The sequence below is a fragment of the Gossypium hirsutum genome, chromosome A01, assembly GCF_007990345.1.
Source record: "Gossypium hirsutum isolate 1008001.06 chromosome A01, Gossypium_hirsutum_v2.1, whole genome shotgun sequence".
Classification (NCBI taxonomy): Eukaryota; Viridiplantae; Streptophyta; class Magnoliopsida; order Malvales; family Malvaceae; genus Gossypium; species Gossypium hirsutum.
In genome coordinates this window covers 50,729,002-50,801,090 of record NC_053424.1, presented here as the reverse complement: position 1 = coordinate 50,801,090, position 72,089 = coordinate 50,729,002, and the positions used below count along the sequence as shown (strand labels likewise).

Sequence of the window (72,089 nt, the reverse complement as noted above, 5' to 3'; positions counted from 1 at the left end):
AGCTAGGCCATTGGCATCGATATGAGATTACATGTAAGACCATATCAGGGATATGGCATTGGTATGGTACATGAGTACGAGATTCCTGAGTATCCTTTAGTATTCCAAGTGGTTTAACAGGCAATTTAAAATGGGCATGTCAAGAAATAGAAAGAGCATGTAAGTATTACGAATTGGTACAGGTATGTACGTAAAGTTTATAAGCATTGACTTTATGAAATTGTGAGTTAATGATTTTCACGAGAATGATTTTGTGAAAACCTTGTGATTATTGCTCTATACTTGTGATGTATGAAATTTATGATAAATTTGATTGAGGATCATGTGATTGGCTTTCGGGCCAAATTGAGTTATGATATAGCATATTTTATTCATACAAATTGTGATTTATCAGATATGACAAAAAGGAATGATTGGCATAATTGCCTATTAAAATGACTATGGAAGTATGGGAAGATATGAGCTTTAACAATTGAAAAATGTTAAAATATATGCTTCAAAAGTGAATACTCATAATTAATGTGTACGTTTATTATGAGGTTTGAAATGATTGGTTGATTGTGGTAATCGATTATAATGGAGAGATTACGGTTGTTAGGCTAAAGTCAAAACATGTTAAATTATGCTTGCAAATTGATATAGCAAAAAATGTGACTGAATAATTTATAACTATGAGGTTTATAACAATTTATACTATTTTATTTTGTGTTTATATTGTAGACTTGGTAAATGATTAGTAAGAGTTACTTATTATGTTCATACGGACTTACTAAGTTCTATAGCTTACCCCCTTCCTTTCTCATGTTTTATAGTGCCATGATGCTAGCTCGAGTTAGAGATCGCCGAAGATCCTATCACACTATCAAGCTATCATTTTGCATATTGATGAATTCAAGTATTTTGAGTTATGGCATGTATAGGGACTTGATCATTTTGTTATATGCGTCATATGATTTTAGCCAATGTAATGGCTTGTAATCGTCAAAGGCTTGTTTTGTTATTTAGCCATGTAAGTTGGCTTATATTAGCAACATGGTTGTAAGCCTAAATATATTCATATATGTGTCAATGTCTATGGTGATATGATCATGGTGCTTGGTGAATGTGAAATATTTCAAAATGTGATTTATGGTATGATTGTGTAATGTTTGGAATTGTGACCTATTGATGAGATGAGGAATTTGAGTATAATTTGGTAACTAGATAGTAATTGAATGAGGCCTAATGAATGTGAGATTTGTATGTTTGATTTAGGGCTTAATAAATGTAGTGAATATGTTAGATAAAGATATAAAGTTGATATGTTTTAACCATGAATGTGGATGTTTTGGTTGCCTAAGTATGTATTGGTTTGTGCCTTTGAATTGGGGTAAGTGTATGTGTGAATAAGGGTGGCAGATGGCTTTGTAAATATCCTTATTATTGTCTACACGGTCACCCCTATCGGCGTGTGATCCGGCCGTGTGTCCCTTGCACCTAAATTTGTTGCAAACAGAATGCTCAGAATTGAGCACACAGACAGATAAACGGGCGTGTGTCTCAGCCGTGTGAAAGACACGGCCTCGGGACATCGGCGTGTGCCCTGGCCGTGTGACTTCAATTTGTTCTTGGGTGACAAACAGAGAGTTAAATGGGTTAGAGACAAGGGCGTGTGTGTCCACACGGCCTACCCACATGGGCGTGTCCCAAGTTACACGGGCGATGACCCCTGTTTTAGCAAAAATTCTCTAAGTGTCGTAAAATTTTCTAAAGTTCTCAGTTTTGTCCCGAACCGCTTACAATTCATGTTTTGGGCCTCATAGGCTCGTTTTAGGGACGATGTGATTGATTGTTAAAATGTTTTAATTTGGTTCCAAATTTACAACTCAAAATGTATGTTTGCTTGTGTTTACGTTCAGTAATACCTCATACCTTGTTCAGGCATCGAATACGGTTAAGGGTGCTACATTTAGTGGTATCAGAGCTACAGTTTTGTCGATTCTCGGACTAAACTAGCATTTGTGAGAGTCTAGCTATACATGTCATATATAACCCGTGATATTGTGATATCTCCCGACACTGATGAAATTGTTTTGTTGAGACAGAGATGCTTTCTAACCGAGCTACTTTCGAAAATGCTGAAAGTGATACTAAGATATTGGAAAATGTGTTTGTGATAAGTTGAAACTTGGAAAGGTATGAATAAGAGTTCATGATATGTATGTGATGATGTACAAAATGAAATGAAAGTTTATATTGTGATAAGCTCATCCATTTTTGTTTGACATTTATATGATGTTATGTGCCTAACTTGTTTGATTAAGTGAATTCGATAAGTAAACTTACACAAAATTTATAGGATGTATATATATGTGCAATTATTTGAGTAAGATAATCGGAAAGTTCGTGTAGCATAAATATATAAGTTAAATTGCCTGAAGTAAATTGTATAGCTGTGATAATATTATGATGATGATGAATGTTAAGTCACATGTGTGTATATATGAGAGTCGAGTTAGAGGCTTTACGACATCACCCCCTTACCAATGTGGTATTTTATAACAAAATTTCACGAGATTTATGTTGAATGAGATCATAAGTGAGAGACTAAAGAGTTTAGTAGCGAAATAACTAATAATGTGGTCAGAATTGAGAATAGTTTGGCAAGTGAATACAGTTTTGGAAAAGATGTTAGGTTATTCTAAAGATCATTAAGATTTCGCAATGTCATGATTAGAGAAAAAGTTAATCTCGGCTAATCGACTCATTCAAATATGATGTCTAAAGTATGTATTGCTGGAATTTCTTCCTGATTGATTTTCGTTAGTGAATGGAATAATACGGGATTAGTGATAACAGAATTAGTTAGAGAAATTGTATTTGAATTGTAAAGATGTCTGAGTGTAACAGTTGAAATTGAATAGATTATGACGATCTCTCTTGGGTATTTATATATTCACTTATCCTTAGAGATATATGTGATTGTTCGTTTTCTGATAAAATTCTTAACGTATGAGAATGCTAGCTAATTATAATGTTAGATGAAAGTACCGTTAGTCTGGTTGGTTGATGATCAGCATATCTTATCTCTCTTTGGGGTTCTATTCTATTATGTTTAGAATAAAAATTGATGGTGAAATTTTATGTGAGGCTATTCTTATGTTTCTATTGGTTGTTGTTTTGTTTTATATATATTTGGAAAATATATTATCTCTGTTACAATTGTTCCAGAGCATGTAAGCATTGTTTTTCTTCTGGTTTTCTCTGAGGAATCATCAAGATCTTTTTTATGTTTTTCTCCTATGAGTTATGTTCTCGGACTTCCAGTATGGTATCAAATCTGGGATTTCTTTATCTCGATTTTCTTATCATCCTTATTTCGTAAAATATCAATCATAGCTCATCTTTAAAGTGTGTTCTTTGGCTTGTGATAACTACGTCTATTCTGAATGTTTTTTTGGTTCGACTATAGGAACGTGGTGATTCTGGTATCAGGATTTCTCTAATTTTCGTGAAAGGAATTAACATCGGCAAAGGTATAGATAGTGGAAGTTCAAGCTCAAATTGTATGATGGTTTTCTTTTCTTAGGTAAGTTTGATTAAGGTCAGTGAGTTCAATCAGGATATTTTGTTTTCTTGAGCTAATGCAATTGTAAAGATCTTTGATTAGCATGTTAAGGGAATCATAAAAGATTGTATGTTTGAGTTGTTTAACAGCATGAAGAAAGGAGTATTTTGATAGGTTATTATTTGATAGTTGAGAACAACTCAGTTGTTTTTATCTAAGCAAGCTGGTCAATTGAAAGGTAATTTGAGTTATATGCATTTAAGTTCATCCTCAGGTAAGAAAATAAAATCTTTCGCATTTATGGGTGAATAGACGAACAGTTTGAAGGAAGAATTCATATTCTAGAAAGTGTGATACAGAGGTATACCTATTAGATTTGTTCCAATTGAAAGATGTTGTTATGAGTTAAAGCTGTTCCAATTGATAAGTTATCACATTTGTGAAAGTTTGAATAGTCCGTTGCATGTTAGCAAAGTTGAAAACAGTTGAAGACGTTATTAACCAAAGCACTGGTTCTGGGTTCTGTTTGAATTGAGTAAGGAATTCGTGATTTTTCAATGATGCACTATCGAATGGATTAGAATGTTTTTTGATACAAGAATGTAAAGTGACAGCTTATGCCTTCGGACAATTAAAGTCTCATTAAAAGAATTGCTCGACGAGTGAAGTCGACCGCTAGTATGTCTATGTTGAGAAATTAATGGCATTGTTTCTTCGACGAAAAACGTCATATGCTTCTTGATTGCAAGAGTTTAAAGTATCTAATGTTAAGGAAAAATCTGAAATTAAGACAACGTTGATGGCTTGAACTATTAACTTATTTTGAATAGTTAAGGATTAACCTTTGGGGAAGTAAATATAGTTGCAGATGCTTGAATGGAAAACCTTTGTTCATTTGATGAGTGTTGGTTAAATGATTAATCTTATTTGATGGAAGTCTGAATCTAGCTAAATTAAAAAGCTAAAGCGATGTTTTCTTTGCAAGATTGAGAACCTCAGGATTATGATAGTAAATGGTAAACTAAACGAGTACAGTGTGAGACAATCTTTGATTCTGATTTCTGCTATTATTACACTGAGATAAAATTCGTGCAATGAATTATCCAGAGCTTATGCAGAAAATGTTGTACGAGACTCAGTAGCAGCTCATTTGTTCAATCAGATAGTAATTTAGATCTTTGACGATATGCTCCGAGAGTTCAAAGGTGATTGGAAAGAGATATACGAGGTGGAATTGATTTGTGATTCAGAGGATAAGGGTGAAAGTGATTCATAAAAGTTGAAAGCAACTTCAGACGGATATAAGTAGTATACAGATTTGAAAATTTAAGATATTGGGTTCTAGATCGATGACATAGTGTTTCTGGAAGTATTGCCCTCAAAGAAGACTCTTGCATGAGTTAGAGGAAACATTACCCGAATCTCTTTTCTGGTAAGATTTTTCGGGACAAAAATCCCTAAAGAGGGAGAGTTGTAACAACCCGATTTTGGGTCTAATCAGAACAGTGGTTTCGGGACCACAAATCTGAAGCAAAAAAAATTCATTTTTATTATATTTTTATGGTCTACAGTTTTATGGAATGATTTCGTGAAAATTTCGTTCAAAAATTTTGACATTTGGGCACTCAATTTGGTCAAAAGGACTAAATTGCAAAAAATGAAAAGCTTGAGTTCTATAAGCTAGAGGTGTCTAATTGTTATGAAATTTTAAATTGGAGGTCATTAAATGGTAATTAGACCATTGGTTAAGTTGGTGGACAAAAATAGACATGGTTAGGTATGTTTCTAAATTTTTTCATTAAGGGCATTTTAGTAATTTTGTAATTAAATGAATTAAAAAGCCAAAATAAAAGCCAATTTTTGTCCATCTTCCTCCCATGGCTAAATATACCAAGAAGAAACCATGGCTAGGGTTTGTCAAGCTTCCAAGCTCGATTGTAAGTCCGTTCTAGCCCTATTTTTAATGATTTTTATGTTTTTGAAATCATTGTAACATGATCTATCTATTTCTACCACTAATTAAGAAATAATCAAAGTCTAATGTAACGCCCCTAGCCCGAATCCGTCACCGGAATAGAGTTACGGAGCATTACCGGAGTTACCGATTCATTTATCAGATATTTCATTAATCCGATATCTTTTCTTTTCCACGTTCAAGTCTCGTATTCAAGTCATCCGGATCTTTATAAAGAAATTTGATTGTCGTTTTCATTTATTTCATGTTATAATACATTCAACTAATGCTCTAAACAAAATTATCATTTTACCCCTAAACTTTTAATTAATGACGATTTCATCCTTAGGTTAAAATAAAATAAAATTATTGCAATTTAATCCTTATTTCCAGCCGTTATTCTCACACAAATTGATAACAACCTATGAATTCTATAAAATGTCAGAATTTTCCATAATTTCAACACTTTTCAATTTAATTCTTAAAACATGTTTTTCCCTGATCTTAAGCTAAATTAATAATTTCATTCAATTTTGTAATTTAAATAATAAAATAATTCATTTCATGCAAATTGGTCATTTCTAACTTTTTTTTTACAAAATTGCCCATAAAATTTTACTTTCTAACATATTTTTCCTCCTCCTCCTCTCCATTCCACATCCTTAATTTATATAACATGCAACAAGTAACATTATCAATAATTTCACTATTTACTTATGTATATTCAAAACTGTCCATTTGCATCATAGTCACTAAATTATTTATATCTTAAGGTACAGAACTCGAAATTAAGATCCGCTAATTTTCCTTGAAACTAGACTTACTTATCTTATGACCATAAAATTTTCAGAATTTTTAGTTTAGCCAATAAGTACAGTTTATTCTTTAAAGTTGCCCCTATTCTACTGTCTGACAGTTCCGACCCTTCTTCACTAAAAATTAATTATCTCATCGTACGAGATTCGGATAATGTTTCCGCTTATTTCTATTGAAAATAGACTCCTTAAGGATTTTAAACATATAAATTTAATCCCTTAATTATTTTTCTCCAATTTTTTATGATTTTCCAAAGTCAGAACAGGGGAACCCGAAATCATTCTGACATTGTCTCACAAAACTTATTATATCTCATGATTTACAATTCCATTGCTTACACCGTTTCTTCTATAAGAAACTAGACTCAATAAGATTTAATTTCATATTTTATTAATTCTCTAATTAAATTTATACAATTTTTGGAGATTTTTCAAAGTTAGACTATTGCTGCTGTCCAAAACTGTTTTAGTGCAAAATGTTCATTTTCATTTTGCCCCAAATTTCACAGTTCATACAATTCAGTCCTTACTTAATTAACCCCTCAATTAAACTAATTTTCTCAATTAATATTTTTCCTAGACATTATAAGTTATTTCATAACTATTGAAATTTAGAATTTCCACATAAAACTCTAACTTCAAACTCTTTTACAATTTAGGTCCCAAACATTCACTTTCTATTCAATTCTTTCAATAAAATCAGCATATAAACAATTTAAAGCTCTAATTCTATATCAAATCATCATATACTTCCAGCACATATTCATAGAAACTTTCAATTTCTTTCATAGAATTAAGAACTAATGAATTCAACAAATGGACCTAATTGTAAAAGTCACAAAAACACAAAATTTCAAGAAATAATCAAGAATTGAACTTACTTGCAGTAAAAATATGAAAAACCAGCTTAAGAGAACTCTTCCATGGTGTTTTTGCTGATGAGAATGCAGAAAAATAAAGAGAAATCTAGATAATTCCACTTTAGTCCTAGCTTTATTAAGTAAATTTTGCAATTTTCTAATTTTGCCCTTATTTTCTTGGTGATTTCATGCTCTTGCCGTCCAGCCCAAATAGACCTTTGGCCTATTTGCCTTTTAAACCCTCTTTCTTTTATCATTTAAGCTATTTAATCATTTCTCACAATTTTGCATTTGATACAATTTAGTCCTTTTTGTTCAATTAGCTATCAGTACTTTAAAATTTCTTAACGAAACTTAAATACTAACTTATTAACACTCCATAAATATTTATAAAAATATTTATGGCTCGATTTAAAATTCCCGAGGTCTCGATACCTCGTTTTCAATTCTAATTATTTTAATATATATATTTTTTGTACATTTCACTATTTCAAAATTTTTCCTAACTTCACATTTAACTTATACTCACTAAATTAATAATATTTCCTACTCATTTGTCGGATTTAGTGATCTCGAATCACTATTTCGACACCACTGAAAATTAGGCTGTTACATCTAAAATTTTACCCATGATGGATATTTGTGAATTTTGATGTCAAATGGTAGAAAATGTATGTTTGGTGTATGATAAACGACTTTTGCTAAGTGATTTTTGATGAAAATGCTTAAAAATGACTTATTTGTAAAAAATTATAAAATAGGTGTTAAAATGCGAATAAAAGAATAATTTGGGCTGCTATAAGCATGTATAAGGTTCGGCTAGGCATGGGTATTGAAGAAATTGAGTACATTTCATTTTACGAGCCTAGAGACTAAATGTAAAAATGTGAAACTTTAGGGGAAAAATGTAATTTTTTGCCATAATGTGATTTTGGAATGATTTGAATATTGTAATGATTAAATAAGTTAAATATGATATTATAATTAAGAAAAACGAGGTTCGGAATTAGAACGGGAGAAAAACAAGTGTTTGACATTAGGTCCTTTTCGCCATTTTTATGCCGAGGTAAGTTCGTATCTTTAATAAGCATTAAATTATATATGTATAAATGCTTAATTAATATAATTGTGGAAAATGCTATATTAGTGAAATGAAATGTGAATGCTATTTAGTACGATACAATGAAATGACCGACAGCGATTCGATACAACGAAAGTCCCAGTTGAACCTTAGGAATAGATAGGATACAAATGTCATGACATTAGGGTTACTAAGATTACGTGTAAGACCATATCTGGGATATGGCATCGATATGAGACTTTGAGTAAGACCATAGCTGGGTTATTGGCATCGATATGAGATTACATGTAAGACCATATCTGGGATATTACATTGGTACGGTACTATGAGTACAAGATTCCCGAGTATCCTTTAGTATTACAAGTGGTTCAACGAGTAATTTAATGGGTATGTCAAGGAAGAGAAAGAGCATGTAAGTATTACGAATTAGTACAGGTATGTACGTAAAGTTTATAAGCATTGACTTCATGAAATTGTGAGTTCATGATTTTCCACGAGAAAGATTTTGTGAAAACCTTGTGATTATTGGTCTATACTTCTGATGTACGAAATTCATGATAAATTTAGTTGAGGATCATATGATTGGCTTTCGGGCCAAATTGAGTTATGATATAGCATGTTTTATTCACACAAATTTTGATTTATCGGATATGAGAAAATGGAATGATTGGCATAATTGCCTATTAAAATGACTATGGAAGTATGGAAAGATATGAGCTTTAACAATTGAAAAATGTTAAAATATATGCTTCAAAAGTGAATACTCATAATTAATGTGTACGTTTATTATGAGGTTTGAAATGATTGGTTGATTGTGGTAATCGATTATAATGGAGAGATTACTGATGTTAGGCTAAAGTCAAGAAATGTTGAATTATGCTTGCAAATTGATATTGCAAACAATGTGACTGAATAATTTATAACTATGAGGTTTATAGCAATTTATACTATTTTGTTTTGTGTTCATATTGTAGACTTGGTAAATGATTGGTAAGAGTTGCTTATTATGTTCATACGGACTTACTAAGCTATATAGCTTACCCCATTCCTTTCCCATGTTTTATAGTGTCATGAAGCTAGCTCGAGTTGGAGATCACTGGAGATCCTATCACACTATCAAGCTATCATTTTGCGCATTGATGAATACAAGTATTTTGAGTTATGGCATGTATAGGGACTTGGTCATTTTGTTATATGAGTCATATGATTTTAGCCAATGTAATGGCTTGTAATCGTCAAAGGCTGGTTTTACTATTTGGTCAAATAAGTTGGCTTATATTGGCAACATGGTTGTAAGCCTAAGTATATTCATATATGTGTCAATGTCTATGGTGATATGATTATGGTATGCTTGGTGAATGTGAAATATTTCAAAATGTGATTTATGGCATGATTGTGTAATGTTTGGAATTGTGACCTATTGATGAGATGAGGAATTTGAGTATAATTTGGTAACTAGATAGTAATTGAATGAGGCCTAATGAATGTGAGATTTGTATGTTTGATTTAGGGTTTAATAAATGTAGTGAATATGTTAGATAAAGATATAAAGTTGATATGTTTTAACCATGAATATGGATGTTTTGGTTGCCTAAGTATGTATTGTTTCATGCCTTTGAATTGGGGTAAGTGTATGTGTGAATAAGGGTGGCAAATGGCTTTGTAAATAGCCTTATTATTGTCCACACGGGTAGACACACGTTCGTGTGTCTAGGGCGTGTGTGACACACGGTTAGCCCCATTAGCATGTCATCCAGCCTTGTGTCCCCTGCACCTAAATTTGTTGCAAAACAGAATGCTCAGAATTGAGCACACGGGCAGAGACACAGGCGTGTGTCTCAACTGTGTGAAGGATACGGCCTCGGGACGTAGGTGGGTGCCTTGGCCGTGTGACTTCAATTTGTTGTTGGGTAACAAATAGAGAGTTACATGGGTTAAAGACACGGGCGTGTGTGACCACACGGCCTGCCTACACGGGCGTGTGATCTCTGTTTTAGCAGAAATTCTCTAAGTGTCGTAAAATTTTCTAAAGTTCTTGGTTTAGTCCAGAACCACTTCCAAAGCATGTTTTAGGCCTCGTAGGCTCATTTTAGGGGCGATGTGATTCATTGTTAAAATGTTTTAATTTGGTGCCAAATTTACAACTCAAAATGTATGTTTGCTTGTGTTTATGTCTAGTAATACCTCGTACCCTGTTCCGATGTCGAATACGGGTAAGGGGTGTTACATGACGTACAACAAAAAACCAATCAAAATTCTAGCACATGAGGTTAAATAGATGAGAAATAAAAGCATAGCTCTCGTCAAAGTACTTTGGCAACGGCACGGTGTCGAAGAGGCTACATAGGAACACGAGGAAGCTATAAGAAAACAGTACCCTAACCTTTTCACTGGTATGATTTTCGGGGATGAAAATCCTTGAGGGGGGAGTGTTGTAACAGCCCGTTTTTGGTCAAATCAGAAAAATACTTTTGGGACCACAAATTCAAATTTAAAATTATTATTTTATTATTATTTTAATGTCTACAGCATGATAATATGATTGTGTGAAAATTTTGTTGATAAATTTTATCTTTTGGTTGGTCAATTTGATAATAAGGACAAAATCTCGTAAAGTGCAAAAGTGATATTATATTAGCTAAAGGTGTCTAATAGCTATAGAAACTTCAAGTAAAGTTCCTTAAGTGGTAATTAACTCGTTTGAGAGTTAGTGGATGATAGTTGAATGGTAATTGGTGTAATTATTAAATGTTTTAAAGGTTAAATAAGAAAATTAGTTTATAAAGGTTCATTAAAACAAAACAAAATTCATAATTTTTGTCCATCTTCATGCTAATAGCCGAATTTAACAAAGGAGAAAGCCATCCTTAAGGCTAGAACCATTCGGCCAACTCCTAGTTTAATTGTAAGTCCGTTTTTGCTTGGTTTTTAATGATTTCAATGTTTTTGTGATCGTTGTAACTAGTACTAGCTAGCCCAGGGACTATTTTGCAAAAATGTTAAAGATTTTGAATGATGCCATTGATAAATACATGTGTATTTTGAAGTTTCTTGATAGATTATGAATGCTTATTCATAGATATACAAGTTTTGTTAAGTGATTTTTAGTGAAATTGCAAAATAGGGATTAAATTGAGAAATGTTTAAAATTTGTGGATAAAATGTGAAAAATGAAAATTATGGGTTGCTAGGGGTATAATGGTAATTCGGCTAAGCATGGGTGTTTTGAAATTTGTATGATTTTTTATTTTGTGTAATAAGGACTAAATTGTAAAAATGTGGAAGTTTAGGGGCTAATGTGTAAAATGGCTCAAATGTATATTTTGGATTGAATTGAATAAATATAGGATTAAATTAGTTGAATTTGATATTATATAGGTCAAGACAAATGGAATTTGGAATTGGATCGGGAAAAGATAAAGTACTCGACTAATCGACTCATTTTGTTATTTCCACATTCGAGGTAAGTTCGTATGTGATAAATTTCAATAAAATGTATTTCATATGCTATGATATTGTATAAATTGCAAATACGAGACTGTAGATATGAACAATAGTGATTCAACAACGATTCAACATTCGAAATCCCAATTGAACTTTAGGAATAGTTTAGGGTGCTAGTGACATGTCATTAGGGGATACATTGAGTTGGCTTCGGGCCATGATATAGCACATCGAGTGCGAGTTATACCGATACTTATTTGGCTTCAGGCCATGATATCAGTACTTAGGAGATAAGTTACATTGATTTGGCCTCGGGCCATGGTATAGGTACTTATCGTGTGAAAACCTTGAGTATCCGACTTCTATTCCGAATGGTTCAACAGGTATACGAAAGAGGTGGATGAGTATGAGATTGATGTTAAATGATACAGGTACGTACATAAATTATATAAGTTTCAAATCGAAGAAACTTGTAAAGGTGGTGTATAATGTCACAATTGGGAATTGGAAAGGTTTGTTAGCAAATGTAATCTGCATATTGTTATGTTCAAATTATTGAGTTATATTTATGTGATTACATTAAGTTCATTTCATACGAGCTTACTAAGCTTTATAGCTTAAATCATTTATTTTTCTATGTTTTATAGTGAACTTAAGGCTAGCTCAGATTCGGGGATCGTCGGAGATCGCTTCATACTACCTGCCTATCACTTGGTACCTATGAACTTTGGTATGTTAAGTATATGGCATGTATAGGGACTTTGGTCATTTTGGTTATGACTTGATAATGATTTTGGCCAAATGAATTGGCTTGTAAATGTATATGTATTGGTTTGTATGAATAGCCATGAGTGATAGCTTATTTTGGCATGTTGAATCATGTATATATATATGTTTATGTCTTCTGTAGTGAGATGGTTGATGGTTATGTGATGTTTGATGGTAATAGATTTCATGAGTGTTAAATGGATCATTTATGGACATTGGTTTGTTTGTGGAACTAAGCTAAAAGATGTATATTTGACAGTGTTAGTTAATTGAATTGTATTTGTGAATTTAAATATGAAATTAGATGGCATATTGTGGTATTTTGTGGTTTGTATTGATAAGTAATGAAACGGTATGGAAAATGCTTGGTGTAAGATTGATTTAATGCTTATTATGCCTTGAGTTGCTGCCTTTGAATTGTGATGTAGGTACATGAAATTTGGGTGGCAAAACTGGCTTGTCAAATAGCCTAATTTATTCTACGCGGGCAGAGACACGGGTGTGTGTTTCAGCCATGTGTGACACATGGTCAAGTACACGGCCATGTGTCCCCTAGTGTTGATTTTGAAATTAAGTCAGTATGCTCTACACGGCCTCACACACGGGTGTGTGACTTGGTCGTGTCGCATAAGTCAGTATACCCTACAGGTTTGGCACGACCTAGAGCACCGGTGTGTATGGCCATTATTAAGGCACACGGGCATGTGTGTTGGCCGTGTGACCCAAGTCCAAGAGTTACACGGGGTAGGACACGAGCTGGGACACAGCCATGTACTCCCAATTTGAATGTCCACACGACCTGTGACATGAGCGTGTCTAGTGGCCGTGTGAGACACTTGGTCGGGCCACACGGGCGTTTGTCCCCTGTTTTGGGAAAAATTTTCAAAGTTTTGTGAAAGTTTCTTAAGTTTTCAGTTTACCCCTGAACTATTCCCAAAACATGTTTAGATCCTCGTAGGCTCGTATTGGGGACAAATTGATTGAGATTGAATAATGATTGTATGTACTAACTAAATGTATGGGAAAAATATGTTTAAATGTGTTGTAAATCTGGTACTACTTCGTAACCCTATTCTGGCATTGAATACGGGTGAAGGGTGTTACAAAAGTGAGAGGGAGAAGGGGTATGGACAAAAAAATCAAGGGAGGAGTTTGGTCAATTATGGCCAGGTTCAATGTGTCAAGCTACATGGTAAGAGGTAAGGTTATGGCAAGGGAGGGGGACATAGAGCAAAAAAGGGATGATGTACCCCTTAACTATGGTAAGTTTGACCATCAAATGGAGGTAACAAATCCTCCTCATTGTGGTGCACAAGGTGGATGACAAGCACATTAAACATGGGGGAAATTTGTCAAAAAAATAAATGTAAGAGTGTGAACAATGAAGCTTGAAGCTTGGACCACTATGATAGTTAAGTAACCACTAAACCACTAGGCCATTAATTCCTTTGTGTCCAATCTTGCACATTTAGTTTAAAACATAAGAGATGACAATTCCACTATTGCTTAAATAATCAAAAAGTGGGATGTGACATATAGATTGGAAAGATCAATTTGAATGATTGGATCATAGCCTTGATGAACACTAAAATGGGAAAATCCAGCATCAACCCCTTTTCTTGTGATCTTCAATTGATAGAACTTTTGGAAAGCCCCTAAAATCGGTGGTTTATTGCACATGCAACAATCAATGAAGTAGGCTACCAGGGTCCACTAGGACAAGGCCGATAGCTATCCCGGTGCGATGCCATACTCAGTTAAAATCAAGCAAAAGAATGGTTGCAAAGGTAAGTGAAAACCAAATTCTAATAAGATCAATAGAAGGATGAACCTTTGGGTGTTTGACACATAAACGACACATTGATGGTCGTCTGAATTCATAAGCAAAGTTGGGATGGTGAAAGCATCGAGCTGCCAAGCTTCTTCTTGTGTGGTGCTACATTCAAATAAGGGAGTGGTAACGCGTGGGGAAGTATTTTCAAGTTATTGGGGTCCGAAAGTTAAAGGATTTCTAGGGGTTAAGTTTTAGTTTCTCTGGTTTCTACCTCTGCCACGAGTATTTGTTCTTGAAACTTTGGTTATAAATGGGGAAAAAGAAAGAAAATAAAGAGAAGAATAAGATTACCCTAAGAAAACTAATATTGATGATGATGATGATGACAGAGGGACCGAGCAGAAACTAAGTTGGAGATTTAAGTGATTCAGTAAAATTGTTGATGAATTGTTTGAGTTTTTTTTTTGAAGCAAACTTGTACAAGAAGTTTATTTCGGGGAAACTGTTCAGGTTCTCCAATATAATCAAGATATTTTTCACATTAGGAAAGCGTATAATGTTTAAATTTGCGCGAGTAGTCACCAAATCCCAAATTCGCCCAACTCATGGTACACACTTGGTGTGATCAGTTAGTTTTCAGATATACTTGGATTTTTTTCTCAAATTTAGAAATTTTGAGGACGAAATTTTTGTTAGGGGAGGAGGGTTATAACACCCCAATTTTGGCAGATCTAAATATTGGGCTTATAGTAGTAAACAGTCTGTCTAACGTGGTGTGATCCGCGTAATGATCATTTTTTGGTAGATACGTGTGGCATATAGTAACTGTCACTTGAGCTTGTAATAATTTGATTTCATGAAATTCTGTTATATTAAGGAGATGTTCGTGTTAAGGGATAAAAGGGGAACATGGGACTAGTATTTGCCAAAGGTATACTACGTCTGGTTTGTATGAAATACTATGCTAGTTAGACTTTAAGTAATCTAATGATAAACCAATTGTATAGTTCAAATTGACAAGTTTGAGGAAGGGAACTTCTTTATACTTTTCTCGAAAATTGTAAGCCTATAAGAAGTCAAGTTCTAATACGTATGACACATGTTAAATTCCACTTAGCAAGATGAGTCATATTTATATGTGAGAATGTGTTCTGAAAAGCAATCTTCTTTCTTCTTCTTCTTCTTCCTCATCCTTAAGTGGTATATACTGAAACCTTCCTTAAATATGAATGTATCCTACCTTGATGATCTAGAGGCTAAGGTTCTTTTATGATCAGTACTTACTTCGCATCAGGGTAAGTATTTCAACTTTTCATGTTAAGTAATGAATGAGTAAATTTTTATTTGGTAATTGAACAGCGAGACTGTAAGTATAAGGTTTCTGCATGGGATTGTTAGCAATTGAAATGATAAGTAATTTGTATGTATAAGAGTATTAATGGCGAAAATTATGTCTCTAAGAAGTGGTTATTGTTGGTTCGTGATAGGTATCTGGATCTAAAGCTTTGAACTGTAGTAGGTGAGATTCAAGTGAGTTTTATACTAACTCCTGCATGTATATTGTTCATATTGTAAGCCATTTATAAAAAACTGATTGAACTATGGATCCGAAGTCATGAAGAGTATAGTATATGATGATTGGTTTACAAGTATTGAAACATTGATGTATAGCTGAGTATGTATAGGTTTGAAATATATGTTATGAGATGTGTGTTCTATTTGGGTGTATGTTAGTGAAGTAAAAGGTTGAATTTAGATTATGTAAATGCATGAAGAGTCTGTTGAGAGACTCTATGTTTGTTCACCGTGGTGGTGTCTAATGGAGTCCGTCGAGATTGAACACATGAACTTTGAAGGAAAAGTCTATGGACATGGCACCCTCTAAAAAAGAACTAAGCAATGGTGAATACCCAATGGGGTTGGTTCTCTGTATATCCCAAGACAATGATGGGCAAACCTCACGTAATGTGAGTTTAGGCAAATCCATATCATAAACATGACAGCTAAGAATAGCCTCTGTGGTGAACTCTTAATGGATCTCTTTAGTGACGTGCTCTATTTGATTACTTGTATGATATGTTCTGCTATGTCTACATGGCATGAACTGTCAAGAATATCTAGTCAGTTATGATTCTGAATGACTGTCTCTATGGTAAGATATGAGTAAGTTCTAGTAGTTCTGTAATGAGTATGACCAAGATAAGGTATTGATATGCTCTGGAATAAGAGTTGAATAAAGTCCTAAGGGATTTCTATAAAAAAGATGTGTACCTATATGTCAATAAAGGTATCTGTTATGATGATCTATAAATATGAAAAGTAATGGGTATTGCATCTTCTTCTAAATTTATTCTAAATCTGAGTTAATGCTATTTTGAATTACGAGATTCTGATATAGCATGATATGGAGTTCATCTGAATGTTATACACAATGAATTATCAATACGGATTTGTGTACAGAGATTTATGGAATTTTTGGAAAGATTCCTTAGTTAACAATATATGAAAGATTAAGTATGAAAAGGGTATGATAACTGGCATATAAAGGAATGATAAGAATGTATGGTATCAGCTAAAGTAAATGACACAGAGTAATAGTTTAATCATAGCAATTTCTACAAGATTGCAAAGCCTCCATCAAGGTATGGTTAATGAGCTCACTAAGTACTCTTGTACTTACAAAATTTGTTGTTTCCTTTTAGGAATTGAGGAGGGACTTCACCTGAAGGGACAACTCTAGGAGTACGCCAAGTTTAAGGCAGAGTGGGCTGTTATGCATACAGTGGATTTTTGTCATAGTCCTGAATACACCCTTTTGGTCTATTTTAATTAAATTTCTAACTTGTAAAGATCTGTACCAAATTTGATGTAAAAAGTGTAACGCTCAATTTGTGCAAGTGTACACAGTCATTATCAAGTAATAAAGTAAGTAAAAGAGTTATTGTCTCCACAGAGACTGTGTGTGTTAATCAAGTATTTCTAAAATTAAAGTTAACAATTTGGTGATAAAAATATTTTGAGTGATGATGATTAAGCTAAATTGGATTGTCTAGATACAAAATGATCCCAAATGCAATTTAATTTAAATGCAAAGTATGAAATGAAATGTATGAGATGAGTTTAGCAGTAAAAACATAAAATTCAACAATCAATAACATGAATAGGCTAGGATAATTACATCATTCAACTTATTTTATTCTTCTCATGTTTAACAGTGTTCGAAAATTTTCAATGGCAACTCAATCTTTCATGAGTTTGGAAACCAAATTAAGTTCTTTCGGAATCTTTTACTTAGTGAAATATACATTTTACTAACCATATTAAACTAAGGGTTTCTTCTAATTCATGTAAAGTAATAGGGATGGCTCAAATTTGAAACAATTTAATCACATAAATCTAAAAACTATGCAAGATAATAGAGCTCGTCAAAGTTATTATGAACCTTTAATTTAGTCGGATCAGAATCTAAATTAAGCATGCACTTTTCAATTATTGTGCCCATTAGTTGTCGTCTAGTTAGGATCGTTCAGCTAATTCAAATTCATCCAACCACGTATGAATGAAATACATACTTGAATTTAATTGAAAACATGATCGATTGAGTTACAAACACTATAAACATGATTTAACGAACTTCATTGAATAAATGCAATCATCCTAGTTCAAAGTATTTAAGCTACCATTGTTGATAAAAAGATCATAAAACACATTGCAAACATGATTAAATCAAAATAACAAAGTAAAGGAAGAATAAACTTTGTAACAACCCATTTTTCAGTGGTGTTTGAAACAGTGGTTTTGGGGTCACCAATTTTGATGAGTAAGTTTGTAAATATTTGTATTTAATATTTACGAGTCAAATGTGGTTTTAAAAAGGTTTTTGATTTGATAATTTATGTTATATAAGCGATTTATTAAGTTAAAGTGGTAAGACCCTAAGGTCAAGTGGTTTTAGAAAATGAGGTATTAGGACCTAGTTTTTATAAAACAAGCCATAAATATTTTTATAAATATTTACGAAGTGTATTTAAGGGGGTATTAAAGTTTCATTGAAAAATTTTAACGTTTTGATAGTTAATTATTTAAAAAAGACTAAATCATAAAGGATGCAAAAGTTAATTGCTATAGTTTTAAAATGCAAAAAAGGACCAATATGGTAATTAACCCATGGTCAAAGTTTCCAAGCGGTGGTGACATGATTAAATCCACTAGCTTTTGGATTATTTGCTCTTTTAGTCCTAATTAGTTTAGGATTAAATTGTAAATAAGTTTATTTTGTTAGAATTTAATTTAATTTAAGGACCAATTGTGCAATTAAACCTTCCTTAGATGGTAATTATGCCATATATTTATGTGATGGACAATTATGGATGTGTGTTAGTGATATTATAAGTGTATTTTAAAGGTTAATGTTGCAAATTTGTAATTATGTTAATGAAAAATAAAAGATAATAAAATGTAAAAAGCTATCATCTTCTTTACTTATGCAAGAGAATCGAAAACACCATTTTTAAAGGAGAAACAAGTTCGGCCATCTAGGGTTCTTCCATTTAAGAGGTAAATCTTGCTTTTTTTTTAATAATTTTGATGTTTTTGAGATCGTTGCAACTAGGTCAGCTAGCTCGTACCTTTGATTTTCAAACTGTTAAAGATTTTGAATGTTGCCATTGATGAATCTTATAATTTTAGATGTTAAATGATGAATTTGAGATATTTTTTGTTATTTAAAAGTATTTTATTAAGTGATTTTTGATAAATTTATCGATCGGGGACTACATTGTTGAAATAGTAAAAATACAAGGTTTTGATGTGAAATTGTTGCAATACTAGGCTGTTTTGTGTGCCACGAATATTTGGCTGATGTGAATTGGCATTAAAAATGGTTAGTTTGCATGTTTTAGGTCAGGGACTAAATTAAATAAAAGTAAAAATTTAGGGGTAATTTTGTAAAAATGTCAAAAATAACTAAATTTCATAAAATAAATTTTTTTACTGTCTAAATTAATAAATTGAATGAAATTATTAATTTAGATCAAGATTGAGTGGAAAAACCAAATAGCCCCTCTACTTTGATATTTGTGCGATTTGGTCAGGTAAGTTCGTACGATTTAAAATTTTAATATCTATAAGAAGTGTTGAATTGTATAACATGATATAATAAGTATTTATTCAATTGATGATGATGTATGATTATTTGGGAAATATTATTGAAAATTGATGTTCAGATTGGATTGAAAGCGGGATAGAGTATAGTTATGATTTGGTGTGTTACGGGGGATTGGAGTGGAGATGTGTGACAACCCAAAATTGACCCTAGTCGGGAAGTGGTTTCGGGACCGCTAAACCGAGTCACCGAAATGTTTGAATGTGATATTTATTGTCTAGAATATGTAATTATGAATGTGTGAAAATTTCAAGCTTCGATTTAGTCGATTGCATGTGAATTCAGTTAGTAGGATTTGTGTGACACTTTTGAAATGTGATAGGCTAATCTATAAGGATCTAATAGTGCATGTAATAAAAAGGGAGGACTTGCATGTCAAATTTCCCCCCTAATTAGTAGTGGCCGGCCATCCTATGAGTGGAAACATGTCACAAACATGTTATGTTAGTGAGGTATGTTAGGAAAAATAAAATAAGGAGTATGGGTAATAAAGAAATTGAAAAAAGAAAGAAAGAATGTGTGTGAGTGTTCCCCCCCATTGCCGTGAGTTAAAGAAAAGAAAAAAAATTTGTTCATCCTTTTTCATTTCTTTTGGCCGAAAATTCTAAGGAAGGAGGAATTCATTTCTTTTGGCCGAAAATTCTAAGGAAGGAGGAAGGAGTTCTTGCTTCATGTTTGGTTTGGAAGAGGATTAGGAGGAGGTTTGGCCATACTTGTATCTAGATTAAGGTATGTTTGAGGTTGTGCCATGAGATTCATGCATGTTTTTAGTTGCTAGCTTGAGTTCTAATTAGCCCATGGTTCAAATCTTTGCTATGTTATGGGGATGATATTCGGCCTAGGTGGATTTTGTGTTAATGCCATTGCATGCTAAATATGAAGCTTGTTAATGATACATGTGATGGTGGATTGATGACTCTTGGATTTTCTTTTTAGCATTTTTGAGTGAGACATTAAGTTCTTTGTTTAACCATGACCAAAATTGAAATGGTATGGTGTTGTGATGTATTCGGCCATGGTATATCCATAAGTATGATTTATGCTTATTGCATGGTAGGTAAGATTTTTGTTTTGGATTTATGTTCATGTTTAGTTATAATCAACTTTGAGATTCGGCTCTTGCACATATATATATATATGTTTGCACATGACGTATTGGTATGACATATGCAATATCTCAAGGTATATATTTACATATGATGGTGTTTCGGTTATGGAGTACATGATGGATGCGTATTGAGTTATAATATGTAATGCATTAGTTAGTAAAAGGTATGCCATTTGTGTGTGGTATTGAGTATATAATTGGCCTCAACATAGACATGCATAATCGGCCACATGAATGAGTACATAGGTTGATGTGTTGTTTGGCCATAGGTAAGCATATTGAAGGCTTTATCTTGACTTAGAAAATTCGGCTAAGGAGAGTATTAACTAATGTGTTGAGTTTGATTCATGATTCCGTACATATGTGACTTTAATGTCTAATGAATATATGTGGGCCAAGTACCTTGAGTTCCTCTTTTCGATGCTCAAATGATTAAATCAGTTTATTTGTTAAATTAAGCTCAAGAGCAAAGGGGAACTAAATCCGATAAAGGGAAGGAAAAAGTGGTCGAATAGCCATCGGAATCGTTCGACAACATCCGAGGTAAGTTTTCGAGTAATTGGACTTAAATTATGATTCGATTAGATTATGTCTTAAGTAAATCAAAATCATGCTCTTATATGTGGCTATTGAGCCGAAATTGTAAATGTGATAAGTGTCTTGTGTTTGAGCTTTGGTAATGAAAATGAAATATGAATGTGTCATGATTTATTGATATATGTGCATGGTTACTCGAATGATATCCGGGCTAAGTCCCGAAGGCTTTTGTGCTAAGCGACTACATCCGGACTAAGATCCGAAGGCATTTGTGCTAGCGACTATATCCGGGCTAAGTCCCGAAGGCATTTATGCTAGTGACCATATCCGGGTTAAGACCCGAAGGCCTTGTGCGAGTGGTTATATCCGGCTAAACCCCGAAGATACTTGATTTGGGAACGAGCGATCTTGCTGTAAAAATTTAAATTAATACGCTCGTAAAATCCCAGCGACGAGGTATGTTTCGTGTGTGCTTTGAATTAGTTGATCCCTTACAAATCTGTATTCGCTCAGTCGATAAATGAGCTACCGGCCTTTAGCTAAGTTGATCTTTTGTGTATGAACATAAGGGTTGGTAATGTGAAGTAAGTATGATATTGAAAATTTGTGCATATGAAATTATCCGTTTAGCTATATGAATGCTATACTTTTGTTGTGCTGGAATCCCTTGCTCAAAACTTACTAAGCATAAATTGCTTACTCCGTTTCTTTGTTTCTCTGTTTTATAGATTTTGGCTCGTCAGCTATCGAACTCGGGATTTTTGGAAGTCGAAGTCTCCTACACTATCAAAGCCCCCTTTTGGTACAATTTTGGTTGAACTTTGAAATGGCATGTATAGGACTACCCTTTTGTTGTTGGTCATGTACCCTTCGATTTTGTGTAAATTTGGATAGCCATGCGAAAATGGCTTAAATATACTTTGATCATAGCATTATAATCGTTTTGTATGTTGTCCGTCGAGAGGTATGGAAATGTTGGTAACAGTTAGCCATGGGAAGGGTTATTCTTGATCACTTTTGGAATATGTATGACAAACTCTAGTTGATCCATGGAGGATCATGAAATAGGTAAAGTTTACCTTAAAAAACAGATGCTGGCAGCAGCAGTGATGTGGATGTGAAAAATCACTAAAAATAGTAGGAATGGAATTAAATAGTGAATAAATTATGTAAACGAACCTTGATGGATCTATTTTCATAAGAAAGTAACGAAACGATCATATGGACAGTATGTTAAGAGATATTCAGGTTCTCGTGAGACAGGGCCTGAACGGTTTTTGGATTCCCTATTCCGACTTTGGAAATTCATTATAAATTAACCAGAGATAATTAGAAGTCATGCCATATATGCATAGATTCCTTTTTGAGTCTAGTTTCTATAGAAACAAACGGCATCAGTATTGAAGCCCTGTACAGGGAGATATCCAAGTCATAATGCGCAAAGGTCAGTATAGTCAATCCCTGTAACATGGGAGACTTTGACTAATAAACTGTACTAATTGGCCTGACCAAAAATTCTAGAAAAAATTTGTAGATGCATATATGAGTCTAGTTTCAGGGAAAAATCACGAAGCTGATTTTCGAGTTGTGAAACTCAAGATATGATTTTTTAAGGTGACAGTGACGCAGTTAGCCAGCTTGCTTGGAAAATTTAAAATGGATTGTGCAAAGAAGTGATTTAAGTCTGCAAACCCCTCGTGTCCGACTCCGGCGATGGACTCGGGTATGGGGTGTTACAAGATGGGTATGGAATGATTTATATTCAATTACCCGAGTAAACTGGCATTCAGCATTTTTTGCGAACTCTCATGTTATACTCTTTGTGTGGTGTGTCGGTTAGATTAACTCTTATGAGCATTGGTGTGTTGGAAGGATTGGCTCGTGTGAGCATCTAGTGTGTTTTGGAGGGATTAGATGTGTCAGCATCTGGTGTGTTTGGCTCTTATCCGTAAGTCATTTTTTGAATGGAGAATCTCTGTAAGGTAATCTATATAATGAATTTGAAAGATTTGTTTTTTATTGAATATTGATCTGAACATAAATGAATTCAACAGTTGAGACTGTGGATGATGCTTAGGTTTATGCTAAGCTTAAGGATACATTATATCATGTTTAATATTAATGATATACATTGAAATGGTAAATGACAAAAATGAGAATATGCTTATGTTCATGATAAGGTAGTATGATTCAAAAGGTGTATTTTCTTATAAAATTGTTTATCGTGTGATTGACCCCAAATGAGTTGTATACATAAATGCACTAACTAGTGTATTGATGATGGTGATTAGGCTTATGTCAAGCTTGAGATTATAATTGATGTTTATGCTTATGTCTGGTATTATACAAATGAAACGGGTAAGAAAAGGTAATGAAATGGTAAGTTCATTATTGAAATGTGATATGAAGAAAAAAGGATTGATGAATTGAAAGATGTACGTATATATGAGAAATTACATATGTTATGGATGAACTTACCTATGTTGTGAATAAATATACTAATTAGTGAATTGATGTTGTTTTTTAAGTTTATGCTTAGTAAATGGAATGGAAAGTAAGTAAAGGAAGTAATTCATAGTTTTATGAAAAGGGTAATGATGGTGTATATTGTTTTATAAGATCCTATTAAGTTAGGAATGAAAAATATATATATATGATGTTGATAGACTTACTCATTTATGAGTTGATAGTCATGTAGTTGATAAATCTTGAGGCATTGGCATAGGTTTATATTTAATCTACAAAGTTCATTGTTGAAATGGAATGTTATGTTTAAAGTTTATACAAGCTTACTAAGCATTCATTGCTTACGTAGTTTTTTTTCCCTTGCTTTAAAGATTATCAGAAGCTCGATCAGGTTGGAAGCTCGTCGGAGATCTATCAAACTATCCATTGATAATATCGGTAGATTTTGATGTTTTTGGTCATGGTTATAATGGCATGTATAGGCGGACTTATGTTTAAGGTTTAGTTAATGTTTATGACTTGTAATGTTGTTTTGAAGTGCGGAATTAATGGTATTTTCATACCTTTATCGTTAGCATGTTTGTGGTACTTTGATGCTAAATGGTTGATGTTTATTTAGTTAGATTGATGTAAGGTTTTATGACCAAACTTGGTATGTGATGAAGAGGTTTCATTTAGGTCATTTTGAGGTAAGTTTTGGTATGGAAATAGATTAAATATAAATTCCAAATGAATGATCAATTATGCATATGTTTTGGGTGAATTTGATGAATTGTGTTTAAGGTGCTTTAATGGCATATTGAAAGTGGTCTTATTATGCATCTTTTGGTATGTTTTGGTGTTTTGTTCATAGATTCTTTTGGCTTGAAGGTTCAAGGTTGATTTGGGTGAAAGGAATGGTTTGAAATTAGCCTATTTTTTTTGTCCACACGGCCTAAGACACAAGCGTGTGTCTTAGTGGTGTGTGACACACGGCCACGCGACACGGCTGTGTGTCCCATGTAGGTTTTTTAAAGGTTGCATTTCGAGAGTTACAGTCTGGCACACGTGTGTGTGGCTTGGCCTTGTGACCCAAGTCAGTGAGTTACACGGGCTAGGACATAGTCGTGTGTCCCTATTTTGAATGTTACACAGTTTGAGACACGGACGTGTCTCAGCAGTGTGAGCCACACGGCCATGTGACCCCTGCAGTATAAATTTCTTTTAACTTTTTCTTAAACTTTCTAAATGTTTCCAATTTAGTCCCAAGCCGTTTCTATTGTATTTTTTTAAGGGGCTCGAGGGCTCAATTAATGGACGTTATGAATGTATTTGAATGAAATCAGAATATGTATTGCATTAATGTATGAATTGAATGGTTTATTATTTCATTTGTTCATTAATGCTCCGTAACCTTGTTCTGGCGATAGATACAGGTTAGGGGTGTTACAAACTCTATTCAAATCGGTAGTCTTACAAACTCCGAAGGAAGATGTTTTCCTCCAATCCCCGTGTTGCCCTTTGCTAATGGCTCCTCAAGGAGGCCGCCAAGAGATAACCTTATCACGGTTTTGCTGGCTAAAAATGAAGGGAAGTATGGGGTGCTAGGCGTGGAAAGAATGAAGAAAATGAGAGAATAAAAAAATGAATGGAAGAGTAATGAATAAAGGAATGATGGATGATTTTAGGGATTTAAGGGATGAATGAAATGGTGAGAGAAGCGTGGTATTTATACTTGAGGTTTACCAAAAATGGCATCAAAGATCCCTAGGTTCTCTCCTATTAATGGCCGACCATAACAAGTGGAAATGAGGGTGAGTTGGATGCTTGATTTAAGCATGGAATCATGCTAAATTTAGCCATGGAGTGGACAATTTCTTAAGCAATATTTATGTGCTAATTTTTAATGGTTTTCAAAGTGTAGGGACCTCCAAATAATTGTCCCAAAGTTGATTTTTGGGCAGCCACAAGCTTGTGTCGAATCTAGGCTTGACTCCCTCTTCTTGGACAGTTTCATGACCCAGGTAATAACCAGACATGTCTACCATGTATCATCACTTAAACTCGGCCAAATTAACATCCTTATAACCCAATTTCACATGGTTTTGTCGTCCAAGTAGGGTGGATTTGTTCATGTACATGCAGGAATTGTACTCAACTCCATATTATATCACCTCATGGTCCCACTACATTGTAACACCCTTCACCGGTCACCGTCGCCAAATTAAGGTTACAGGATGCTACAACATGTTAACAATTCATAACAAGTAACATCAAGCCATAATATTAATAAAAGTTTAACTAAAATAAAATAAATAAGCAAAATTCAATCATAGCATACATTTACGAGGCTTAAAACGAGCTTTAGGAACCTCAAAACAATTCATTTCAAAACCTAAACTTTCCCAACAAGTTACCCCAATTGATATTGTATTTAATTGACATAAGAACACTTTAAACATTCAGAAACATATCAATTCAAACAACATAAACCTTCTAACCAATATGCCATTCAAAGGCACCTCAAATCAAAACAAAACAATTTAAGACTAAAGGTAAACTTTCATGCCACAAATATATAACATTACCTCACACCTAGCAGAATTGTACACATTTCTACCCATTTTAAACATACCAAAGTTTTTCTCCAAACATTAACAATGCAAAAAGATTGTAAGTTGACCAAAATACAAGTGAACACATAACATTACCATGTCATTCACATTTTAATCTTACAAGTAACCACACTTATGATAGGCCACAGCATATATACATACCAAATCTCAAACCATTTGCATCTCAAACCTATTACATGCCATATAAACCAAATAAACATCCCAAAACTATCAAATTCAACTGGATAGTGTGACTCAAAGGTTGATCCGGTCTCCCGTTCCACAAAATGATAACACAGGTAAACTTATCAAGCTTAGTAAGTTCGACAGATAAAAGCGGTAAATCTTACTGAACTAAACATGATAATTTAAACTATTAAAACTTCATGGTCAATATGTCTTGTCAAACACAATTCATATCTAGTGAGTTTATATACTTCGAGTACAAGCTTCATTTAATAATTTTATAAGAAGTTTATCATATTCAAAACAAGTTACTACCAAGAATTCATGAATAATACATGACCATCCAAAAATTCAATACAATTCTTTAATACAAGAATTACTACCCAAAAAACATTATATAGATATGAGTACACAGGTAAACCAACCGGAACATGCCAAACACTCGTAAGAGCTAGTCCAATCGAAAACACCAATTGGCACCAAGTGCCCTACCCATAGGCTATACATTTGCCCCCATAACACTTCAGTATCAAGATAGTATAACACGATGGTTCGCAACAAATTCTGAACATTAGTATACTGAGGAAATAACTGTAAATCATGTAACATCCTCCTCTCCACCAATCTCGTATAACACGTAATATAATCCATTTGCATTACCAACTGTACTTTATCCAACATTCATCCAGCTCAAGAATAACATTTTAAATCATATTTCCTCAACAATTTTATATCACCATTATAGTAATTTAACACCCACTAATACAATAATAATTCATTAGGCATTATATATATAAAATTTTAAACTGAACAAACTTCCCCAGGCTAAATTGCAGTAGTTGCAGAAGCTCAAGGACTATTCCGCTACTTTTCCTTTTCCCCGTATATCAATAGAATTTTGGTCTAAAATATAATTTATTTCATTTATTAGCTTAAATTCATATATTAATCAAATTTAAAATTTGTAACCTTCTATTTACAAAAATTACACAATTACCCCTAACTTTTACACTTTATGCGATTTAGTCTCTTAACCCGAAAATCATCAAATCAACCACTTTTGAAACTCACTATACCAGCCAAATTTTTAATGCTTCTAAACGGTCCCCAAAATACCACTATTTCAGAATTATACCATGAGATTTTAACATTTTAAAAATTTAATTTTTAACTAAAAACTAACAAAAAATCACTCTACAAAACAATCCAAAATCATAACTAAAGCTTCAAACTCATCATTAACATCAAGAACAATCAATATTCATCAATGGAAACAATCAAAATTTTTAACAGTTTCAAAAACAAAGCTATGGGTTAGTTGGACCTGATTGTAACGATCTCAAAAACATAAAATTCATTAAAAACTAGACTTAAAACTTACTCATGCAAGGAAATATGCTAGCCGAACCTCGAAGATTTTCTCCTATGGTGTTTTTGGCCAAAATCATATAAAAGTGAAGAAGATGATATTTTCTTTAATTTGTTTTAACTTAACTTCAATTTAATTACAAAATTGCCATATAGCATATTTTACTCAATATTAATTTCAATTACCCTCCACTAACCATTGAGATGGTTTAATTACCTATCAAACCCTCGTCATTTAATAAAATAATCAATTGACCCTAAAACATCAATAGTTTTTAACTTTTGCACTTTCTACAATTTAATCCTTTTTCTTTAATTAGTTATATAAATGTCAAAATTTCTTAACCAAATTTTAATACGACCCTAATGACCTCGTAACTATTATAAAAATAATATTTACAAGACTACACATCAGAATTTTTGGTCCCGAAACCACTCTTTTGACACCACTAAAAAATGGGTTATTATAACTTTCCCCCTTAGGAAATTTTGTCCGCGAAATTGTCATCTGAGAATAAGTTCTAATATTGAAACTCATCGATATCTCAGTTTCCTAGGTAGCGTCCTCAGTACCGTGCTGATGCCACAGAAATTTTACTAATAGTACCCATTTATTTCAAAGTTTTTTAACTTCCCATTACGAAAACAAAGTAATGAATGAAATTTGAACACCAAGTAGGATAGCAAGAAAGAGAGGTGAGTCATGAAGACTTCTTAAATACCAAGTCTTTCTCAACAATCCAATCCTAGCATGTTCATTCCTATTACCAGATCACTTCGTTTTTTTTCTAATGAGGAGGCATTAAGCTTATTCATGCTTGCAGTATCTTATTTATTATACGAAAGCAAAATACTAACTAAGGAATAAAAATAAACTTCTAAAAATAAATACCAATGATAAGAAATTTCCCCCTTTTTTATTTGTGTCATCCTCTACATCTTTTTCCTTTTCCCTTCTTTGTAGCCCTTGATCCTTCAATCTCCTCTTGCCATGTCTCGAAAATATGATATGGGAACTCAGGAACAAAAGTGTTAGATATATTTTTAAGAGTATTTCTATGGAATCATCTCTAAATTTTACATATCTCCAATAAGCTTGTTGTTGGTTATGCATGAATTTCCACATATCCATCATAGTAAAAAATTCTGACTTTTTCATAGTATTTAAGGAAGTAGGAATAGTCATCTCAGGATTAAAACTTGACTCCACTGGTTCAACAACATTTGCTTCCATCCTCGATTCAAGGTTGTTTGGTTTCTCTTCAGTTTTTGCTTCTTCTGTCTCATTAATTGAGTTAGCTTTCGATTCAGGTTTGGTTGATAACCCTTCTGATTCTAGTTCGTTTGGCTCATTTGGTTTAACTTGGTTTAATAATCCAACATCCTCCACTAACCTCTCAAGGTCATGCCTTGTTATGCAACCTTGAACATAAAGGTCTTTCAGGTTTGCCTTCTATCTTACTTGGGTCCTCAAACAAAGCAAAGTAATAAATGATGGAAAGTAGGCACTTCCTGCCTTTTTCCTAGCATAATCTTGAATCTTTTTGAAAATAATTCTCCCAACATTGATAGACCTTTCTGTCATAATTGCATACAACAAAAGAAACCACTCCATCGAGATGGTGGAACTATGTGAGATAGGCATGAAGTTATATCGAATAAAATAGAACCATACCTTAGTCACTAGATTTAAATATTCTCTTCAGCAAGAATGACTACCATACTTTCTTATAATCCATTAGGATCCCAGATTTGTAACCACATTAAGAATATGTTGAAGAAAATCCCAATTGATATTCGTCATCATGGCAGAGTACTCGTCTTCTTCAACATCAGGTAAGTTAAACAAATCATTAATGGATTTAGAAGTAAAGGGGTACCTTCTTCTGACGAACAAAAACTTCATTAGCATCTAGCATGGTCAAGTTGGCATAGAACTCTCACACCAAATCTTTATCAGCCATTGAACGTGCATCACAGAATTGCTACCAATTTAAAGCATTAATTGTCTTTCAAATTGAAAATGGCATAACCATCTTGTCATTGCTCTCCAAATTGAAACCTTTTTCTGGCATCATGGGTTGATTCTTGAAGATAAAACAAATCTTTCCCTTGCTTCGTTGTCTTGGATCACAATCAGATTTTCAGCAGAAGTCTTAGAAGATCTAGTTATTTTGCAAGACATGGTATTTTTCCCAAAAAATAGGCAAATTTTTGGAAAAATGAAGGAAAAAATGGCAGCAAAATTAGGGTTTTTGGGACCCTATGGACGACACTTAGTGGGTACATTTCTCCTCTTCACTATTTTGGGCCTCAAGCCTAAACTGTAATTATTTTGTTGTGCTAAAAAACTAAACTGAACTAGAAAAATAAATTGATTAGTACTTGGGCCAAATTGACCATTTTATTAAATATAAACAAATTAAAATTAAACTTTTGGATTACTTAGAAATTTCCTTCTTGAAAAATTACATCAAATTAATATCCCAGGAAAGGTTGCAACGGTCACAAATGGTCCTGCTTAAGTTCCAATCTCCTTAGATAGACTTAATTTAATGTATTAATTCAAGAAAATAATTTCTAAGTATGCCACTTATTAAAAATAAGAACATAACAATTAAGGGTCTATTAAATTGAACAAGGTTTCAACTTACTCAACTTCACCATCCCAATAGTGTTTGATACGTTGACCATTAACTTTAAACGTACCTCACTTGTTGTTTTGCAATTCTATCGCTTTACATAGGTAAACTTTATAGATGGTATAAGGTCCTTTCTATCAAGATTTGAGCTTTCTCGAAAATAACCTTAGCCTATAATTAAATAACAATACTTTATGTCCTTATCTGAATTCATGATATTGTATATGGTTGTCATGTCATCTCATAGTCTTTTATTTATACATCTTGGCATTCTCGTACGAAAATAACCTCAACTCCTCTAACTTATCAAGCTACAACATCCTACCCTTACCGGCTTGCTTAAGATCTAAATTTAATTGCTTTAAATCCCAATGAGCTTTATTCTCCAACTCAAGCGACAAATGACATGTCTTTCCAAAGACTAACCAATAAAGAGTCATTCCTAATGGTGTTTTAAAAGCAATTCGATAGGCCCATAGAACATCAGCTAGCCTTCAAGACTAATATTTTCTATTAGGTTGCTCCACCTTCTCAAAGATTCCTCTTATCTCAAGGTTCATCCATTCAACTTGCCCATTTGACTATGGATGAAAAGCAGTGACAATCTTGTGTTTCTCGTCGTACTTGTCAAGCAACCACTTAAGTCATTTGTTTACGAAGTGAGATCTTCATCGCTAATTATAGCTCTTGGAGTCTCAAACAGTGTAAACACATATTTATGTAGGAATCGCATAACTACCTAAGCATCATTCGTTGGGTATGCTTTGACTTCAACCCATTTGGATACGTAGTCAATTGCTACTAAGATATACCTGTTACCATAAGAAAAAAGAAATAGACCTAGAAAGTTGATGCCCCATACATCAAATAACTCTACCTCTAAAATTTTTGTGAAGGGCATTTCGTTCCTACTTGATATGTTTTCGATTCTCTGACATCTGCCACAATTCTTCACGTATGCATATGCGTCCTTGAACACTGTAGGCCAAAAGAATCTAGCTTGTGAGATCTTCGTTGCAGTGCAAGAACCACCAAAGTGTCCCCCACTCGGAGATGAATGGTAATGGTAAAGAATCTTGTCAATTTCAATTCCGGCTACACACTTCCTAATTATGTTATCTGCAAGGCCTCGAAAATGGGTCTAGTAGTTTCGGGTAAGTTTACCGGGTTTTGAGTGAAAATTGGAAATTAATTGGGTTAATTAGCAATTTATATTCTTAATTAGTTAGCTTAATTTCATCTAAAAATCGGTAAATAATAATTCAGAAAATAAAATATTTTTAGAAAAATTAATTTTATGGTTTTAAATAATTTTTGGGTAAAAATAAATATTTTGGGTTAAATTGGATTTTAAAAATAAGTTAAAATAGGGGTTTAATTGGGTGATTTAAAATATTAATTAGATGTGACTAATTTGAAAAATAAGGGAAATATGTAAGAGGTTTTATAGCAAATAAACCATATTTTTTGAATTTTGGAGGGAAAGGAGCAATTTGTAGAATAAGGGAAATGGGGGAGTGGCCTAATGGCAAATTCCCCAAATTTTGAAAATCAGGTGGGGTTTTTTCACTCATTTTTCACTCAAATTGAGAGTTTTTTCTCTTTTTTTTTTTTGCTTGTTTTCATAAACCAAATATCAAAGAATAGATCTAAACCTTTTCTTTTCCAAAATTCTCTCTAAAATCCTTGAAATATTTTCAAAATTGGGCAAAATGTCATCTGAATTTCTTCAAGCATTTTGAGTCAAACATCCAAATCAATGATTTGAGTTCAACTGAAGTAATTATCATCTCTAAACTTGTTCTTAAGTTGGTTTCAATCATTATTTCTTGAACTTGATTATATATCTGTTATTTTGTCTTCCTTTTACTTGTTTATGTCCAAGTTGAGATAATTGGCGTTTTAAAGTAAGAGAATATAAAAGATAACAGACTGTTTTAGGTACCTAAGATAAATTTCATGGAAGAAACTGAATGTCTATACGAGGACAAAATTTGCAATCATTCTATGCATATTGACTCTAAAAATGAAAATAATATTTCATCAATTAGTAAAGGTTTTAATAGTTTAATACATATTACTTCTATATATTTTCATAAGTTATATAGTAAAGTAAATAAAATAGAATAACAAATAAATAATTTACGAGAAGTAACTGAATTAGATTTGAACAATGAATTTTAAGACATTATCTGAAGTTGATAATAAATTAGAATATTGGAAGAATAAATATACTAAGACATCTGATAAAAATGAAAGAATAGAATATCTAAAACCTATAGAACAACTTTATGAAAAACAAGAAAATCTATTTGCATTATTTAATTATCATTATATGTTAAACTATGATTCTACGGATAGTAGTAGTAGTTCTAATAATTCTAATAATTCTAATAATTCTAATAATTCTATAAACTTAGAAGATATAAATGTTACTAGTTATAAATTTGATGAAGTAAATACTTCAATAGATGAAGATGAAAAAATAGATATACTAGAACCAATGGAGACTGATCAAACATATCAAGATCCTAATGGAAAAAAGAAGTTAGATTTGGATATTCTAAAAGATGATTATTTAAGATCCTTTAATAAAAAATATGAACAAGTTGAAAATACAATTAGAATTTTTGGTAATCAAACTGAAAATTTAGGAGAGTTGTCTACCCAACCTATTCCATATAGGATAGACAATCTAAATCAAAGAAATGTTGCTTAAGGATGAATATATTTAGATCTTACAAATATTTCTATGGCAGACTATGAAAAAAACCGTAGATGATTGGGCACAATCTATGACTATAGTTGTTAACAACAATACTTGGTCAAAAGAAATTTTTTTAAATTATTTTGTTGGAACATTTCAAGGAGACCTTTTGCAATTCCTAAAAAGATGGGAAGAATCTAAAAAAGGAAAATATCAAAAATGGCAATTAATCAATCAAATTCAAACTCCAAAAGATGTATTAAAAAGATTAACTTATATTCTAAAAACATAATTTTGTGGCTATATTGATAAAAAAAGATCAAGATAGTCTATCTAGTTATGCTTTGTCAAAAATTAAATTATGTGATAATAGATATTTAGAAGATTTTTCTAAAAAATTTCTTCATGAATATCAAAAACTAAAAAAATGAAAATATAAAATTTTGGAAAAAAAAACAACATTTCCATAAATTCCACCACCATGGGATGAGATATGTATAAAAAAGTACGATTCTTATTTAGAAAAATAGAGTAAAATATCTGGTGTGGATTCAGAAACTATAGACTCTATAGGAAATAGAATTAATTTTGCGAAGGAAAGTAAAGCTTCTAAACAAGTTAAGCATAAATTAAGTAATAAACATTGTACAAAATTTCTAGAAAATGAATGGAAATTTGGATGTAAATGAGTACGTCCTATTACTTATAGAAAACATAAAAAGAAAAATAGGAGATATAAGCTAGTTAGATGAAAGCCACAAAATAAGATAAAAAAAATTCTGGTAAGAAGAAAAAATTCTTTAGAAGAAAAACTTATAAAAATTCTAAAAAAAATGTAAATGTTTTATATGTGATGAAGAATGTCCTATAGCACCAAGTTGTCCTAATAAAGGAAAAAGTGCAAGAAAAATAATTAAGACAATTGAAGAACAAGATTTAGAAATATGTTATGAAGAGGAAATAAATCCTGACGAAATATTATATGAATTAATATCAGAAACAGATTCTGATACAGAGGATAAAGAATATATATATTTATGTTCAATATAGGAAGTAGTTCTAATAATCAGTTAGAAGAAATTTCTAAGAATGAACATAAATATATATTTTTCATCATCTGTATCAGAATATGTTTCTGATATTAATTCATATATATGGTGCGAGAAAGAGGGAGAGAGATGGGTCTAGGGAAAAGGGAGAGGACGAGTGTAGGGTAGGGATTTTCAGTTTATTTAATATTAATATAATATTTTAATTTATTATTATATTTTTTAAAATATTTATTTTATATATTTTTAAATTTTATAATTTATATATTATGATTTCTTGTCAATAATATATTTTTTATTTTTATATATTTTTAAATTTATTATTATATTTTTTAAAAATATTTATGTATTTTTATATATTTCTTTAAAATTTTTAGAATTAGGATCAAATTGAGATAATTGTAAATTTCGAAGGTTAATTTTTTAAAATTATGATTAAATTGATATAATATGTAAAAGTTGAGAGTTAAATTTATTATTATATCAATTTTTTTAATTGTTATATTAAGTTGCTGCTTGTGATTTTTAGAAAAGTGACTAAAATAATCAAATTATTTAATATGAATACTTAAATTATAAACCTTTTATTTTAAGTGCCTAAAATAAAAAATTTTGATATTGGGTTAATTACATAGTTTACGCTTTAAAAAATACAATGTTGTAGGATTGGATAAAGTTGAGAGGTAAATTACATCTCAACTAATCCCAAAAAGAAATTAAAAACAAAACTTGGGCGCTTGCTTCCGTACGACGGCGTTTTAGGTCCCCTAATTTTCAGATAAAGACCGTTCGGTGTAGTTTGACAAGTAAACTCGATTCAACAACGCTCAAAGCCCAATTCTTTTGTATTTGATACCATAGAGTTTTGTTCCCGGAATCCCGCGTGATAAAAATGTTGAATTTCCCAGGTAATTCTTTCTTTTTTTTGGGTCTTAGATTCTGCTAATTAGTTTGTTTTTTAAAGTTAATCAGTTCTTGGATTTGATTTTTATTTTCAGTCTTTCTTATCAATTTAATTGAAAACCCTAATTTCATCAATTCATGAACGATTCCCGCTCTATCAATCTTTGAAGTTTTGAAAATTATGATATATGTACTTTTTTGTTCTTTATCAGAGCTGTGGATATGAAAGAAAAGAAAACAATCTCTCCACTTAGGCGCATTTTAGTGAATTGTACGGCACAGGTTTGTCCATGAAGTCCCAATTTGTTCTACTGATTTAGTATCATTACATCTAGTTGCGGGATTTTCTTTTTTTGTTTGCAGTACGCTTTAAGTTCATGAATGAGTAATTTTAGGTTGAAAATGAACAAAAATATGATTGCAGAAAGATATTACCTTGAACCTGCTGTTAAATTCTGCTTGTGGTCAGCTCATTGTTTCGATTACAATTGTGTCTTTTCAGGTGAATGAATACGGCGCCTGTGTTGCAGCAAAAGTTCCTGAAGTTGAACGTGATATGTGTTTGAAAGAATTTCTTGCACTAAAGACTTGCATGCAGAATACGGTATCCATATTTTAGGATTGTTTAGGAACATATTTTTATATTAAAAAAGAAATACACCGTATTTGATAATTGGGTTGCAAAGATCTTATCTTTTTCGTTCTTGAAAAACTGTGCTAAGATTAATGTTTTCAACTTTCTTTTGATTTATAGCTCCGGGGAAAGGTGTAATATTTGGAGCTTTGGGTTTGCAGTTTGTATGATAAGGTAAACCCAATGAACTTTTCTGTTTATTCTTTGATGCTAGTTTTTAAGTTATGATACATTCTTTCTTTTGTACTGATACTATCTTTTGTGCTTTATTGGTGTTATTATTCACCAGCAATTTGAATTTTCAGGCTAAAAATACAAGATAACCTTAGAAAGATGGCCTGGAAAGCTTCAAGTTCGCAAGCTAGTGTTGGTGGTCTGGGATCTGGTGCTCTATCACATGTTTTCATACAATATCCCCCTCTCCATTGCAACAATCCTGGATCAAGAGGTTTCTATTATGATGATGGAAATAAATTACTCATCTCTCCTACATCTGACCAGGTTTAATAGTTCTGAACTTAAATAGCATTGTAGAAGCATTTTAGATATTGCAGTTCCATATTTTACATTCTTTTCTGCACAGATCTTTTCGTGGAAAACTGCTCCATTTTCTCCTCTTGCTGCCCCTATCACTGATTCGATAACTGAAGGGCCTATCTGTTCTGTCCGGTTTTCTCTAGATGAAAAGATTATAGCAGTCCAACGGTCCAATATTTCTATACAATTTTGGCATAGAGAAACAGAGGAAACTTTCACTCACAGGTGCAAATCCGAGTCAGAGAGTATACTGGGGTTCTTCTGGACAGATTGTCCATCATGTGATATTGTAATTGTGAAGACCAGGTAGGGAGAAGTTTCTTGTCTGTCTTACTTGTACAGTGGATAATGATTTTGTCATTGTGTATATCTCAAACTGATGTTTTACATATGAATTTAGCTTCTACTGAGATATGATTTTCCTGGAAAGGAATAAAATTTTGTATAATAGCAATGTTACTTTGAAGCTGAATTCTCACTTCACTTTAACTTGGATATCTAATGTACAAAGTTTCCATGGTTATACTGGTTACTAGAAGTTTTTTTTACTTGCTAACTATTTGGTAATTACTTTGTTTTTTTTACTTCTCTAAAAGAGGAGCATGACAACTTATAGTTTAGAATCTCTGTCCAAATCCAACCCAACCCTTATTACTCAAACTATGCTTCAGTGTGAAATTTGGAGTTACACTTAGCATGCATAAAAAGGATGTTAAATTCACCTATTCGACATCCTTCTATCCTACCCTAATTATTTATAGCAATGACACTCTTTCAGGCAATGCAACTAGGTAAAGAAGTTTTAGAACTTCTGTATTAGTCATGGCTCTGTGCATTTTCTTTTGCGATTTTTCTATGAAACTCTGCTGTCTTTTCTGCATGGCCAAAGACAGAAGTAATGAATATGAAAACAGAAAGGAAAATGATTATCAATTTTGGGAAGTATTTGTTGTTAGAAATTTTATCTGCCTGTGTGAAGGAGAACAAAGTATGAAAGCTATTTTTGAGGAGATGCTTCTCTAGCATGGATCCTGATTAACCACTGATTTCCTATTCCAAAATCAATTCTCTTGCATTTTATACTTGTAAATTTCATTTAGGAACTTAAATGGATTTTGCATCTTACATAATCAAGTCAACCTTCAAGATCTGCAATCGTCATTGTCCATGTTATTGAAAATAATCATCCTTCTTTTAGCTTTATGCGTTATGTTGTTATACTTATTTCTATTTTTCCTTTTCATGTTTCTACTTGCACCAAAGATTTAATGTACTCTATTTACTGAAATGAAATTTAATTGCAGTGGGTTGGACTTGTTTGCTTATGATTCTACCTCGAAGTCACTTATCTTGGTTGAGACAAAGAAATTGGCTGTTAGTTGGTATGTCTACACACATGAGAGCAGATTGATTCTCCTTGCTTCAGGAATGCAGTGCAAGACGTTCCATGGATTTCAGGTATGGTTATGAGCTTCACTAGCTCTATTTCTAGAATCCTCCTAGATTTAGTCTCTACATTGGCTAGGCTATGTGCCCTATGCACGAAATAAACTTTGAAATTGGTCTTGGTGGTAAATGTGAGAAAATGGAAAACTGAAGTTATTCAACTACTTAAGTGCACATGAATACGTAGCATCAAAGTGCACAACTCCCTTCTGATACCTTTAATGAACAGTACAGATAGATTATGATCCTTTTTGTTCCCAGTTCCATTGATTTGACATGTTTCTATCTCTTATCTTCAGCTTTCATCTGCTGGGATTATTCGATTACCAAAGTTTGAAATGGTAATGGCTAAACCTGAAGCTAACAGTAAGCCTGTCCTTGCTTCTGAAGATGTCTATATTGTCACTGTGTATGTTTCTTTTACTGTTTTTGCTTGTATACTAAATTGATTGATAAATGATTTATATATTAATATTTGCTTTTACACTATGACAGTTATGGGAGAATTTACTGCTTGCAAGTTGATAGAGTTGCAATGGTACTGCATTCATATCGGTTTTACCGTGATGCTATTATCCAACAGGTAAGGGTTACTCAAAACTGCCTCTAGTTAGTTTCAGGTACAGGCTCTATTCAATTGGTTTTGAGTTGGAATTGTAACCATATTCATTCCATTTGCAGGGTTCATTACCAATTTACTCGAGCAAGGTTGCTGTGAGTGTGGTTGATAATGTACTACTTGTGCACCAAGTAGATGCAAAAGTTGTTATACTCTATGACATATTTGCAGATTCTCGAGCTCCCATATCTGCCCCACTTCCTGTACTATTGAGGGGTTTTCAAAGGTCCGATATTTCTAATTCTCGACCTAGCACCAAGGAAAGTGAAAGTTCAGAGGCCTCTGATTCAAATGATAATGAAGCAATTATTTATGGAGCTGACTGGACCTTTTTGGTTCCTGACCTTATATGTGATGTAGCTAATAAGCTTTTATGGAAGATCCACTTAGACTTGGAGGTAAGTCCTGTTGGTCATACTTTGTTATCTTTTTATAGTTAATTCTCGTAATTACTGCCCCCTTTCTCTCTTTGCAGGCAATTTCTGCTAGTTCCTCTGAAGTTCCATTGGTATTGGAATTCTTGCAAAGACGAAAGTTGGAAGCCAACAAGGTCAATTCTCAGCTATCTTCTTTCTCTTTCCACAATAAAGGGTGATATAATCATTAACCAGTTTTAGCATATATTGTTCCTGCTATTTCAGGCGAAACAACTATGTTTGGCAATTACGCAAACAATGATTCTAGAACGCAGACCTATCACCGTGGTTGCCAAGGCAATGGATGTATTAGTCACCTCGTATTCACTCTCTCTTAAAACTGGCAGTTATTTCAAGGGAATAAAGACTGAGAGGATCCCCTCAAGTGTGCCAAATGTGAGTGGCCCAGGGCAAGCCACAGATGTATTCACCAGCAGAACCGATGGAAAATCTGTCCAACATGAACCTGCTACCAGAGTCAACAGTGTATCTTTTAGTAGACCTTCAACTTATTCGTCTTCAGAGACGGAGGATAATTGCAGCTTTGAACCATCGAAAATCAGCTCAAATGATACTCAGTTTGTTGGTGGCAAAGTGGATGCAAGTGCTGAAAGTTCTACCACTGATAATCCATTAAATGCTAGTGTTTCTGAGCAGCAGAAGTCTCAGCTCACTTCACCTGCAATTTCACCCGATGAGATGTACAGATCTGTCTTTGCTCCTATTGAGGAAGAGATGACTGTGGAGCCTTCTTATCTGGTTGCCATCATTCTTGAGTTTTTTCGATGGTATGGTAATGATTTGAAGTGGTTTACAACTCTTGTGCATGGCAATTCTAAAGGATTCTTAGAATGTGATTGAAACTTCTAAAGAACTACTTTAATCATATCTGGATATATAAACAAAGCTTCCTGTTGTGGATAAACTGTTGTTTAATCATGTTTGCTTAGCCATTTATATGGTAAATAGAAACGTAGGTTATCCAATAAACCATTTCTTGGTTACTGAGGAAGTAGTTTGTACTTTGCTCCATGAAATCTTATTCATTTCCTTTCTGCAGTGCCAACTTAGAAAGGGTCAAAGTGCATCCAAGCCTATATGTGTTAACTATTCAACTATTGGCCCGCAGTGAGCAATATGCAGAACTTAGTTTGTTCATCATAAACAAGGTTTAACAAATCTCTTTACCTCCACAATAAGTGTGCCTTGAATTAGAATGAAAAGTTATTGACTGGATTGGCATTTTTTAAGAGTTTAAATTCTCGTGTTACAGGTTATTGAGCCCTCAAAAGAAGTTGCTCTACAGCTGCTAGAATCAGGTCGTCAAAGTTTGCAAATTAGGAAGCTGGGTTTGGATATGCTAAGACAGCTTTCTTTGAATCATGATTATGTGTTGTTATTAGTGCAAGATGGATATTATCTTGAAGCTTTACGTTATGCACGGAAGCATAAGGTAATCCTTTATTTGATAACTGCATCAAATAATATTTCTTCATTAACCTGTATGTATATGTAAAATGCCAGTTCTACGAATTAGAACTGTATGCATAATTTTCTTCATTGACACATGGTTAGTAAAGTTTTCTTGAGATCTGTTGGGTTTTCCTGTAATGGAGAAGCAACCTTGTCACATTTCACCAACATGTTGGTAAATTTGCATCTCAGATTACCCTTTCTGTAACTATGCATATTTCTGAAGATTAGGTTGTTACCTAATTCTTTACTTGTTTAAAGTTGCCAGCAAGATATCGGTATTTGATGGCATTTCCTTGTTGCTCCTGTTTGTCATTTATCCCAAAATACACATGTCCGACACACATCCGGATCTGGGTACAGGGATGACTCTCTAAGGATCCTCCAAATACGTGAAAATCATAGAAAGATCTGAGCATACCTGTATCGAACACATTCCCACCCACATCCAACACTCATACCTGTGTTTGAGTACCATAGGGCATTTCTCCAAATGCTTGATGATCTTGTCTAACTCTAAGCTTGGTTTGATAAAGTTTGAAAGATTTGTGACACAAATATTTTTAATTGTTCAGGTCACTACTATCCGGCCATCATTATTTCTTGAAGCAGCATTTACCTCCAATGACTCGCAACATCTAGCAGCGGTTTTGAGATTCTTTTCAGATTTCATTCCTGGCTTCCGAAGCACCTCGGATTTCTTTACGTACTACAACGTTCTCAATGAGATGAGCTCTTCAGTAACTGCTTAAGAGGTAATAAGGAGGAAGAAAACTGTGTAATTGCCAGTCATTATTATAGGTATATGTGATTTGCTGTTGAAGTTTTGATCACTTTCTAAATAATACAATGCCAGCTATCCCAATCATATGAAATGTAGAACATAAAAAAAATTGAACAGTTGGGATTAGATTCCTAGCGAGGGCAGAAGAAATATCATACTTTTCTTCATTTACACTTGTGAAGAACTGATCATTTATGTCTTAATATTCGAACAAATATTTCACTTTGTAATTTTCATACGTTATTAGCATTTCGTTTCTTTTTTTATATGCACATCTGTATAGCTGCCATATTTACATATGTATATAGAGGATAATATTCACATCTTTATAACTGCTACATATTTCTGTTATTATTATAAATATAGGATCATTATGATGCTTACTACCAATGAAGTAAAAGACTCCACAAGCGGAGTTAGGATGCTACCACTCTGCCATGGGTCCTTTGCTTTCAATTAGCGATGATGGAAGCAGGCAAAGCAAGTTATGGTAGTATGGACTTGGATTCGGATATTAAGGTTTTAGATAATATTTTAATTATCATTTGCAGCGGATTTAGAGAAAAGGTCGATAATAGATTTAGATTTGAATAACTATTTTTTAGATTTATTGAATTTAAATATTTGTAGATAAATTAATTTGTAAGAAAAAATAAAACGTCCATAAGGACGTTGATATGGAATAACTTCCAAAAGGAAGTTACAAAAGTTTTTCAAATAAAAAACTGCCGTGAGGCAGTTTGTATTAAAGAAAAGGAGAGTGGCTTCCTTCCTTGAGAGAAGTAACCGATAAAGAAAACAGGCATTCTGCCACTGTAAACTGGAAGGAAGTTTTACATCTTTTATTTAATGGCACTCGGCTTCGTAAAGAAAATGAAATTTGGTCATTGATAAATATATATATATGTATGTATGTATGGCTATGAATCTTAACGAAAACGGCATTTTGTGATTTATCCATTAATAATAGAATTGTTAGATGGAGATGGATATCAAACAATCCTGTATTTATTATTGTTGTTTAGTTTATTTATGCGGTAATTTATATTGGTATCAAAGCTCTTAAATTTTAATTTCTAGTCTATTAGATGTCATTTTGTTAAAACGTTAAAATCTGTTGGAAACTATATATAACTATAGAAATGTGTACATGACCACAAATTTTGATTTCATATTTATTAGATCCTAAAATTTTTATTTTTTTAAAATCGAGAATGAAATAAGTTTCTTTAATAATGGCAAAATGCTCCTTTTTTTAACTTCCCTGAAGCAACTATATAGTTTCAAAATATTGATTTCTAGTTTTAGGCAATGTTTTTTGAGACGCCTTCGAGGTTTTCAAGTTTTATATTAAAAGAAAAAAAAAAACCTTGAGAAGCACCTTTTTTTTCTTTATATAATTTATATATATATAAATTTCCAACATATAATTGAAAGAAACAGGATGTCAATGATAATTTTTTGTTATTGATTTTGGGAGATCTTGTAACACATAATTTATTTTAAACATTTTTATCATTAAAATTTTATTTAATAGACTATTAAAAGTACAAGACATGTCTTGTAGTTAAAAGGTATACTCAACAAAAAAGAATTGACAATAAAAAGGTTTTTTCTCTTGCGTTGAGGTTTACCTTCATGCATTTAATTATGGCTAAATATGAAAATCTGGAAGAGGAAATTTATATGGAACAATCAATGGGTTTCATTGACAGTGATATCTATTTATGTTATTATCTTCTAGATAGTAGTACATTATTTTTCATCAAGAAATCGTTTAGTATAATGTTATCATAATTGACGAAGGCCACTGTATACATGTTATATCATAATTCAAATAATTAAATTTAATTCAAATAGGTTCAAAGTTTGTACCATTATTCAAAAATTATTTTATACTAATATTTTATATGCTTTATAATTAAATTTTGTATAAAAATATTTGATATATAATTAATCTGATTTAAAATAAAAAGAACTTATTCAAATTTGATTTAATATGAGCCAAACAAATAGCTTAAAGTTTAGAGAGACCTTATTACCATTCATAGAGTAAATAAAATATTTTTTAATTTTTAGAAAAAAATTATATTTTTCATATTTTTAAAATTTATTTTTATTTTTTAATTTTAGAGTTTTTAATTTTCCACCAATTTTTTTATACATTTATTAAAAATACAAATAAAGGCTTTTAACTTTTAAAACATTTTTTTGTGATTGCTTATGTACTTTTAAAGAGTAATGATCAAATTGAAAGAAACTATAAATGATGAAGGTTAAAAAATTTCTAACTACAAAATTGACGAAGGAACCAAGATTAAAAAAAAAGTATGAGGATTCAATTTTTCAAAATTGAAGTATAGGAATTGATGAGAGAACAATAGAATAGGATTGTAAGCTTTCCAAGTTGCAAGTTTGACTTAGGGCTCTAGACTAAATCGAAGGAAACTTGGTGTTGAAATCAACCTGAAAGACACAGACACTTAAGTTAGAATATAAGCAATTTTAACAGCAATGAAATTAGACAAAAATAAGAATGAATGAACACAATCTTGAAGGCTAAATCCTGAGCAGATGATAGACTATGTATGTGTGTCTCGTACACTTTGATGTAAGTAAAAGTCTGAGTTCGAATAGATAAGGAACCGAAAGTTGGTGCCTTGGGTGTACAACTTTGTAGTATGTAGTGTCATTTACAGCAGTGGAATTCGTAGCCCGAGACATTGGTAAATGATATCCTCCATTGGAATTACATGGTTGATGAAAAGTAAACATGGCCACGGGTCGTTCGTCTTTGTGATGGATGACTTGATCACTATGTGATCGTAATTGAGTTTTCATTAAGTAAGGTGTAATTGTTACCATGAGATAAAATAGGATCATATTGGAAGAACGAATATTAACCCAAAGAGATTAAGCATATCCTATGATGGTAACACATTTATGACAAGGTCATTGGACGATCACTAGTCGAGTTGATTTCATAATGGTATGTCGTTGGGGAGAGCTCAGTAACTATACTATAGTGGAATAACTTCATGACTAAATAAGTTTATAATTAATAGGCAAAAAGCTGAAACTTAATAATAAATCATTTGAGCCTCAATTGCATATGTGCAACCAGTCCTTCCACTAGCTTATTGTCGCGAAATTATCGAATGATGTGCAAGTGTACACAGTCGTCAAAGTAGTAAGCATAGAATATTCTCTCCATAATGACTGTTTATGAAAGACAAATATTGTGAAATTTTTCAAATGATAAGTTGGTGGTAGAAATAAGACTATGAATTGAGTTAACTTGTAACACCCCTAACCCGTATCCGTCGCCGGAATAGGGCTATGAGGTATTACCGATCAATCACATCACAAAAGCATACATTTCTCATACATTAAGTATTTCCATATAAACATCAATCAAACATAATCACATTGTCCCTTAAGAGGGCCTACAAGGCCTTAAATATGTTTTAGAGGTGGTTCGGGACTAAACCGATTACATATAAAAACTTTGGGAACTTATAAAATTTTTCATGAAATCAGGGGTCACATGCCTATGTGACCAAGCCGTGTCCTCACACGGCCACCAGACACACCCGTGTCCAGGCCATGTGGAAACAGGGCATACATACTGACTTGGCCACACGGCCGACCACACGCCCGTGTGTCTGGCCCCTGTGCCTATTCAAAATGGTCACACACGCCCACGTGCCAAGGCTGTCTGCCGCACACGACCAGTAGACACGTCTGTGTATTTAGGCCGTGTAACCCACTGACTTGACCTTTAACTAAGCTTCAGGGGACACAAGGTTGTGTACCAAGGCCATGTGTCACACATGGTCGAGCCACACACCCATGTGCTCAGCCTATATGGATGAAAATAGGCTTGTTTCAAACCACATTTCTCACCCAAACTTAACCACCTGCAACAGGTCATATAGTACTAATATCATACACAAATAAGTAGCCAACCATACCAATTTCATGTACAAATGCCATTACATTCCAATCATTTCATCTATTCATATATAACCATTTGACTAATAAAAAACTTACCAAATCGACTTGATTTAATAGCCATAATTCACCTATATAATTTGACTTATGAATTCAACTAACTGCACATATGAATTCAACTAACTCCACATCTTTACTAACTTTAAAACACACATATAACACATATCATAATCAAGTCATGTAGCCACCAAATTGGCATTCAAATATCAAAATTAAACCAAGCATATACATGTCACTTACCAAATGACTATCTGAGCTATTTGAACCATAACCAAACTTATCAAGATATATCATTTTACAAGGCAATATACACACCAAACTAACATCATTTTCAAGTCACATCTCATGGCTAATTACATCAAACACATAGGCATCAATTCCCAAAATTTATTTATACTCATCAAATAACCACAATACCTATACATGCCATATAACCAATATCAAAAAGCTTAGAAATACCAAACCATAGCTGGATAGTGTGATTAGATCTCCAACGACTTCCAACCCGAGCAAGCCTCCGAAAATCTATAAACATAGGAAAGAAAACGAAGTAAGCTATAAAGCTTAGTAAGCTCGTATGGTAATAAACTCAACTTATCGAATAAACACATATTAAGTATTTACATATATCATAATGTTACTCACTGCTTTCACCTTTATACCATGAATCCCTTCACATAGTTAACCAAGAGTTTCACATGTTTATTCATAGCATTGTTCATATAGATCTAACACATTCTTACCAATTCATTCACATTTACAAGTACATAAGCAAATATATATATATATAACTTTATTCAATCCAATATCCATCACGTTTTATTTAGTAAATATGTGTAACATCCCAAAATAGGGCCTAGTCAGAATAGTGGTTTCGAGACCACAAACCTGACATCAAAATATTTATTTTGATGATTATTATGAGGCCTAGAATATGAGTATAAGCATGTGTTAAAGTTTCATGAAGAAATTCTAAGTATAAGGTGTTCAATTGGAAATTAGGGACTAAATTGAATAAATTGCAAAACTTGATTTCTAGAAGCAATTTGTATGAAATTGCTGTAGATTATGAATTAGTAGGTCTTGGAGAGCAATTTTCCCAAATTCTAAATTTTTGGACAAAAATGAGCTTGCATGGTTAAAATTTTAAAGAAAAGGCATGAGGGCATTTTGGTCATTTGGCTTTTTAATGAAATAAAATGGAAAAAATCAAGCCAAAATCAGCCATTTTCTTCCCCATAGCTGCCGAATTTCTCTTGTCACCATAGCTAGGGTTTCAAGCTTTCCAAGCTCAATAGTAAGTGCTCTCAAGCCCCATTTTTAATGTTCTTTGTATTTTTGAAATTCTAGTAGCTTGCTCTCTCCATTTCTACCCATATTTCATACTAGGGTTCATGTTTAAAAATTTACCCATGCATGGGTTGCTTGTTTTTTGATAGATTATGGAGGAATATAAAAGATTAATGTGTGTTAAACATCTTTTCCTAGTTGATTTTCATGAAAAACCCTTATAGGGACTATTTTGCAAAAGATGTAAATGTGTGGTAGAAATGAGAAAATAATGGATAATGTGGGCTAACATAAGAAGGAAAGGTGTTCAGCTAGGCTTGGGTAAGATAAAAAGTGCATGTGTTTCATTATACGAGCCTAAGGATTAAATCGTAAAAATATAAAGGGTTAGGGGCAAAATGGTCATTTGGACCGAGGGTAAATATTAAACTTGAAATGTATAATTTGGGGTATTAATGAGTTAATTTTTCTGTTATAGACCCCGAGGAACAAATTCTAGAGGTCGATTGTGGTAAACGCAAGGTTTCGGAATAACCGAAACATATCTTTGAAACGAATACCAAGTAAGTTCGGATAAATTAAAGTAAACCCTTAATATGCGTAATTGAATGATTTATGAATGCATGATGATTGCATTTATTATTAGCATGAAATATCATGGAAATGCATATTTGATGGTAACATGTGAAAAATGTCTCGGATGAGGTTGACAAAGGGAATTCGATGGATAAACCCTCATTGATATGTGTAAAGAGATCCTGCATGTGTTCCAGTAAGGATTTAGCCCGGACGGGTAATCCGTGATCTCGAGCATGGAAAGGATCTAGCCCAGACGAGTGTTCCTTGAATGATCGAGCCTCCCGAAGAGTATATGTGCATTGAGGATTTAGCCCGGACGGGTAATCCTATTAGGGTCTGAATTTAGCCTGGACTGGTAATTCAGATCCAAGTTCATTAAGGGTGTTTGTCGTTAAAAGGGATTTAGCCTAGACTGGTAATCTCGACATCACCTTATGAGTTTATGATATGGGAGATTTAGCCTGGACTAGTAATCCTGCCATGAGATGTGAGGTTCGCGGGAGTGCATATATGTGAAATGATCATCTGTAAGAATTGACGGATAATGGGTATTCCATCGAGATTTCCTAGAAACTCAACGAGATTAATATGATGTATGTCAATAAAATGATGAATGATGAGCTCATCTACATAAATTACATGATGCTTTGTTATGTGACTAACTCATTGATTGAGTGCATGTGATAGGAAATCACTTCATAACTGATGATTTCATGATTTAAGTGGGATGTATGCTAATTACTCGGTAAGTTTACTTTTTGGTTATTTGAGCTTACTAAGCATGAAAATGCTTACCCCCTCTCTTTTCCCTATTTTACAGAGCTCAAGGACTCATAAGGATTGGAAGACGGTTGGAGAAGCAACACACTATCAACTAGTCAAGCTTTGGTATGAAGACACTTCTATTTTGTTAATGGCATGTATAGGGCTTTGAGTATTTTGTCATATGTGTCATTTGAATTGCCAAACGAAGGCATGTAAACATGCATTCATCTTTTTGTATAGGCCATGGAAATGGGCATATTTGAAAGTAGGCTATGACCTGCCTTTATATGCAAGTTTATGTTTTTATATGATGGGTTGCTACAATTGGCAATGGGTTCAAAAATAAGCCACATTTTGAATGTGCTACAATAATACAAGAACCCATAAATACTAGATGGGAAATAACCTTTTTGTATGAAACCAATGATATGAGGTTTTCATACAACTAACTTCACCAAGATCATTTACAAGTGTATAATCATGTTTTACTTTGAATTTGGTATCTATAAGAAGAAGAGGAAGTAGAAAGGGGTGACTAAAGGCTTGGAAAATAGCCTATTAAGGTCCACATGGTTAGACACACGGGCGTGTGTCTAGGCCGTGTGTGACACACAGTGCATCCCCATGGGTGTGTGGTATGGCCGTGTGTCCCCTGCACCTAAAACTTTAAGTTCAATTAGTACATGGGTAGGACACACGGGCGTGTGTCTTAGCCGTATTAATTTAACAAAATGCTCAAGTTTTGGACACGGGGTGAGCCCACGGGCGTGTGTCTTGGTTGTGCCTAAAAGTCAGTGTTGCCCGTGGGTTAGAGGCATGGACGTGCCCTAGGCCACACGGGCGTGGGTGACCACACGGCCCATCATACACAAGCGTGTGACACTTCTAAATAAGGAAAGTTTCTAAAGTTATTAGATGTTCCCGGTCCTATCCCGAACTATCTCTATGTATATTTAGGGCCTTGAAGGTCCATTTAAGGGACAAGATGTGAATGTCTGAAAGTTTCAAATCTGAGCTAAACCTGGTGAGTCGATTTAGTATGTTTTAAATGTAAAGTTCCGGTAATACCTCGAATCCTATCCTTATAACGGATAAGGGTGAGGGGTGTTACAATATGAATCATGTTAAATGTCATTAAATAACGGTATTTCGCACACTATGTGCCATATGTATATTTAATTAAAACAACTATAACTCATATCTCACATATCATTCAATTCATGCCTCATTATAGCCAAATAAACACATTTTGGCATGAAACATACTTATACATAAATCTTTCTCATTTCATATACACAATACACTATGAACTCACCAAATTACCTTCATTCGATTCTCATATAGGTTCTGTACATACCTGTATTACTTAATTCGATTGTACTTCTATTCTCGTCTTGACTATGCCCGTTGAATCGTTCGGAATTGTTAAGGATACTCAGCAATCACATATAACTCGTACAATGCCATATCCTAGATATGGTCTTACATGTAATCAAATATCGATGCCATTGTCCCAAACAGGGTCTTATATGTAATCGATTAGCGATGCCAATATCCCAGACATGGTCTTACATGTAATCACATCTTGGTAACCGAATGTCATGACATTTGTATCCTATACTATTCCTAAGGTTCGTACGAGACTTTCGGATATCATAACTCTGTCAATTTCGAATCATAATCATGACCATTCAGCATTCAATTCAATAATAAATAAGCATTCATAACACAATTTAAGTATGTTTGTTAGCATACAAACTTACTTCGATCGTTAAAACGACTGAACGGATCGACTAGTCCGATACTTTATCTTTTCCTCGATTTATACCCGTATTTTGCTTTTCTCAGTCTAGTTATAAACAAAGTCAGCTTATTTAATCAACAATTCATTCAATTTAACACAATTTACATATTTTGGCAAAATTATACTTTTGCCCCTTTTATTACACATTTTTACAACTTAGTCCTTATCACATAAAATTACAATTTCATGCAATTAAGGACAAGCCCATGCTAGTCGAATTTTACCCATACCACTAGCAGCCCATATTTTCCAAATAATCACACTTTTAACTACAAAATTTTAATAATTCACAATTTAGTCCAAAATTGACATTTTTACCAAAATTCACTTTACAAAACTTGTATATCTAACAACAATAATTTATTTTCTATCATAAATTATCAAAATATAAATTTAATCAATAATGGTAAAATTCACATACTTTAACAGTTCAAAAATCGGAGATACGGGCTAGATAGATTACGAAGCAACGATCTCAAAAACGTAAAAATTATTAAAAACCGAGCAAATTGCACTTACAAGCATGAGATTATGTTGGCCGAACCTTAAAAACACCCATGGCTTCTTTCTCTTTTCATTTTCGATGAAGATGAAGTACAAAATTGATGCATGTTTGGTTTCATTAAATTAATCTTTAATAATTAACTTACTATTTTATCCTTAAAATAAAACCATTAAACATGCATAAATAATACCCATAAATGTCCATTCACACTTAAAATGGTTTAATTACCATTTGAGGACTTCTACTTTAAAAACCATAACTAATAAACACCTTTAGCTTATAGAACTGAACTTTTAAACTTTACGCGATTTAGTCCTTTTTACCGAATTAACCACTCAAACGGTAAAATTTCTTCACGAAATTTTCACACAACTCCAATATCATACTGTAAATATTAAAATAATAATAAATTAAATTTTTTGACATCAAATTTATGTTCCCAAAACCACTGTTTCGATTAACCCTAAAAACGGGCTGTTACATAACTATTAACCTAAATTAAATTACTAAGTATGCTAAAACAAATGAAAGTGAAATACAGAATAATTAGTAGCAAATCACAAGATTAATTTACTATGACATGTAGGAGCTAGATTAATTTCTTTCCTTAACTTAAAATTATTAAAAGCAATATCAATGATGTTATGATAGAACCATGGCAATTTGGCTATTTACTAACCCATAATTTAAAGTTATGAAGTCATACTTTTTTAACCTTTAAGTTTATTTAGCATACTTCTATGAAGCCATACTTTTTTTTTTAACATCATATATTGGTTAAGCAAGGTAACAATATTGCTAAATATCATTACTAATTTAATCATTAAGAGACCAAATATGGACCATTCAAATATTGCGTTTACTAATTACCATCTTGTTTGGATTAAATAACTAATTCATATGCTTCCCTACATTAATTATGCATGAGTAAGTATGTTCATTATTTTATTTGAATGAATAAACAACCAAAGCACCTAGCAACATCTATAGAGTATTAATAACATAAGCTAAGAGATTGCAATCAATCTAGCATCAACAAAATTAAGTCATCATCATTAAATTGAAAGCAAAAGAGTAAATGGCAACATGTTTGTCAACTTTAAACAAAATAAAAGATTAAAGGGAAATAAATTAGAAGTCGATTCCCATGATTTTTCATGGCATCACTCGTGTTGTTTTTCTCCCTTTCTTCTCATTTGCTCCTATGCATAATGTAGCGCCCCAAACCAGTTCGAGATGGTCTAACCCGAATCCAACACGGCACATTAGTCACCAAAGTGACCCAGAACGCAACACAACATTTTTGCATGCAATTAACTATTCATTTACTTGGTCAACCATCAACGGAAGTCTCATGCATGCATAATAGCTCATACATAATCATAGGCAAATATTTAAAATCTAGTTGCGTGCTTTTCTAACATGTTTTACTGGAATTAAAACATAGGGGCACAATCAAAATTTCACATCCAAAACATGTGAACATACATGTAACAACAATTAAAAATGTGCTTTTCAGTTTTAAAATCTTTTTAAGAGTATTAGAGAAAGAATCATTTTAATCTGATTAGTAAATCTTAGCTAATTTTAAATCAAGTGATTTAGGAACTAAATTAAAAGAATGACAATATTAAATTAATCGTATTTCAAAATTATCTAACGAGTCATGTAATTAAGCACTTAAGTTTCAAGTATGTGCATTTTAAGTGTGTTTTATAACCATTTCGACCTCTAATTGCACTACTTAAGTCTAGAGACTAAATTACAAAATTGGGAAACCAAGTTGAACCACGTCGGGACAATGCGAACCACGCCGTTGCACTATAGTCTAGAGGGCTCTGCTTGTCTCGATGACACGACTGGGGCATCCCAATGCTCATTCCATGTCCCAAAAATTTTTGAACGTCTTCGTGATGACACCTACAATTTTGTAGCAAACAGTCCTACAATTTTTGCAACTCAAGGTTTGGATGCTTCCTCACTCATCGTCTCGTGCTTTTAAGGTCTAAACTAAGTTCATACAAGTCATATTGCTTTCAATACACATTCTAAACATGTTCAAATATACCATAACATATCTTAGCATAATTTGACATACCAAGTAATCAATTCATGCTTACATACAATACTAGTTTCCAAAGTCAATTACTCAACTCACCAAATCAACACATCATGTTTTGCTATAAAAACCTATATGTACCAACCAAACATAATGATCAGTTCAAACCTGCCAAAAACACCACCATGTTGTTTTGTCCATTAACTCACATTTCAATCGTTTTAATAAACTCTTTTAGCATAAGCATATTAAATGAACATGTTGAGTAACATCCATATCATTCACCAATCTTCAAAACAAACTAAAATCAAGCTCCAAATCCATAATAACAATTCTAAAATCTAGTCTCACATAAGATCTTTCCTTTATTTTCAATTGTTCAAACTACAAAAACATACTCAAATTCTATGCCTTGAATGGATCACTTTCTTGGCCGCTTCCCACTCCCCCAATGTGCTACTTTTCTGCAGAATTTAAATAAAGAGTGTGATCTTAAACAAGCTCAGTGAATATTCAAAAGTACTACCAAGCATACACAATAATATAGGTTAAGTAAGAGCATTCTAAGGCACATCCACAATTCATATCCATCAAGTTAGAGAATCGTTTTCATGTTTTATTTGTCTAACAAGTTTATAATATACTTCTAAATATGATCATATACATCATATCACATATTTCAAATAATGATATATTGACATATTGAGATTATGAAACATATAAGTGGACTCAATCACCACACGTTGGATAAACGAATCTCCATCACACCAATAACTCAAAAAGTCTAACATGTCCCAACAAGTGTAGCATTAAGCTAAACACTCTCCAATACACAAAACATGTCTCATTGAATGGAGCATAGCTCAATATTCTTTTATCTCTCCATCCTATCCCAAGGACTCAATCACCCGATCGCAAAACATAAAGGTGAGTACACACAATCCAATGGCATGCCAACTGTATCTAATGGTTTTAAGAGATCAGGAGGTCAAAATATCCACAATTACACTTATTTATTTACTATTTTAATACACATAACCTCTGTTCATATTCATTAGTTTCACATCACAACCTCATACACAATACATGCTTATTGGATTCACATTTAATTGCACTTACAAGTGCCACAATAGTGCTCATTGAACTATCATATATCAAACCTCATATGTGTGCTTAAAAATCAGTAAATCACATATCACATTAATTTATTTTCACAAATTACTTGTTGCATTAGCATCCCATATCTCAACTCATCTTACTTGGGCATGATTTTACAAACATGACAATAAGGTATAGGAAAGGCTTACTTTCGAAACTTAGGATAAAGTTTTAGGCTAATCCTAAGCTCTCAATTAACACTATGAATCGCACATACCAGCAATGACTCTGAAACACTCACCAATCTAGCTTTCGCTTGGTTGTCGAAAGCTTAAACGAGTTTCATCTTGCCTTTCGCTTTACTTGAAGAAGGCTCCAACGATCCAAGACTTTACCAACATATTACACATAATATATACAGATTATTAATGGTCACAAACACATAAAAATAATACAAATACACAAATCCATCCTAGCTCCTCTTTAAATTGAAAATTTTGAGTAGTTTAGCTGAAACTTAGATTTCTTGATACGGACTTGTTTCTATTGTTTAAAATCAATACTAAACATCTAATTATTCACTTTAGAAAATATCTAAACAATTAAAACACCTAGAAATTCAGATTTAAAGTTTTTAAAAAATTCGACATTTATGAACACTTTGAATGAAAAATCGTTAAATCTTTCAAATCTCTAAACAGTTGGTTAAATCAAGTTTTGAAACTTTCTAATCTCATCAAAAAAAAGTTGAGAAACAACTGATTAGCTTGAAAATACGAATTCTGTCATTATTGGTCTCAGTTTTGGCTAACATATAGAATTCTTGTTACAACGAATCAAAAATTGATTTGAAAGGCTAGAATACATCAAAATCTAATATAGAAATAGAACCTTACCTCGATCAAGAAGAAAAATGAACGGGAGATTGAATTTTGAGAAAATCGTTTAGAAAATTAATAAAGAAATTAGTGTATTTTTTTTACGATTTTCTTTAAAATTGAAAGAGATTTTGGTGTTTGGGAGATGAAAAAATCACAAGGGTTAGGCTATTTAGAGAGAAAATATGTGGATTTGTGTTTAGGGAAATTTTTTGAATGACAAAAAATGAAAAGGGAAGAGACTTTCGTGAAACTGTAGGGTGTAGGGGAACTAGGTTGGTTTTTAAAACATTGGTACAATTGCATTTGGGCTACTCCCAAATTGAACCCTTTTACAAATCAGTACCTTCTTCTCGTTTCTTTTTAAAATTGATTTTATTTTTGAAATTCATTTTAGGGAAAAATATTTTTTTGGTTACTTAATTCTGAATTTCCAAATTTAGGCCATACTTATGAAAACTAATCATGGACCCAAATCAACAAAACCTGGTTCACGAACCCGAAACTACTAGGTTAAATTTTTGGATATGACACACAAGTACTCTTAAAGTGCTGAATTTGGATGCTTTAAAAGAAACTTCGAATTGTTCTCTCAAACTCGTGTGTTGCTCTCTCAAATATGATGAGAGTGAATGCTATATGAATGAATGATTGACGAGTTAATAACCCTGATAAGCTATAAAAATAAAATATTTTGATCCCATTCTTAATGCATTTTTGGATGATTAATGATGTGAATTAGTGAGTTTGATGCTCCTAATCCTTTAAATTCATATTCCTATACTTAAAAAAGTATTTAGGAGCAAAATGTGCAAAAAACGAGCCAAAATCAGACGAATAGAGTTGTTTCCAAGATTCACACGGCTTGGGCATTTCCACACGGGCTGGCCACACGCCTGTGTGAGCCACTCAGTCGAGCCACACTGCCTGGCTACACGCTTATGTGCTAGTCCTTGTCGATATCACTCCCCATTTTCTAAACACGCGGAAAAAACTCAATTTTTAGGCTTTCTGAGCATTCTAAAGTCTATAAATATCAATTAGAAGAATATCTAAGGGGCACTCAAAGAAGGTAGAAGAAATCGCTCAAAGAACACCATTGGGGCAAACTTAGAAGTGGATCTCCTTCAAGATTGAATATCTCATTTTAACTTCTTTCGAAGTCTTGTGGTTTTCCTAACTTTGAGATGTTTTTATTCCATATTATGAACTAAATTCCCTAGATACCTAAGGAAGATGAAATCTATGATGAGTCTCATTATTTGATTTCTAATTTACATGATAAATACTTGATTCTTGTTCTCAATTATGTATGCTTATTTCTTATTTTAATATTTTTGGGATATTAATTCATGTTTAATGTGCTTATTTCAGTGGAGCAAAAGTCCCTGTTTAAAAGTAGATCTAGCATAATTGAGTGGAGTTGCATGCAATCCTAGAAATAGGATGACATAAATCTGCCAGATTAGAGTCAAATCTAATAGAGGAATCCATAGGTCAAGTTAATGTGACAATAGGGGTTTTAATTAGAAAGAGATTTCAATTAATCAACCTAGAGTCAGTTGTTCTTACTCTCGAAAGAGATATTAACATGATTTAGGGATTTCTACGGATCAAGACACAAGTGAATAAATCGTTTAATTTAGATTCAAAATAATAGGTGAAGTCTAGGTGGATTCTTTCCTGGGTATTGTCTTTCTCATTGGTTGTCTTCGATTATTTTTACCATTTCATTCTCTGTTGCGTTCGTAGTTAAAATAGATTAGTTAAACTAGATTAAAAACAATGACTTCAATTTATCGGCTAAATAATAGAAAAACGGTAATTTCTAGTACTTTCAGTCCTCGTGGATATGATATTCCCTATTCACCATACTACTGTTCGATAGGCGCGCTTGCCTTTATCGTAATTATAGTTAGTATAGTGACCATCAAACGCCAATTGCTTGCCCCTATTTATACTTGTTTAATCCCTCTATGTTTAGCATTCCATCCCTTGTTTTTCTCTATGTAGGTGGTCGACCCTTGGTTTGTTGAAGAGAAGTGGACGACATGGAAGGGGTTGCTTGATTTGTAGAGGAGGCTTGTTTGTTTCAAGGGGAAGAAGTTGCTTGAATTGTGGAGGAAGGTGAACGGTCACCTTAATTTGTGGAGAGGGAGATCCTTAATTCTTTCCATGCTGATTTGGTGTTTGAATAAGGTGATTACCAAGTCACATAGACAGTTTGGACACTTCAAGTGGACGGTTGGGCTCCTTCCTCCCTTAGTGGACAGGTTGGCTCCTTTGTCCCTTAGTGAGTTGTCTAGATTCATTAACCCACTTTAGAGTTAGGTCAAGAAGAGTCTTAAGGTGTCCAAAGATGGCACAACATTAGCCCAATCTTGTAGAGCTTTTTCTGCAGAGATGTAGCACTGAGCATCCATAAGTGAGTTTCAAGTCCATATTTCCTTTCATTGCACCAACTATCTTCAAAACTGCAAAAATAATGTGTTTAGCATATAAAATTATCAATATCACAAATTTAACTTAATGTTATCCAACATGAAAAAATTATAATAAAAACTACAAAATTTGTTATCAACCACTCAAATTTTGCATGAATTTTTAGACTAAAAGTACTAAAGATAACTATATATTCTAGAGTTATCACTCATTGAAATCAGAATGAATTGCATGTTGAATCAAATGAACAAAAATGAATAGAAATGGTGAAATGGAAAAATAGGAAACATTTAGAAATTATTAAGATTTTCTCCAAAATGAAATCATTTGGAAATAAATGTGGTTTTCTCCAAAATGAAAATAAAAAATGAAAATGACCTGAAAAATAAATTTATGTTTTCTGAATAAATGAAGTTAGAAAACCTTTAAGTGCGAAAATATTAAATATATTTTCTCATAAATTCTTTTATGGTAAAGTCGTCATTATTTTAAGAAACTTAGAATTGGGTTGAGAAAATTATTTAATTGGAAATATATTGAAGTTTATTTTTGGGAAGTAGAAAAACAAATATTAGGTTGTATCAAATTACAAAAGTATTGGATTAAAAGCTTAGGAAGTACTTGTAATTGGACCCGATATGGAAGAGGTCTAAAAGCCCCTTATGCAATAATGGGTGACGACAAACCCTAGTATAATTAACTACGATTTTCGCCCCCTACATTCTAGTTGAACTAGGATTTAGTTTTTCTAGTTGAAATAAACTTCTTTAATTCAACAAGGGTTCTACCTTCTCTCCCTATAAATAGATGGAACTAGTAAGGGTATTTACACAACTTTCAAATATCGTTATTTTTCCCGAAAATAGAGAAAATTGTATTCCCTAATAGTTAAATATATTTTTCGGAATAACGATTTTGTCAATTTCTATTTTGAAGAGAGAATTTTTTGTTTTTACCCAAAAATAAAAGAAAACTATTTAGGGTTTTTGTGTTTGATTCATTTTGTTCGATCCTATACTTGAAATAATTCGTGGTACAAGAATAACAGAGAAGATTGTTTGGTCGAAAGCTAGAAACACCAAGGATCCGTCTATCCAAAAAAAAAGGTACAGTTTTGGACTAGGGTTATTATTATAAACGTCACAAACCAGGTCGATTTTCAAAAATTTTATTTTTAGCTATTCAAGAAAATCATTTTTGAACCAAATTCTTTCCAACAGTGAAGAGGACAACAATTTGGTGGCTTTTCAAGCTATTTCAATGTAGGAGGGAAATGGAGAACAATTGGCATGAACCATGTGGGACTCATTGTGCAATAGTACCTATACTTTAAATGTTACTAAGAGGGAGAGTTACTTGAGACTACTTTATGGCTTTATTTTTAGATATTTTTTAGTGAATATTGTTGTTTCTTATTTGGGCTACTTTTTTTCTTTTGGTTATGTTGATGAATTTTTAGATTGCTTTCTATGAACTCTTTCTTTTTATTAAACTTTATATAATATGATCTTAGTTTTTTTATATTAATGCCTACTTACCTAAAGCATTAATGGTTGAATTACTTGATTAAATTTATAGTTAGGTTTGATTGATTAAAGGGGAGTCAATAAGGAGAAGAAGGTTTTTTTTTATTTTATGTTTTGATTCATTGATTTGGTTTTATTCAACAATTTTCAAAGGGGAAGATTATTGGAGTTGCGATAGTAGTAGTTACAATTGTGCATGTAATTGCACAACAGGATCCATAACTTGACCTATTTAAAGTTGGCAATCTTTTGAACCAAAACAATTGGGTCATGGCTTAGATGATTTCGTGGATGTGTGTTGGCTCATATGTGATGATCTATCTATTGGATCAACAAATCATTCAAGACTGGATTGATCCAAATCATGCAAATTGGAACCTTTCTTTTACGAAAATTTTAGAAAATGGCTTATGTCATAAGGATGATATTGGTAATCCTATTTTAGTCGCTACTTTAGTGGGGATTAATATTGTAATTGATCTTTATATCAACAAGTCCCAAAATGCTTATATAGAAGATACTTGTACATGTTAGATGTACGAGATTTTTTTCACTTTATTAGGATACCAATAGTTCTCATCGTTACTTCTCTCCTCAAGTAAAGTCATATTATAACCTTCCCTTTGAATGGAAGGGAAAATTATTGCACATATTTAGAGACTTCACCAAGAGTCCACCTCCAATAAGGAAGCCAACTTCAACCACTCCGATGTGACTATTGTCACTCACCATAACTTCCACCCTATCATATCAAGTCACATAGCTAACCTAATATTGCGCCCACGTAGAATAGCAGCCCATCAATCAAAACAGAACACGTGGTAATTAAACGTTCCCTTTAAATACTCCCCAAACCTCTCATAATGGAGAGGGAAGAACTTTTTCTCTTACCTCTCTTTCTCAGCTAGGTTTCATGTAAGATTTCTGTAACCTCTTCTCCCTCAATTCAATCACTTGCTACTCTCGACCCGTTGAGTGAATCGCCTTTAACCTCCTCACAGCATTTTTGAATACAAAGATAAATGTAACAACCCATTTTTAGTGAAATCAAAACAGTGATTTTGGGACCACAAATCTGACAAGTAAATATTTATTTTATTATTATTTTAATCTCTATGGTTTATTAGTAAGGTTGTATAAAAATTTTGCTAAGAAATTTTGACGTTTGCATGCTTAATTAAGTGAAAAGGACTATATCAAAAAAGGTGTAAAAGTAGAGTTCTAGTAGTTATAAGTATCAAATAGGTATGAAACTTTAAAGTGAAAGGACTTAGATGGTAAATAGACCATTTATATAGTTAGTGGACATTCATGGATTGGTTTTATTGAAATAAAGAATATTTTAAAAGGTTAAAATGTAATTGAGTAAATAAAGGTTTAAATAATAAAAACAAAAGAAATGAATAAGAGATCATCTTCCTATCTTCATCTTCAACCGACTTTCACCATGGGAGAATAACTATGGTTCAGTTATCTCATTTTACTTTCATGGTAAGTATTTTGATTCCATTTTTAATGATTTATATATTTTTGAAGTCGTTGTAGCTTAACCTAGCTAGCCCAAGGACTAATTGGCAAAACTGTTAAAGGTTTAGGGTTTTTCTATGAATGTTCTTGAATAATTTTTGAATTTTAATGAAAGATTATGAGTCCTTGTTGAAAAATAAACAAGTTTTGTAAAGTGTTTTTTTGATGAAAATGTCAATTAGGGACTTATTTGTAAAAATAGTAAAACTACATGGTGGAATTATAATGATGATTTGTATAAGTTGATATGGGTTCATAATAAATTCTTCTAGCATGGATTAGGGATGAAAATGTTTAAATTTCAATTTTTGAGCTTAAGGACTAAATTGTAAAAAGGTTAAAATGTTAGGGGCAAAGTTGAAATTTTGTAATAATATGAAATGTCGACTAAATTGAATAATATAATTATTAAATGGATTGAATTTGTATATTTAGATCAAGATAGACCTTGTACGGATTTAGATCGGGGTAAAGCTAAAGCTTCGAATTAGTCGACTCCGTTTCTACGCCTTAATCGTTGAGGTAAGTTCGTATGATTATATATCGTTTTAATGTTATGTATTGATCTATACATTAGTTTGTTGATTGCTATGTAACTGAATGATCTAAATCCAATAATGTTGATGATTATCAAGCCCCGTTTGAACCTTAGGAATTCGTAGGATACAAATGACATGTCATTAGGGTTTTCATGTTTCAGGTGCTGGTCTTCAATGTCCTACCATGGCTGAGGTCCTGCATTTGTTGCGGATACTCCACAACTTGCGTGAGCAACATCATGTAGCTTACATTCCAACCCATAGCTCGTGTGAGCAGGCCCATTTTACAACTCGTGTGAGCAATGATGTAAAGGAAAGGAAAGGTTACGGTTATATGTTTAGCACACTTTGTGTGAGCTATACCTTGTATCTGATGATATTATAAACAGTTCAAAAAGCATGAAAAGGAGAGAAATGGTAAGTCTTCAAAATAAACCATGACATGTATGAAAAGGATTGAAATGGTAAGTTTCATTGGAAGTATGTTATGTTAAGAAATTTGATGAATTCACATGAATTATGTTCATGTATAATGGCTTACCTTATGTTAAATCCAAGTGAATTGTATTTGAATATGCTAACATATGTTGTTGATGGTGCTTAGGCTGGTGCCAAGCTTAAGGTTGGATTTTATAATGCTTATTCTTAATGTTTATTAATAAAATGGTAAGTTATGTTTTATGTTTTACGAACTTACTAAGCATTATGTGCTTACATAGTTTTCTTTCCTATGATTTATAGATAATCAAAAGCTTGTTCGATTTGGAAGCTCATTAGAGACCTATCACAATACCCAACGAATATATCGATAGTTTTAATGTTCTAACCTAGGTTATAATGGCTTATATAGGGAACTTATGTTTAAATTTTTGATTGAATACTAAGTGCTGAATTTGGTATGTACAAACTTGTTGGTTGTTTGGTACTATTTAGAAGTGGTTGTTTTGTGTCACTAATAAGATTTTGATGCATGTGAATAATGGTCCAAATGGTAAGTTTATTTTGACATGGTATGGATCAAGTATGGTATGTTTGAAATGTGATCAATTGTCGTATGTTTTGGCATGGAAATAAGTTAGATGTGTTTGTTTGATGTATGGTTAAATATGCATATGTTTAGATATGTTTGATGATTTGTGATTGTGACAGTCCTAAGTAGACCCTAGTCGAAAAGTGGTTTCGGGACCACGAAACCAAGTTTTATAAATAATTGAAAGTTGTATTCTATGTTCATGATGTGAGTAAATGCATGTGTAAAAATTTCAAGCATTAATTTTGCCATTTGTATGTGAAATTTTGAAACGGGACTTATGTGAAAAATTGGTAAAATAGGTTAGGTAAATATATAAAGTGATCTAATAGAGCATGTATTCAAAAATGTGGGCTTGCATGTCAAATTACCCACTTTTGAGATGGTGGCCGGTCATGATATGGTGTTATATATATAATATGTATTGTGATTTAAGATATTATATTACAAATGAATTAATAAAAGAAAAAAAAAGAGAGATATTAGATAATAGTTAGTGAGAGGAGAAACCAAAGTTGGTTCATCCTTGTCCTCTATTGCCGTAGCCTAAATGGAGGGAGAAGAAAGTTTGGTTGCTTTAATTTTTGGCTTAGAAGATGGCTAGAATGAGGTATGTATTGAATGATTCTTGAAAATCTATGCATGTTTGAGATGATTAGTTCAAACTCTACTTATCACATGGATTAAACTTAGAATTTTGAGGTTTGAGATTCGGTCAATAAGCTTGAAACTCATAGTAGTTTGTTTTGGTAAGCTTGGTATACGGATGATAGATGTGTTTTGGTTTTGGTTTGATAATGATGTTAATGATGGTGATTTTCAGTCATGTATTAACTTAAATTGTAAGTATGATTTATGGTATAATTTGTGTGATGGAATGGTCTTGAGATTTGGCTTGATTAAATGGGTAAAATGCTAAGTGTATTAAAGATGATGTAATGGTTATTTCGGTTTATGTGAAGTAAATATAGATGATGGTTATAAGCTGTTTTATGATTTGATAATGGTGATTAAATCTTGTAGTTAAGTGTTTAGATATATATATATTAATAATGAATTTAGTGTACTTGCTATGTGAGAAATATGCAATGCTATAGGTATTTGATTATTAGATATGGTTATTCTAAGTTGATTTGTAATGGTATGATTGCATTGATGAATTGGTTTGGAAATGGTGGATAATATGTACATGAATATTAGGATAGGGCTTTAAGTTTATATTGATAAGTATGCAATATAGGTATTTGGTATGTATATATATTGTTGATGTCGTATGCATTGGTCATTATTTTTTATGATTTGTAATGGTAAAAATAAATTTGTATCACTTTGTGTTATTTATATAAGTGGCTGTATGTTCGGCCATGGTAATTGGCTATCTAGGTTCCATTTACAATGGCAAGTAATGTGAATTCTTGTTTGTGCATGTGAATTAGGTATTAGTGAAATAAACATAAAAGTTAGTCATGGTATATTTCATAAACACATTATGCACTGAAGTTATACGATTATCAACTGTGACTATTAAAGAAGTAATGTTGAATAAGTAATGAAACAAATTCATTTGTTTTAATTAAGCTCATGAGCAAAGAGGATCTAAATCAGATAGGGGGAAAGAGAAAGCCGTCAAGTAGCCTATCCGTAGTTGCTCAAATAAATAAAGTAAGTTCTTAAGTAATTGAGTTTGATTCCTTTGTAAGTTTTAAGTTTTAAAACGGGATGCATATGAATTATGTATATACGTTAAGGTCAATGACTTTTCTAAATGACGGCATATATGATATTATGTTTTAAATATGTGAATGAGAACTTTAGAGAGTAAATTGTATAAATCCACTAGGGACAGCAGCAGTAGCGTGTTTTGGAAAAATTACCATAAATTGTGGGAGTTGATTTAAAGGCTGAATAAATTATGTAATTAAAGCTTGATGCGTCTAGTTTCGTATAAAAGAAATCGTGTAAGTAAAGGGGTTGCCGATAATGAGATTTTCAAAGTTGTGTGAGACAGAGTCAGAACGGCTCCGAAATCCCCTGTTTAGTATTTGGAAAATCATTATAAATCGTACAAAAATGATTATAAGATAAAATTACATGTTTAGACTCCTGAATGAGTCTAGTTTTAAAAAAAATAAACGAAAAAATATTTTGAATTCTGTACATTGAGAAATTAAATTCTTAGTGAAGAGTAGTCAGAGTAGTCAAGCAGTAAAATAGGGGAAACTTTAAGAAAAATCTGGTATTGATTGGCCAAACCAAAAATTCTGAAAATTTAGTGGATAGAGTATATAGGAGTCTATTTTCATGGAAAATTAACGGCACATAATTTGGAATTTCGTAGCCCCAGTTACAAATAATTTAACGACTGTTGCTCAGGAAAACAGCTTGTAGAGAAATTGTGGTTATGTTGTAAACATGGATAAAACTTGTTTTAGTTGCTCATAAGCTATTGATTAAACCCATACGTGAATTCTAAATTGTGATATTATAAAATGATATATGAGTGTTAGATGGACCTTTGATATTAAAATTTGTGAAATTGTAAGATTATAAGTATTCGAATATGAAATGATAGTATGGCTTGAAATTGAATTATTCATTGGAAAATGATAGATGTAGATTCAGCCAAGACAAAGTGTATACATGAAAGTATATGTGGTATGTGAAGTATATTTGGATAATTGTGATGTGAGTACATGAAAATTTATATTTTGATTTAGGATTTTATGTGATAAATGTGAATGTGTATATATGAGATAAGGCCGAATGGCAAATGTGATGAATATGAACATGCATATATGAGATAAGGCCGAATGGCCAATGTGATGAATGTGAACATGCATATGTGTGATAAGGCCGAATGGCCAATGTGATGAATGTGAACATGCAAATGTGTGATAAGGCCGAATGGCCAATGTGATGAATGTGAACATGCATATGCATGATAAGGCCGAATGGCCAATGTGATGAACGTGGAAGTGTATATATGTGGTAAAGCCGAATGGCTAATGCGAAATGTGTATGAGATGGATATGAGGTAAAGCCGAATGGCTAATGCGAAACGTGTATGAGATGGATATGAGGTAAAGCCGAATGGCTAATGCGAAACGTGTATGAGATGGATATGTGGTAAAGCCAAATGGCTAATGTGAGATATGTATGAGATGTGTATATATATATATTGTGGCCAAATGACAAACGGTAGAAGGTGTGTTTTATTAGATATTTGATGAGGTAAATGAATTACAAATATGATAGTCGATGTGAATGTTGTAACATGTGAATAAATATGCATGAAACTCTATGATGTAAACCCGGGATTAAAGACCAGATGACATATGTGGTGACTATGTCTGGGTTAAGACCCGCTGACTCGTGTGGAGATTTCATCTGAGCTAAAGGTCTCGCCGATAATCCGAGTAGAGTTTAAAGCTATAAGACTTCGCAATAAGAATTGCTTATAAATATATTCAATGCGAAAGTTTAAATAGGTATGTACTCCAAGTTTATATGTGAGCTTGATTTGAACTAAATCATAAGGTAATTATGTGATGCGTACGTGAGCAATTTATGAGACTATTCCTATGATTATGTGACATCGGATCAGTGTGAGAGGTTATGTGAAATTATACAATATATCTATGTCACATGAGCTCACTTTTATGTGAAAGTTTATCTGCCTATCGTATATGATGATATGTGCATATTCGGTAAAGGGATGGTATGCCCGAAGGAAGAGTGAAATAAAAATACGAACAACTATGTTATAATTTGATTGTTATCTGTTGACACTGCTTAAAACTTACTAAGCATTGTAATGCTTACTCCGTTTACTTTGTTTCCTCAGTTTTATAGATCTCATTTGAAAGCTACAGACTCGGGGATCGTCAACAACTAGTCACACTATCACTATCCACTGCTTGTTACTGTTATGTTTTGAATTATTTTATGGCATGTATAGAATAGACCAGTGGCCGAAGAATATTTTGGTTAATGTATATAAGCCATGCGAAAATGGCATCTTTTGAATGTGTACTTATAGAAGTTTAAATTTCTATCCCTGACTGTCTTTAGTATTTATCTAAAGGAATGTTCTCAAAAAAAAATTTACTGTTCTGATATGAGTTTCAAGTCTGGTAATGCCCCTTCACCTATTCTGGCGACGGATATGGGATAGGGGTGTTACAGTGATTGAGGTGCCTTAATGGCATATTAGTTATATGGATTAATGATATAGTGAATTGGTCATTTTTATGCATGTTTTGGGTAGGTTTTGATGTCCTAATCTTTTGTGGAATTGTGTTTACTACATGTTGAGGTGGGTGAAAGAAATGACTTGATTTTTGCCAATTTCTTGTCGACATGACCTAAGATACGGGTATATGTCTCAGCCATGTGTCCCTTGTAGGTTTTAAAGGTTACAAGTCAAGCAGTTACACAGCTTGGCACACGAGCATGTAAGGCCATTTCGAGTGTTACACGGCCTAGCACACGGGTGTGTGGCTTGGCCGTGTGACCCAACTCAGAGAGTTACACGGGCACGGACACGGGCTGGGTCAGGGTCATGTGTCCCTATTTTAATATTTACATGGCCTGAGACACGGGCATGTGTTTCGGCTATTTCGAGTGTTACACGACCTAGCACACAGGTGTATGGCTTGGCCGTGTAACCCAACTCAGAGAGTTACACGGGCATAGACACGGGCTGGGACATGGTTGTGTGTCCCTATTTCGATTGTTACATGGCTTAAGACACGGACGTGTGTTTCGGCCGTGTGACCCCTATAGTTTAAATTTTTCCAACTTTTTCCTCAATGTTTCAATTGTTTTCAATTTAGTCCAAAATCGTTTCTAAAGCATTTCTAAGGCCTTGAGGGCTCGGATAAGGGATGAAATGCATGAATATAAATTGATTATGCTATATTGAATGAAATGATTGAAAATGTGTGTTTTTATGTTACGATTTTAAGGTGATGCTCTGTAACCCTATTTTGGCGACAGATATGGGTTAGAGGTGTTACATTTAGTGGTATCAGAGCTATAGGTTACTCGATCCTCAGACTGAATATAGCGTGTACAAGTCTAGAAATACATGTCATCATATAACCTATAATAGTGTGATAACTACTGACTCAATTTGAATTATATTTTCACATAAATAATGCCATCCAACCGAGCTGACTCTGATGAAGTAGAGATTAACATGCAAGCGTCTATTCACAAGGCAATGTTTAGTGGAAGTAGGCCTGTATCTGAGGGCTGAGGAGGAGATGCTAAGAAAGCCTTCTTCTAGATGATGAATGAGTTATTGACCGATTGTTCAATGGCTCAACGACTTTCACCCCCACCTGTTCCCCAACTGGTCCCCTAGTTTCGTAGAGTTTGGAGCCAACACGAGCAAGTAAGCCTCCAGCCAATAAAATCCGTAAGTATGGGGCTAAAAGTTCAAAGGTACAGCTGAAGATGATCTGAAGAGAACCGAGTTCTAGCTAGAAAACATGGTCAGAGTTTTTGATGAATTATCATGTACTCCTGTAGAATTCTTGAAATGTATTGTGTCATTGTTGAAAGATTCAGCTTACCAGTGGTGGAATACTTTGATTGCGGTTGTACTGAGAGATTGAGTTATTGGGAATTCTTTCAGACTGAATTCTGGAAGAAATATGTGAGCCAAAGATTTCTTGATAAGAAACGTAAAGAATTTCTTAAGTTGAAACAGGGTCGGATGTTTGTGTAAGAGTATGAGAGGAAATTTGTACAACTTAGCAAATGTGCCCGAGAATGTGTACCATCAAAAGCTACAATGTGTAGTCGATTTGAAGACGGATTAAATGAAGACATAAAGTTGCTTTTCGAGATTCTTGAGCTAAAAGAATATGTGATTTTAGCTGACAGAGCACACAAGGCTGAAGAGCTTAGCAAAGAAAAGAGAAAAGCTGATTTTGAGGCTCGTGATTTGGAAAAATGACATTTGGGAAAGTCATACTCGTTACCATCGAAGAAATCCAAAGAATATCATAGTCGTTCATCAGCTTTGGTAGTTTATTCTGGGAAAGATTGAGGTAAACAACATCCAAGTTCGAAACCTCAGGCTACATCTGTAGTGAGTGTGGGTAGTGTCAAGAGAAACAAGCCCAAATGCCTGCAATGTAATAGACGACACTTCGGTGAATTTAGACTAAAAGACGGGTCATGTTGTAAATGTGGTTCTTATGAACATTATTTAAAGATTGCCCGAAAAGGTTCGACAAATAAAAGGCTCAAACTAACAGACCGAGTAATACTACAATGAGAAGGAGACCGCCTCGAAACACTAGAAATGTGGGTAATAGCCATAGTCAAACAACTGACTCTGCTGTGAGATCTAAGGCATGAGCACCGGCTAGAGCTTATGCAATCCGTGCATGAGAGGAAGCGTCAATACCAAATGTTACCACTGCTACATTTTTTATCTTTGATATTGATATTACTACTTGGATTGATCCGGGATCAACACATTCATATGTATGCATGACTTTACTGTCAAATAAAAAATTACCTTTTGAGTCTACTGAATTTTTGATTAAAGTAATAAACCTCCTAGGTCAGTATGTGTTAGTTGACAAAGTTTGTAAAAATTATCCTTTAATGATTCGGGGTTGTAACTTTTCGGCTGACTTGATGTTATTACACTTTGGTGAGTTTGACGTATTTTTGGGTATGGACTGGTTAACTTTGCATGATGCTGTCGTGAATTGTAGGAAAAATCTTATTGTGTTAAAATGTCAAAACGGTGAAAAGCTTCAGATTGAGTAGTATGTCTAATATTATTTCAGCGATGTCAGCACAAAAATATGTTAGAAAAGGCTGTGAAGCATATCTCACTTATATATTTGATTCTAGAGTTTCTAAGTTGAAGCTAGAATCAGTTCCAATGGTATGTGAATATCCAGATGTGTTTCCAGAGGAGTTACCCTGATTACTGCCGATCAGAGAGGTTGATTTTGCAATTGAGTTAATACCAGGAACATCTCTGATATCTATAGCTCCTTATAGAATGGCAACTACAGCGTTGAAAGCACAGTCACAAGAGTTGACAGATAGGGGTTTTGCTCAACCTAGTTTTCCTCCTTAGAGCTCACTATTTATTAAGAAAAGGACAGATCAATACGACTATGTATCAACTATCATCAACTCAACAAAGTTACAATAAAGAATAAGTATCATTACCACGCATAGATGATTTGTTTGATCAGTTGAAGGGTGCGACGATATTCTCAAAGATTGATCTTCATTCTAGATACTATCAATTGTGATTTAAAGACTCAGATGTGTCGAAAACTGCATTTAGAATCAGGTATGGACATTATGAATTTCTTGTAATGTCGTTTGGTTTGACTAATGCACCTACAGTATTTATGGATTTGATGATTAGAATCTTCAGATTGTATATAAACAGATTTGTTGTAGTATTAATTGATGATATTCTGATTTATTCATGAGATGAGACTTAGCATGCCGAGCATTTGAGAATTGTTTTGCAAATTTTGGGAAAAAATAATTTGTCGCTAAGTTTAGCAAATGTGAGTTTTGGATTCGAGAAGTCAAATTTCTAGGACATGTTGTATTAGCTGAGGGGATCAGAGTTGATTCGAGCAAAATTTCAGCTATCGTAGATTGGAAAACTCCAAGAAATGTGTTTGAGGTCAGAAGTTTTTTGGGTTTAGCTGGATATTATAGAAGATTCGTCAAGGGATTCTCGATGATTGATACACCGTTGATGAGACTATTACAAAAAGATGTTAAGTTTGAGTGGTCTAAGAAATGTCAACAAAGCTTTAATCAATTGAAAGAATTGTTAACTGAGGCACTGGTGTTAGTTTAGTCAGAGTCGGGTAAAGAATTTCTGATCTATAGTGATGCATCGTTAAGCAGATTGGGTTTTGTTTTAATGCAAGAGGGCAAAGTAATACTGTATGCTTCTAAACAGTTGAAACCGAATGAAAAGAATTATCTGGGGCATGATTTAGAGCTTGCAGCGATTGTATTTTCTTTAAAGATTTGGCAACACCATTTGCACAGGGAAAAATGTCATATATTCACAGATCATTTGAGATAGCACAGATGGCCTAAGTTATTGAAAGACTACGACTTGATCATTGATTATCATCTAAGAAAGGCTGATGTTGTTGCCAATGCTTTGAGTAGAAAATCCCTGTTTACTTTGCAAGCTTTGAACACAAGATTGACGTTGACTGATAATGGTTCGATTTTAGCTGAGTTGAAAACTAGATCGACGTTTTTGCAATAGATTTGTAAAGCTCAGAAAAATGATGATGTGTTGATAACTAAACGAAAACAAATTGGGACGACTCCTGATTCAGACTTTCAGATTGGGTCTGACGATAGTTTGTATTTTAAAGGAAGAATTTGCATTCCAAGAAATTCTGATTTAATTCAGAAGATTTTACACAAAGCTCATAGCAGTAGCTTGTCTGTTCACCCTAGGAGCAATAAAATGTACGGTGATTTAAAACAAATGTACTGGTGGAAAAGTATGGAACGAGAGATTTTAGAGTTCGTATCGAGATGTTTAGTTTGTCAGCAAAATAAAGCCAAACATTAAGTACCTTCTGGTTTGTTACAACTAGTGATGATTTCATAGTGGAAATGGGAGCATGTTACAATAGATTTCATATCGGGGTTACCTCTATCTTCGAGAAAGAAAGATGCTATATGGGTCATTGTAGATCGATTGATAAAGTTTGTGCATTTCATTCAAATGCATACAAATTATTCACTTGAGAGATTGGCAGAGTTATATGTTGCTGAGATTGTCAGATTGGATGAGGTGCTAGTTTTTATTATTTTTTATAGGGATTCGCAGTTCACGTCTTTATTTTGGAGCAAGCTACATGAAGCTCTAGATACTGGTTGCATTTTAGTACCACATTTTATCCTCAGATCGATGGTCAATCTGAGCAAGTAATTTAGATACTCAAAGACATTCTTTGATGTTGTATTTTGGAGTTCAAAGGTAATTGGGAAAAAATTTCCGTTAGTTGAGTTTGCGTATGACAACAGTTATCAATCGAGCATTAAAATGGCACCATACGAAGCTTTATACGGAAGAAAATGTCAAACTCCATTGTATTGGATTGAGCTCGGTAAGAAAAAACTTCACGAGGTTGATTTGATATGGAAAATCGAATAAAATGTTAAAGTGATTTGAGATAGTTTGAAAGCAGCTTCAAATCGACATAAATATTATGCGGATTTGAAAAGAAAAGACATTGAATTTCAAGTTGTTGACAAAGTGTTCTTGAAAGTATCACCCTAAAAGAAAGTTCTTCGATTCGGTCGTAAAGGAAAGTTAAGTCCATGATTTGTTGGGCCGTATGAGATTATTGAAATAATTGGGCCAGTAGCTTGCAGATTAGCTTTGTCGTGTAACACCCCTTTCCCAAGTCCAAGGCCGGGACCGGGCACAAGGCATTACCTGACTTAAATGCATGCATACAATCATTTTCGAGTTATAAAAACTAGATCAAATTTAAAACTTTTCAATAATTGTCTAAAAGACCTTGATATAGGCCTACGAGGCCCAAAACACGTTTTCAAAATGGACGGGGATAGTCTAAACACTTTTGGAAACTTTGAAAAAAATACCACTTGAAAGAGGGGCACACGCCCATGTGGTCAGTTCGACATCACTGTGCTGAAGGCCCGTGTAACTCACACTGCCTAAGCAAAATAGGGACACGCCCGTGTCCCTTACCCGTGTGGAATTACTTTCTAATTTGAACCTATAGGGATGTTCACACAGCCAGACACATACCCGTGTCTATAGCCCGTGTCCCTTACACGGCCATGACACGCCCGTGTCGCAGCTCGTGTATCTTGACATTCTATTTCTGATGTCAGCAACCAATTAGGGGCACAAGACCAAGGCACACGCCCACGGCCCCACACGACTGAGACACACAGCTGTGTCTCTGCCCGTGTTTTTACTACCATGCATATTGACTTGCAAATTCAAGGTGCAGGGGACACACGACCGGACAACACGCCCATGTGGCAGACCGTGTGTCGCACACGGCCTAGACACACGCCCGTGTGTCTACCCTTGTGGATAAAAATAAGGCTATCTACCAGGCCTTTTTGCCACCCTTACTCATACCAACCTATAAAGTAACCCATATCACCAATCCACAGAGCAATACAAAGCCAATTCAACCACAACAAGATATCTAGAAACACCCCCATTACACTTTAACAATCCAAAAAGTACTTGTTCATTCATGCAATTTGCCAATCCATGAAACATCATCAATTGCATATCATAGATAAATGTTAGCATTATTTGTAGCCTTATACAAAATAAAGGGTTTCATTCCAAGCCAACCCATTTGGCCAAATCATAAAGACATAAAACTCAAAAGACAAAGTCCTATACATGCTATAATCAAAGTAAAAGAACTAACTATACCAAGTGCTTCAAATGATAGTGTGAACGAGGCCTCTGACGGTATTTGATCCATGGCTAATTTAGCGGCACTACAAGGAAATGGAAAGGAAAATGGGTAAGCATAAAGTTTAGTAAGTCGCATATAAATAATGAAATAGCTACAAGTTACCATAAGGGATCATACTCCTAACATAACTCAATTTGCACACGAAAGTGAGGATTCATAAATATTAATTGTTCATATTCATCTCTCACCAAGCATACAATGTTGATTGAATTAACATTTCATACTTCATGTAAAATACATAAATGGTCAAAAGCATAACTTACTCACTTTCCTTCCTTACTAAATTCTCATTTAGGTACCTGTACCACTCACCACATGTCCTAGACATGGTCTTACATTGGCTAACACATCAAATTTGATGCCATGTCCTAGACAGGTCTTACACTGACTTTCATAAATCGAGGCTGATGCCATGTCCCAGATAGGTCTTACACTAGCTCTCATCTATTGGTGTCGATGCCATATCCCAGACAGGTCTTACATTGGCACACAACAAGCTGACGCCATGTCCCAGACAAGTCTTACACTAGCTTGCATATCTCGAGACCGATGTATGTCCCAGACATGTCTTACACTGGCTCTTATAATGTGGTTGATGCATGTCTCAGACATGTCTTACACTAGCACACATATCACCCAATGTCAT

General features: G+C 33.2%; 1 protein-coding gene and 1 long non-coding RNA gene across 6 annotated transcripts; one reads left to right on the top strand and one right to left on the bottom strand.

Annotated features, from left to right (window-relative positions):
* The first annotated feature begins 34,751 nt into the window (after positions 1-34,751).
* LOC107939153 (uncharacterized) lies at positions 34,752-41,631 on the top strand. 5 transcript variants are annotated; one of them, XM_041080111.1, is made up of 16 exons: positions 34,752-34,972; positions 35,180-35,249; positions 35,470-35,571; positions 35,722-35,775; positions 35,907-36,102; positions 36,185-36,444; positions 37,443-37,596; positions 37,884-37,993; positions 38,080-38,167; positions 38,266-38,601; positions 38,679-38,753; positions 38,845-39,407; positions 39,680-39,788; positions 39,893-40,072; positions 40,668-40,847; positions 41,243-41,631. In XM_041080111.1, the coding sequence occupies exons 4-15, from the start codon at positions 35,768-35,770 to the stop codon at positions 40,842-40,844; spliced, it is 2,256 nt and encodes a 751-aa protein (XP_040936045.1). In that variant the 5' UTR covers positions 34,752-34,972; positions 35,180-35,249; positions 35,470-35,571; positions 35,722-35,767; the 3' UTR covers positions 40,845-40,847; positions 41,243-41,631. The 5 variants fall into 5 exon arrangements, with proteins under 5 accessions (XP_040936045.1, XP_016727923.1, XP_016727925.1 ...); XM_016872434.2 differs by lacking the exon at positions 41,243-41,631 and having other exon boundaries at positions 40,668-41,142; XM_016872436.2 differs by lacking the exon at positions 41,243-41,631 and having other exon boundaries at positions 34,753-34,972; positions 35,891-36,102; positions 40,668-41,142.
* An 11,469-nt stretch (positions 41,632-53,100) lies between these two features.
* Positions 53,101-54,038, bottom strand: LOC121230840 (uncharacterized). The gene is made up of 2 exons (XR_005928981.1): positions 53,887-54,038; positions 53,101-53,379 (listed from the first exon to the last, which is right to left on the bottom strand). It is a non-coding gene; the product is annotated as an uncharacterized lncRNA (long non-coding RNA).
* Between the last annotated feature and the right edge of the window lie 18,051 nt (positions 54,039-72,089).

What these genes read in the sequence shown, in the direction of transcription:
- LOC107939153 (XM_041080111.1), top strand. An exon ending in AGACGTTCCATGGATTTCAG is followed by an intron (nt 37,597 to 37,883) that starts GTATGGTTATGA and finishes TCTTATCTTCAG; the next exon opens with CTTTCATCTGCTGGGATTAT. An exon ending in GAAAGTTGGAAGCCAACAAG is followed by an intron (nt 38,754 to 38,844) that starts GTCAATTCTCAG and finishes CTGCTATTTCAG; the next exon opens with GCGAAACAACTATGTTTGGC.